The sequence below is a fragment of the Nerophis ophidion genome, unplaced genomic scaffold (genome assembly GCF_033978795.1).
Source record: "Nerophis ophidion isolate RoL-2023_Sa unplaced genomic scaffold, RoL_Noph_v1.0 HiC_scaffold_36, whole genome shotgun sequence".
NCBI classification, from domain to species: domain Eukaryota; kingdom Metazoa; phylum Chordata; class Actinopteri; order Syngnathiformes; family Syngnathidae; genus Nerophis; species Nerophis ophidion.
In genome coordinates this window covers 1,041,555-1,096,215 of record NW_026906958.1, presented here as the reverse complement: position 1 = coordinate 1,096,215, position 54,661 = coordinate 1,041,555, and the positions used below count along the sequence as shown (strand labels likewise).

The window sequence follows — 54,661 nt, the reverse complement described above, 5'->3', positions numbered from 1 at the left end:
AGTAGCTGGTCCTAGTGTTCACTTCAGTGCTCATGTTACAGGCCTCGCACTGAGTAGCCTGGTCCTAGTGTTCACTTCAGTGCTCATGTTACAGGCCTCGCACTGAGTAGCCTGGTCCTAGTGTTCACTTCAGTGCTCATGTTACAGGCCTCGCACTGAGTAGCCTGGTCCTAGTGTTCACTTCAGTGCTCATGTTACAGGCCTCGCACTGAGTAGCCTGGTCCTAGTGTTCACTTCAGTGCTCATGTTACAGGCCTCGCACTGAGTAGCCTGGTCCTAGTGTTCACTTCAGTGCTCATGTTACAGGCCTCGCACTGAGTAGCCTGGTCCTAGTGTTCACTTCAGTGCTCATGTTACAGGCCTCGCACTGAGTAGCCTGGTCCTAGTGTTCACTTCAGTGCTCATGTTACAGGCCTCGCACTGAGTAGCCTGGTCCTAGTGTTCACTTCAGTGCTCATGTTACAGGCCTCGCACTGAGTAGCCTGGTCCTAGTGTTCACTTCAGTGCTCATGTTACAGGCCTCGCACTGAGTAGCCTGGTCCTAGTGTTCACTTCAGTGCTCATGTTACAGGCCTCGCACTGAGTAGCCTGGTCCTAGTGTTCACTTCAGTGCTCATGTTACAGGCCTCGCACTGAGTAGCCTGGTCCTAGTGTTCACTTCAGTGCTCATGTTACAGGCCTCGCACTGAGTAGCCTGGTCCTAGTGTTCACTTCAGTGCTCATGTTACAGGCCTCGCACTGAGTAGCCTGGTCCTAGTGTTCACTTCAGTGCTCATGTTACAGGCCTCGCACTGAGTAGCCTGGTCCTAGTGTTCACTTCAGTGCTCATGTTACAGGCCTCGCACTGAGTAGCCTGGTCCTAGTGTTCACTTCAGTGCTCATGTTACAGGCCTCGCACTGAGTAGCCTGGTCCTAGTGTTCACTTCAGTGCTCATGTTACAGGCCTCGCACTGAGTAGCCTGGTCCTAGTGTTCACTTCAGTGCTCATGTTACAGGCCTCGCACTGAGTAGCCTGGTCCTAGTGTTCACTTCAGTGCTCATGTTACAGGCCTCGCACTGAGTAGCCTGGTCCTAGTGTTCACTTCAGTGCTCATGTTACAGGCCTCGCACTGAGTAGCCTGGTCCTAGTGTTCACTTCAGTGCTCATGTTACAGGCCTCGCACTGAGTAGCCTGGTCCTAGTGTTCACTTCAGTGCTCATGTTACAGGCCTCGCACTGAGTAGCCTGGTCCTAGTGTTCACTTCAGTGCTCATGTTACAGGCCTCGCACTGAGTAGCCTGGTCCTAGTGTTCACTTCAGTGCTCATGTTACAGGCCTCGCACTGAGTAGCCTGGTCCTAGTGTTCACTTCAGTGCTCATGTTACAGGCCTCGCACTGAGTAGCCTGGTCCTAGTGTTCACTTCAGTGCTCATGTTACAGGCCTCGCACTGAGTAGCCTGGTCCTAGTGTTCACTTCAGTGCTCATGTTACAGGCCTCGCACTGAGTAGCCTGGTCCTAGTGTTCACTTCAGTGCTCATGTTACAGGCCTCGCACTGAGTAGCCTGGTCCTAGTGTTCACTTCAGTGCTCATGTTACAGGCCTCGCACTGAGTAGCCTGGTCCTAGTGTTCACTTCAGTGCTCATGTTACAGGCCTCGCACTGAGTAGCCTGGTCCTAGTGTTCACTTCAGTGCTCATGTTACAGGCCTCGCACTGAGTAGCCTGGTCCTAGTGTTCACTTCAGTGCTCATGTTACAGGCCTCGCACTGAGTAGCCTGGTCCTAGTGTTCACTTCAGTGCTCATGTTACAGGCCTCGCACTGAGTAGCCTGGTCCTAGTGTTCACTTCAGTGCTCGTGTTACAGGCCTCGCACTGAGTAGCCTGGTCCTGGTGTTCACTTCAGTGCTCATGTTACAGGCCTCGCACTGAGTAGCCTGGTCCTAGTGTTCACTTCAGTGCTCATGTTACAGGCCTCGCACTGAGTAGCCTGGTCCTAGTGTTCACTTCAGTGCTCGTGTTACAGGCCTCGCACTGAGTAGCCTGGTCCTAGTGTTCACTTCAGTGCTCATGTTACAGGCCTCGCACTGAGTAGCCTGGTCCTAGTGTTCACTTCAGTGCTCATGTTACAGGCCTCGCACTGAGTAGCCTGGTCCTAGTGTTCACTTCAGTGCTCATGTTACAGGCCTCGCACTGAGTAGCCTGGTCCTAGTGTTCACTTCAGTGCTCATGTTACAGGCCTCGCACTGAGTAGCCTGGTCCTAGTGTTCACTTCAGTGCTCATGTTACAGGCCTCGCACTGAGTAGCCTGGTCCTAGTGTTCACTTCAGTGCTCATGTTACAGGCCTCGCACTGAGTAGCCTGGTCCTAGTGTTCACTTCAGTGCTCATGTTACAGGCCTCGCACTGAGTAGCCTGGTCCTAGTGTTCACTTCAGTGCTCATGTTACAGGCCTCGCACTGAGTAGCCTGGTCCTAGTGTTCACTTCAGTGCTCATGTTACAGGCCTCGCACTGAGTAGCCTGGTCCTGGTGTTCACTTCAGTGCTCATGTTACAGGCCTCGCACTGAGTAGCCTGGTCCTAGTGTTCACTTCAGTGCTCATGTTACAGGCCTCGCACTGAGTAGCCTGGTCCTAGTGTTCACTTCAGTGCTCGTGTTACAGGCCTCGCACTGAGTAGCCTGGTCCTAGTGTTCACTTCAGTGCTCATGTTACAGGCCTCGCACTGAGTAGCCTGGTCCTGGTGTTCACTTCAGTGCTCATGTTACAGCCTCGCACTGAGTAGCCTGGTCCTAGTGTTCACTTCAGTGCTCATGTTACAGGCCTCGCACTGAGTAGCCTGGTCCTAGTGTTCACTTCAGTGCTCATGTTACAGGCCTCGCACTGAGTAGCCTGGTCCTAGTGTTCACTTCAGTGCTCATGTTACAGGCCTCGCACTGAGTAGCCTGGTCCTAGTGTTCACTTCAGTGCTCATGTTACAGGCCTCGCACTGAGTAGCCTGGTCCTGGTGTTCACTTCAGTGCTCATGTTACAGGCCTCGCACTGAGTAGCCTGGTCCTAGTGTTCACTTCAGTGCTCATGTTACAGGCCTCGCACTGAGTAGCCTGGTCCTAGTGTTCACTTCAGTGCTCATGTTACAGGCCTCGCACTGAGTAGCCTGGTCCTAGTGTTCACTTCAGTGCTCATGTTACAGGCCTCGCACTGAGTAGCCTGGTCCTAGTGTTCACTTCAGTGCTCATGTTACAGGCCTCGCACTGAGTAGCCTGGTCCTAGTGTTCACTTCAGTGCTCATGTTACAGGCCTCGCACTGAGTAGCCTGGTCCTAGTGTTCACTTCAGTGCTCATGTTACAGGCCTCGCACTGAGTAGCCTGGTCCTAGTGTTCACTTCAGTGCTCATGTTACAGGCCTCGCACTGAGTAGCCTGGTCCTAGTGTTCACTTCAGTGCTCATGTTACAGGCCTCGCACTGAGTAGCCTGGTCCTGGTGTTCACTTCAGTGCTCATGTTACAGGCCTCGCACTGAGTAGCCTGGTCCTAGTGTTCACTTCAGTGCTCATGTTACAGGCCTCGCACTGAGTAGCCTGGTCCTAGTGTTCACTTCAGTGCTCGTGTTACAGGCCTCGCACTGAGTAGCCTGGTCCTGGTGTTCACTTCAGTGCTCATGTTACAGGCCTCGCACTGAGTAGCCTGGTCCTAGTGTTCACTTCAGTGCTCATGTTACAGGCCTCGCACTGAGTAGCCTGGTCCTAGTGTTCACTTCAGTACTCGTGTTACAGGCCTCGCACTGAGTAGCCTGGTCCTAGTGTTCACTTCAGTGCTCATGTTACAGGCCTCGCACTGAGTAGCCTGGTCCTGGTGTTCACTTCAGTGCTCATGTTACACGCCTCGCACTGAGTAGCCTGTTCCTAGTGTTCACTTCAGTGCTCATGTTACAGGCCTCGCACTGAGTAGCCTGGTCCTAGTGTTCACTTCAGTGCTCATGTTACAGGCCTCGCACTGAGTAGCCTGGTCCTAGTGTTCACTTCAGTGCTCATGTTACAGGCCTCGCACTGAGTAGCCTGGTCCTAGTGTTCACTTCAGTGCTCATGTTACAGGCCTCGCACTGAGTAGCCTGGTCCTGGTGTTCACTTCAGTGCTCATGTTACAGGCCTCGCACTGAGTAGCCTGGTCCTAGTGTTCACTTCAGTGCTCATGTTACAGGCCTCGCACTGAGTAGCCTGGTCCTAGTGTTCACTTCAGTGCTCATGTTACAGGCCTCGCACTGAGTAGCCTGGTCCTAGTGTTCACTTCAGTGCTCATGTTACAGGCCTCGCACTGAGTAGCCTGGTCCTAGTGTTCACTTCAGTGCTCATGTTACAGGCCTCGCACTGAGTAGCCTGGTCCTAGTGTTCACTTCAGTGCTCATGTTACAGGCCTCGCACTGAGTAGCCTGGTCCTAGTGTTCACTTCAGTGCTCATGTTACAGGCCTCGCACTGAGTAGCCTGGTCCTAGTGTTCACTTCAGTGCTCATGTTACAGGCCTCGCACTGAGTAGCCTGGTCCTAGTGTTCACTTCAGTGCTCATGTTACAGGCCTCGCACTGAGTAGCCTGGTCCTAGTGTTCACTTCAGTGCTCATGTTACAGGCCTCGCACTGAGTAGCCTGGTCCTGGTGTTCACTTCAGTGCTCATGTTACAGGCCTCGCACTGAGTAGCCTGGTCCTAGTGTTCACTTCAGTGCTCATGTTACAGGCCTCGCACTGAGTAGCCTGGTCCTAGTGTTCACTTCAGTGCTCGTGTTACAGGCCTCGCACTGAGTAGCCTGGTCCTGGTGTTCACTTCAGTGCTCATGTTACAGGCCTCGCACTGAGTAGCCTGGTCCTAGTGTTCACTTCAGTGCTCATGTTACAGGCCTCGCACTGAGTAGCCTGGTCCTAGTGTTCACTTCAGTGCTCGTGTTACAGGCCTCGCACTGAGTAGCCTGGTCCTAGTGTTCACTTCAGTGCTCATGTTACAGGCCTCGCACTGAGTAGCCTGGTCCTGGTGTTCACTTCAGTGCTCATGTTACACGCCTCGCACTGAGTAGCCTGTTCCTAGTGTTCACTTCAGTGCTCATGTTACAGGCCTCGCACTGAGTAGCCTGGTCCTAGTGTTCACTTCAGTGCTCATGTTACAGGCCTCGCACTGAGTAGCCTGGTCCTAGTGTTCACTTCAGTGCTCATGTTACAGGCCTCGCACTGAGTAGCCTGGTCCTAGTGTTCACTTCAGTGCTCATGTTACAGGCCTCGCACTGAGTAGCCTGGTCCTGGTGTTCACTTCAGTGCTCATGTTACAGGCCTCGCACTGAGTAGCCTGGTCCTGGTGTTCACTTCAGTGCTCATGTTACAGGCCTCGCACTGAGTAGCCTGGTCCTAGTGTTCACTTCAGTGCTCATGTTACAGGCCTCGCACTGAGTAGCCTGGTCCTAGTGTTCACTTCAGTGCTCATGTTACAGGCCTCGCACTGAGTAGCCTGGTCCTAGTGTTCACTTCAGTGCTCATGTTACAGGCCTCGCACTGAGTAGCCTGGTCCTAGTGTTCACTTCAGTGCTCATGTTACAGGCCTCGCACTGAGTAGCCTGGTCCTGGTGTTCACTTCAGTGCTCATGTTACAGGCCTCGCACTGAGTAGCCTGGTCCTAGTGTTCACTTCAGTGCTCATGTTACAGGCCTCGCACTGAGTAGCCTGGTCCTAGTGTTCACTTCAGTGCTCATGTTACAGGCCTCGCACTGAGTAGCCTGGTCCTAGTGTTCACTTCAGTGCTCATGTTACAGGCCTCGCACTGAGTAGCCTGGTCCTAGTGTTCACTTCAGTGCTCATGTTACAGGCCTCGCACTGAGTAGCCTGGTCCTAGTGTTCACTTCAGTGCTCATGTTACAGGCCTCGCACTGAGTAGCCTGGTCCTAGTGTTCCCAATCATGTGTCCTGTTCTCTTTTACAGGAATAAAAAGAAGACACAAAGTGCTTTATTGTCTTCTCATGGCAGGGTGTGGCCTGACTCTTTTATTAAACATGTCTACTGTTGCTTGAATAAACCTCTTCACTTGACATGTTTGTACTGTATCCTGACATTGCCTCCTTTTAATATTGCTGCTTTCTTTTTTCTAGATAGTCACTGTCACTATAAATCAATTACAATTACACATTTTCTTACCTGACTATACCTAGAAAAGGTCTTAACAATCAGAGTTTTAAAGGCCTACTGAAATGAGATATTCTTATTTAAACGGGGCTAGCAGGTCCATTCTGTGTCATACTTCATCATTTCACCATATTGCCATATTTTTGCTGAAAGGATTTAGTAGAGAACAAATATAACCTTAGAGGAAAATCTAATTTAAAACATGCACATACAACACTTGAAACCTTTAGCATATCAGTATGTGGAATTAAATTATGGAATGAATTAAGTAAAGAAATTAAACATTTTACCGATATGATCCATTTTAAGAAGATGTTTAAATTAATAGTGCTTACAAAGTACAAAGAAGAAGAATTATGAGAAACACTTTCAACCTTATTGAAAATAAGATATTCTTCATCTCAGTATGTTGGTAACGACTGGATTAGTTAATTGCATGTAACAGAACCGTTGTATTGCTCATTCACGGATGTCATTTTGATATTCTGCTGTAAAGAGGGTGAGTAGATGTATGTATGTATGTATTTGTGGGCGCTCTGAAGTGGGAAAGGGGTAGGATTAAATAAGATTTGCTTTTTCCTACTCCTGATGAAATGTGAGGTAATATTGTATTGTCCGTATTGTATTGTGTTGTAAATATTCATATTCGAAATAAACTAAGAAAAGAAAGAAAAAGGACATCGACGATATAGTTCGCAACTTTTGGTCGCTAATAAAAAAGCCTTGCCTGTACCGGAAGTAGCAGACGATGTGCGCGTGACGTCACGGGTTGTAGGGCTCCTCACATCTGAACATTGTTTACAATCATAGCCAGCAGCAGCTAGAGTTTATCGAACCGAGAAAACGATGATTTCCCATTAATTTGAGCGAGGATGAAAGATTTGTGGATGATGAAATTCAGAGTGAAGGACTAGAAAAAAAAAGGCGATTGCAGTGAGAGCGATTCAGATGTTATTAGACACATTTACTAGGATAATTCTGGAAAATCCCCTATCTGCCTTCTGTGTTGTTAATGTTTTAGTGAGATTATACAGTACTTGAAAGTCAGAGGGGTGTGGCCACGGGTGTGGTGACGGCCAGTGTGTTCGTGGGAGGAGTTAGTAGTCACTGCAGCAGCTGCAGGACGACGCTGGCTCCGCTCATAACTACGGTAAGAGCCAACTTATTAGCACAATTTTCTCACCGAAACCTGCCGGTTGACATGTGGTCGGGATCCATGTTCGCTTGACCACTCTGATCCATAGTAAAGCTTCACCTTCGGGAACGTAAACAAGAAAACACCGGCTGTGTTTGTGTAGCTAAAGGCTAAAAACTTCCCACCTCCATCTTTCTACTTTGACTTCTCCATTATTAATTGAACAAATTGCAAAAGATTCAGCAACACAGATGTCCAGAATACTGTGTAATTATGCGATTAAAGCAGACTACTTATAGCTGGGATGAGGCTGGAAAATAATGTCCACTACAAGCCGAGACGTCAAACGCACGCGTCATCATACGAGTCATCATACCGCGACGTTTTCAACACGACACTTGGCGGGAAATTTAAAATTGTAATGTAGTCAACTAAAGCGGCCGTATTGGCATGTGTTGCAATGTTAATATTTCATCATTGATATATAAACTATCAGACTGTGTGGTGGGTAGTAGTGGCTTTCAGTAGGCCTTTAACTGTTACTTTAGGTATGAAAATACCTCCAACTAGATTAGGATACTATATTTCCACATTCATTTTGCAAAACACTTGTGACTACTAATTGTAAGTGTCACACATGTGTCCACCATCTTCCTTCTTCTCCCTATTCTACTCCTTGGTATGCTCTATTTGGCTGTTTCCATTATGCACTTTGTAACATCTACATTCATTTGCACAATAACTTGATTTGTATCCACTTCCTTTAATATCATGTCTGTTATTTCCATAAATTGTTCCCAGTCACCATTATTTTCCACATTGTCCATATTCATGCTGCCCTCCACACCGTCCACATCTCATCTTGGCATGACACACACTACTATGTGCCCAGAGTGTTGGCACTTGAAACAACGTACTGGGGGTGGCACGTAAGTTCTAACCTAAAAGCTTGAAAAGCATAAAACATGACTTTTTCCTGGGATGACTTCCTGGACAAACTGCACAAGCACAGATTCGCTCTCCATCTTTTCTCCATTTCTAAATGCCATCATTCTCTGCATCATTGTGACAGTTCACCTTTTTAATTTTTATTTTCAAATCTTCTAAATGTTCTCCTTTTGGGATTCCTGTCACCACTCCTCTGGCCCCCTTTCATTCTCCCACTTCCATTATTTCCTTTAGTATCTTATTGCACAGCTTTTGCAATCGCAGTGCTTTTGTTCTTTTACTCTCCATTTTTACATTTAATCAAACGACTTCCGTCCTTTAGCACTTTGGCCATCTCCACTTATCCAATGTCCTTTTTTAATCCCTTAACCTATGTCATCAAACTAATATCCTTCATGTCTTGATCTGACTTCAATGTATATATAATCTTGCAATTATCAACCATAATATTTTTCCTCCTTTCTACTCTCTTAGCGCTTTACTTTCCTTCATGACCTCCTCTCCCCTTCTTTCCTCTCTCCCCTCTAGTCCTATCCATGTCCATACCTTCCTCATACATCAGCTCACTATCCTCTTCCATCTCTTTTTAAGCAGCTACCAGAAATCCATCGCTGGATAATGGAGAGGTTTTGTGAAATAATAATTTAAAAAAAAAATCACCTAAAAGCAAAAATAAAAATGAAATACATCTCCTCTGTTCTGTACATCATTGTCCAAGTGACATTATATTGTCATCTTCCTCTTTATGCCATTTCCTCAAGGTGACAGAAAAACATGATACAACCTGCCTATCATGTGATTCTACCATGTTGGCAAAATACAAACACACAATATATTGACATATATAACACATAAAACATGGAATTAGAAGTGAACAGTACCCATCCCTACCAGCAAGTGTTGTTGTACTGGAAACTAATTTACAAACACAACTTCATCACACACAATACTCCACTATGGAATTGTTCTTATATTCAAATGAGAAACAAATCCATCTTTGAACAGCAATGGTTTGAAAAAGGTATTTGGTCACTGATGCAATTATTGACTGATAAAAGTGTTTTATTATTTGAAGATTTCATTAAGTACGACCTGCAAAAAAAAAAAAAAAAATATTTTTTAAAAGGCTTTCATTCAAAATATTCAAATTACTGTATATCATCTTTTTTAATTATTTACTATTTCTTATTTACTGTATTTTCTCTGGAACAAAAAAATACTCATAACTTGTAAGTTTCCATTCTTCCTAAGGCAAAGGAGTTAATTTATAAAAAAAACAAACATAATTAACCCCTTAAAATATTTTTTAGGATGTTGTTTTGCAATTGACGACAACACTTGTTTGTTTTTGTGATAGGGAAACAAAATAAACAGTTTATTTTAAGAATGTATGCAAAGTAAATCTCTGTGGGATGATGTACAATATTGGCTTTTGTCTGACACTCCAAACTTTGACTGATATTGATGATTTTGGGATGTTAAAAAAACAAAAAAAAACATAAAAATATTTAAAACACAATACTGGATTTATTTGATGTATCCACAAATGTAAGTAAAAACAAAGCCATCCTTCCACAAACAATTCAGACATTTTCCCTCACTTTTATATTGCATAAAGGTCTGGGGACATACATATAAAACAATCACAACACAATCATAATACACAATCATAATAAGGATAATGAATAAAATAGATTATAGAGACCCAAGAGATTATTGAAAAAGTCACACATTTTACAATTGTATAAAAGACAACTGTTCAAATGATGTATAAAGTAAATAATAATATGCTTCCTGAAGTGGTCCAGAAGATGTTTCAGATGTGAACCAGTACATATGTATATCATATAAAGGTGATAATCTATGGGATTATTAACAATTACAAATACAAATATGTAATACTTCAATATTTCATATGAATAAGTCTAAAATTGTATGCTGAATATATATACATATACATACACACATATATACGTACACACATATACATATATTTATATATATACACCCATTAAATGATTATTGCATGTAAAATATGTCCCGTACTGTTTATTCCCACCTTTTTACTCAAATTGTTCTGTCCATGTTTTAATAAAAGTACACAATGTTGCATATTTATGCATGTATTTGACTGAAAAAAGCACTGTCATAAAATATCCCAGCAATAAATGTAGAAGAAATTTTAAAATATTGTTAGACAAACAACAATGTCACACATGTTATATGTGCTGATGTTGTTAGAAAGTCAAAATGAAAGTCTGGACAGTTTATTTCAAATCCTGCAGTTTCATTTGCTGCTGCTGTTCTCACCAGCACACTTGTGTTTCTTACACTGCTACTTAGAAGACAATCTTTCACCACACACACTGCAACTCAACACTTTCTCTCCTGGGTGTCTTCTCATGTGTCTTACAAGGTCTGATCGGTCACCAAAGCTTCTGTTGCAGATTGAACAGGAATGTGATTTTTCACCAGTGTGTGTTCTCATGTGTCTTTTCATATTCTGACTTGCAGTAAAACCTTTACCACAGGTTGAACAAGAAACAGGTTTTTCACCAGTGTGTGTTCTCATGTGTACTTTCACATCTTGACGTTTTGTAAAACATTTACCACAGGTTGAACAGAAAAAACGTTTTTCACCAGTGTGTGTTCTCATGTGTCTTTTCAAATCCTGACTTTGTGTAAAACCTTTACCACAGGTTGAACAGAAAAAACGTTTTTCACCGGTGTGTGTTCTCATGTGTACTTTTAAATTCTGACTTTGTGTAAAACCTTTACCACAGATTGAACAGGAAAATGTTTTTTCACCAGTGTGTGTTCTCATGTGTACTTTCAAATATTGACTTTGTGTAAAACCTTTACCGCAGATTGAACAGACATAAGGTTTTTTAGCTGTGTGTATGCTGATGTGTACTTTTAAATATGGACTTTGTGTAAAACCTTTACCACAGATTGAACAGACATAAGGTTTTTCTCCAGTGTGTGTACTCATGTCTGATTTTAAATAGTACCTTCGAATAAAAACTTTACCACAGATTGAACATAAAAAAGGTTTTTCTCCAGTGTGTGTTCTCATGTGTCTTTTCAGATGACTATGGTTTTTAAATGTTTTGTGACAGTGAGGACATGTGAAGTGAGTGTTGTCAGTGTGACATGTCTTATCATCTTTAGAGTCTTCATCATCAGTGTCAGGAGAGTGTGACGTTGTGTCCTCACTATCTGATAGTGGAGCTAAGAGCTTGTCTGCTTGTGATCCTCCACAGTGGTCTCCATCAGCTTCTGTTGTCATGTGTTGTGTTGAGCTGCTGCTTGGAGGCTCCCCCCCTCCCCTCTCCTCACTTTCACCTTTCACCTCATCATCTTCACTCTTCACAGGGACACCAGTCACTGGGAACTCCTCCAACCATTTAGGCTGACTGATGCCCTCTTCCTCCTCTTCCTCTTTAATGTGCGCCGGCTCTTGGTCCTCCTCTTCCTCTTTAAAGCAGGGGGTCTGTGGGTCCATCTCTTCCTTTTTATTGTGAGGGGTCAGCAGGTTCTCTTGCTCCTTAAAGTGAGGGGTCAGTGGGTCCTCCTCTGCATTTTTGATGTGTGAGATCAGTGGGTCCTCCGCTTGCCCTTTAATGTGAAGGGTCAGTTTAACATTATGGGTCTGTGGCGTCTCGTCTTCCTCTTTAATGTGGGGGGGTTGTGGCTCCTCTCCTCCCTCTTTGATATGTTGGGAATGTGGTACCTCTTCTTCCTCATGTATGTTGGAGGACTGTGGTTCATCCTCCTGCTCACGAGGACGATGTGCTTCATTGAGGCCTGTGGGACAGGAGAAAACAAACATTCTTTAGAAAATTCCAGCTTTGCTCAGTCACATGAGACATTGTCCTGCACCAACATATGATCTCACAATCTCATCAATTTCCCCTCACAGCAGTCAGGGTACTTCCAGCTGACACATGAAGAAGACCTTCAGGGGAATGTCTTCCCAGGCCAACGTCCAATCCACCTTATTCATATAAAACATCCTAAAATTAATTCCTGCAATCCTTAATGGTAGACGCCATACATGAAAGTGTGCTGTTCTCCCTCTGAATAAGTCATACACACACAGGAAATAATGTACCACATGCCAGCCTCCACGCAGTAGTACTAGTGATGAGCTCCCCCTGCTGGTGAACAATAATTAAAGTCATTTTCACATTCATCTTTAGAGACATGTCTGTTATAAAAGAAGCATGAGCACAATCAACATGTTGGCCAAAAACAATGACATCTGTTTTACTTTCATTTAGATAGTGTCACCACAGTTAAACTGGGAAGAAGTAATCAGATTACTGACTACATCTTCAAAAGATAACTTGTTTACCTTATTAATAATAGTAATTGAGCCGCAGTTATAACAATCCAAGATGGCGCCAGTGTGTGCTGTGGCCTGTCGTCTCTCGCTGTCAGCTCTGTTTGTTTTTGTGCTGTTCATGTTTTCTGTTGTCCCTGTCAACTCACTGTTGGTGTATGATCGCCAAACGCTGTTGGATCTGTGTCCCTCTCACACGGACATGATCAACTTCGACGTTGGTTTTTCGACGTCCAAGTCAGCGTTCTCACCTGGCCGGATTCCTCCTTTCCTTTTTCGCCCACTGGCTCCTCCCCCCCGGCGAAAGCGCCACCGGCGCCGCGGCAAACGTGGCGGCCAGCTGGTGAGAGTTAGGGCACTCCTGGCCCGCCTTTCCGTGGCTTCCCGAAGGAGGTATGGTCCGGTACCTGGTCTCTTCCTGCACCCGCGTTCGCTGGATCCCCCCGGGTCCTGGATTGTGCCTGTTGTCGGGAAGCTCGCCCGCCTCGCTCCTGCTGGCCCCGCCCCCGGAGACGCGGCGTGAATTCCCGCCACCTGCGGGCTCTGTGTCAGGCCCCACCTGGATTAGCAGCGGCCTTGGACGAGCCGGCCCCCGTTAAGTTCAGTCTTGTGAACGCAAGATCCTTGACCAACAAAACATTTATCCTGAAGGATTTATTGGTCTCCCGCGGACTGGACCTCCTCTGTTTGACAGAAACCTGGCTGAGAGTTGGTGAGTCCGCCGCTCTTAATGAACTTCTGCCTCCGGAGTGTTCCTATTTTAATTCTCCGCGGTCGTCCGGCCGAAAAGGAGGAGGATTAGCAGTGGTTTTTAAAAATGACTTTAAATGCCGTCAGATCCGCCTGCAATCCTCCTTTTCAAGCTTGGAACTATGCATGTTTGAACTGGGTCTTTCTGGTGTCGTCCTGTGTGTCGTCGTATATCCACCACCCAAGTACCACAAAGACTTTATAAATGACTTTTCTCAATTTCTGGCCGAAATCCTGCCCAAATACGATCGTGTCTTAATTGTTGGATATTTTAATATTCACACCTGCTGCCCAGACGAACCTTTATCCAGGAGCTTCCTGAATGTCATTGACTCTTTTAACTTAGTACAGTCTGTGTGTGGTTCTACACATGAACGCGGGCATACACTAGACCTCATACTGTCTTATGGTTTTATTGTTGACAATGTTGTTATTGGTGATGCGGTGTTCAGTGATCACAGTCCTGTTATGTTTAATTTAACTTTTGAACCTGATGTAAAGCCGCTTGCCGTGCGTCATGCGCGTGTTATTAGGTCTGACACTGCAGCCACCTTTTCTCCTTTGTTTACTGAGTCCATGCAGAGTATATCACACCCTGCAGACACTCAACAATTGATGTGCTCTTTTCTTTCGACATGTTCTAAGATTCTGGATAGTATAGCGCCCCTCAGAGCTATACGTCCCAAACTAAAACAGGAGCCTTGGCTCAATGAAAGCACACACACAGCTCGGCGTGAGCGGCGAAGGGCGGAGCACAAGTGGAAAGGGGATCACTTGGAAGTCTCCTATCAAATTTTAAAAGAAAACTGTCGAAATTATCAAAGTGTGGTTAAAGCTGAGAAAACAAAATATTTGTCAGACTTCATTTTAAATAGCATCAGTAAGCCACGTGTTCTTTTTAATACTATTAGTAATGTTCTTAAACCGAATCCAGCCACTTCACTGGAGATGACAAGTGAAACTTGTGAAAAATGTCTCTCCTTTTTTAATGATAAGGTTGCTTCTATTCGGGCAAATCTTTCTCGTTTTCCATTAAGTTTTAATGTGGCCACTCAGTGCTCGACTGTGTTCTGTCACTTTGAGCCTGTGTCCATGCCTGAACTTACAGGAATAGTCGGCAAGCTAAAACCCTCGTCATGTCCCACAGACCCAGTCCCCCCTCGCTTTTTTAAAGAAATCTGGGACACTATTGATTTGTCTGTTAGGAACATCATCAACAGCAGCTTGATTTCTGGCTGTGTCCCCTCCCTTTGTAAAAGAGCTGTTGTTGAGCCTTTGATTAAAAAAACAGGTCTTGATCCGACAAGTTTGTCAAATTATCGGCCCATTTCCAAATTACTTTTTGTGTCAAAGATTTTGTAGAAATGTGTTCTGCACAACTGCAGCCTTTTTTAGATGAAAATAGCACTTTAGATCCATTTCAGTCTGGATACAAAGCTTTGCACAGTACTGAATCTGCACTTTTAAAGGTTTTTAATGACTTGCTTTTAATGTCTGATTCTGGCAGCTCTGCCATTTTAGTGCTTTTAGATCTTACAGCTGCCTTTGACACAGTCGACCACACAATTCTTTTAGAGCGCCTGAGAGACTGTGTGGGTGTCAGGGGGACTGCGTCACAGTGGTTCAGATCTTACCTGTCTGAGAGGTCCTTCTCTGTCAGGCTGGGGGACGCCACCTCCTCTTCTGCCCCGCTTTACTGTGGTGTCCCCCAGGAATCTATTTTAGGCCCCATCCTGTTCGCTCTTTATTTCCTCCCTCTTGGAGATATTTTTAAGAAACATGGAGTGTTTTATCACTTTTATGCAGATGACTGCCAAATTTATATGACGATTTCAAAAGGCCACGGCCCCCTGACACCCCTTCTTAACTGTCTATGCCACGTCAAGGCTTGGTTAGCCCAGAATTTTTTAATAATGAATGAGGGAAAAACGGAAATTTTAGTTTTTGGTCCGGCCCTCACTGACTTGGGACTATCGGACCTCATCCAAATTTACACTCCTGCGCGCGCTCTGAGGTCCGAGAGCCAGTTCCAGGTCGTGGTGCCCAAGACCAGACTTAAGACCAGGGGAGACAGGGCCTTTTCTGTGGTCGGCCCTAAGCTCTGGAACACTCTGCCCCTCCATGTTCAAACTGCTTCCACAGTGGAGTGTTTTAAGTCTCGTCTTAAATCCCACTTTTATTCTTTGGCTTTTAACACTACGTGAGTTGTGTGGTCCTCTGTCCTCTGTTGTCCTCTGTGTTTTTTATACATTTTGATTTCTATTTTACTGTTTTAATTGCTTTTACCCTTTAAAATTGTTTTTAATCATATTTTGTTTTTATATTGTTTTTATATTGGTTTTATATTTATTTATTTTGTGTTTTTATTCAGTCATTGGTGGAACATAAAATTGTTTTTTTAATATTGTTTTTAACATGGCTGTGCAGCACTTTGGAAACGTTCTTGTTGTTTAAATGTGCTATATAAATAAAGTGGATTAGATTGGATTGGATTGACAAAGATTGAGAGAAAAGTTGAGAATAAAAGTAAAAATGGGGAGAAAAGGAGAGAATGAAGGTGAAAACAGATAGAAAATGAGAGAAAGAAGGTATAGAGTATGAATATTAAATACAATCAGGTGAGCAGATACCTCAGCTGGGACGAGTTATCTAATCACCTGTTTCCTTTATCAGCAGCGTTGGAAACCATGAGAGGGGCTGGCGATTGAGGAGTGAGAGCCAGACGAAGGAGATCAGGAGAAACGCATGTCATTGAGAGCTGAAAAGCTGAAAGAGACATTGAGCACAAAAAGAAATTGTAAAGAAATAAAAAGTGTGTAACCACTGAACCAGGCGTGGTGTTTCCGTGGAGGGAATGGAGGATCCAGGACGAAGATCTCCACAGGGCTATATAAATAAACATTGATTGACATTGATTGATTGATATTTGTAGTTGCTCAGGTGGATGGTGGATGGACTGTGTTGGAGGTGGTGGTAAAGCTTGGCTTGACTGCTGCTGTGTGAGGGGTTGATAGTCTTGAGCCTGGGGGTTGAGAGTGACTGCTGGTTCCTTGGTTCTTTTTAAGTAGGAGCTCATGCCATCAGATGCTGTATGTGAGGAAGCATGAAGGCTGGACGCTTTTAAAGCTGCTAATTTTGCATCAGCAGCTGCCAATTGAGCATCCAGGTCCATCATTTCCTTTTTCTTTCTGATTTTTTCCCTCTTCTCTTCCAATTTCTTTTCGATATTTTCTTCCTCCTCTTCCAATTTCCTTTTAATCTGTAGTGACTCTTCTTCCAATATCTTTTTGATCTTTTCCTCCTCCTCTTCCAAGGCAGCGAGGGCAGCCCTGTCGGCCTCTGCCTGTCTGCGAACTGAGGAGGTTCTAGAATTACTAGAACCAGACCGTGTGTGACTCCCATGTGATTTGTGACTTATATTACTAATGCTGTCATTTGGATTAATTTCGTTTTCGAAATCCTCCATATTTTCCAGGGTTGGTGTTTTTATCCAGGTGTTAACATGCTCAATGAATTCATGTAGATTGATTAATTTGGCTTTGTACCATATGTCGTGATTGATTTGGTCCTCTGTTGGTAGAATTGGTAGGCGGGATTTGTGTGCACTTGCGGTTTCCTTTATAAAATTGAGATATTTGGTGAAAGCAGATTGCACGTCCATTTTGTCCTCTCCATTTTCCATCATTTCCATGATATGTTTCTGCATGTTGCTTGCCTTGTTTAATTTAGATCTCCTCTCCTTCTCAACTGTTTCCATTCTGTGCATTAGGGCTTTTGGTGTCATTTTCACTGTGCGTTTTTTTTTTTACATCAGATGTTTGATCTGTGTCATACTTGCCAACCTTGAGACATCCGATTTCGGGAGGTGGGGGGTGGGGGTGGGGGGCATGGTCGGGGTGGGGCGTGGTTAAGAGGGAAGGAGTATATTTACCGCTAGATTCATAGATTTACCAAGTCAAGTATTTCATATATATCAATCAATCAATCAATCAATCAATCAATGTTTATTTATATATCCCTAAATCACTAGTGTCTCAAAGGGCTGCACAAACCACAACACAAAACACCATATATATATATATATATATATATATATATATATATATATATATATAAAATAAATACTTGAATTTCAGTGTTCATTTATTTACACATTTACACACACATAACACTCATTTACTCATTGTTGAGTTAAGGGTTGAATCGTCCATCCTTTTTCTAACCATATGCAAGTGCAGTAGATGGCAGTATTGTCCTGTTTAAGAGTTTCACAACAATGCTGTTTGGCAGACGAACTGCTTTACGGTAGACGAAAACGGACTGCTGTTGTTGTATGTTGTTTTACCACGCTGGGAGGACGTTAATGAAACTGCCTAACAATAAACCCACATAAGAAACCAATAACTCGCCCTCGATCATTTTACAGTTATAACATCATTGGGCAGACACGCTCTTTATACATGTCACTCAGGTCCGCATGGAGCTGGAGGGGGCGTGGCCTCCAGCTCCGCCTGAATTTCGGGAGAAAATTGTCCCAGGAGGTTTTCGGGAGAGGCGCTGAATTTCGGGAGTCTCCCGGAAAATCCAGGAGTGTTGGTAGGTATGATCTGTGTCCACCTGTTTTTCCATCTCTGCAGGTTGTGACTGATTTTCAATCATTTCTGACAGTTCAGCCTGTGAGGGTTCCATTTGACCTTTAATTGTATCACACATTGAATGCGTTACTTTTGATTCCATTAACACATGATCATGCATTTCCAAAGCATTGTATTTTCCTTTCCCAGGATCCATGATTATGCACAACCCACAATTCTAAATCAGATCAAATAAATGGAAACCTTGTTAATGTCACTCAAAACACCAAACATCAAAACCGCAATTATTCATTTGCATTTGTTCAAACCAAAACCTCACCCACGAATGGGCTTGCACAAGGAATCATAAAACACCACCTTGTATTTTAAATGTACCCACGAACTGGTTGCAATCATTCACAACATCTCCTGGAAAATACCCACTAACCACCCATGCATTGGATTTTTTGTTGCTGTCTTTGTGTGCACACACTGTTATATGGCCATATATTACATACCTTTACTTCATGCTGGCCTGTGACTTTGTTCTTGTCTTCAAAAGATTTTCTTCGAAAAGAGTTCCATATCTTTGAAAAGAGTACACAACTTCAAACAGCGCTGCTCAGCTGTCGCTCCAAAGTGATATCTGTTTGTCGAGACATTATGTATTTTGCATCTAAAGGTCGGAGGTTCTGATGATAGTGAAAGCTAAGAGATGAACAATGTCTCCCTCGTTCAGAATACGCAAATTCACACTTATTTAGTTAGTTCTCGAATAAAAATTTGAGTTTTGCCCCATTTGAGAAAAATCCCTCAGAGTATTTTACTATTTCTTTTTTTTTAGCTACTTAAGTGAAATGCTTTAAAAATAGAATGTGAGGTTACAGTGCACTTGACCTTAACATATATAATAATCATAGTTTGAGTTTGTGCCAAATTTGAGGAAAATCCATCAAATAATTCTTGAGATATGGCTTTAACAATGTGCTAAGTTAAGACAAAATAATAAAAAAAAATACCCAAGACCTGCTGTCACATTGTTTTGTTCATGTAAACATTGTTTTATACCATATTGTGTACAGATTCTAAACTGTAATGCACTTTTTGTTGTATTTCCATTTTTCGTCATTATTCGATATTTTGATTGTTGTCAGCCATTTTGGGCCAAAGTGTTCTTTATTTTATTTTATTTCTTTACTTCCTCTTACAACAAATTATCTGCTGAAAATTTTAATGTATAAAACATTATTGTTAATGTACCATGTGTATGTTCAATTGTACAGGTTGCTATTCACTTACTTTGAAGCATTTTTTTTCATTTGTTTTATATGTTTCATGGTTTAAATTTAAATTAAAGTATACCAATGCTAAAATACCTGTATCAAATGTTAGGTATATGCATTAATGTCAATTTGTTAGAGAGAGTCTGTTTCCAGAATGAATGTAAATATATTTACAAGAAAAAATAGCTGCATAAGATTTTCGTTTTTTTGTCATTCCTATTTTTATACATTTATGGCTCTTAAAAAAACTGCCAGGATATTTTGCGGAGAACGTTTAACCTAATGTCCACAATGGCATTGTGTAGGCAAAAAAAGAGTAGTGCCCGGACGTGGGAACGAAAATCACTTTCTAGCCACTTTTTCCTGGTTCACCTTATGGCCTATAACTAAGAGTTTCCCGCTTGTCTCCAACCTTTCCTCCATGCATTCCTGAGAGTGTGTGCCTCACCGACACTCTGCTGTTAACAGGCGGCCTTTCTTCTTAAATACATTATTACATTGTAAAATAACAGACACTTTACTTATGCTTGTCCTTACGTTTTGGACGCATGGCTGCAATGGTTGTGATCTCTCGGATGCAGAATTTTAGAATAGAATAGAAAGTACTTTCTTGATCCCTGGTGGAAATTCAGCACCACAGTTCGCTCACAATAGGCAATAATAATTTACACCAGTAAAACCAGCAAACCAGTAATTACAGTCTGCAAATTGTGTTGTTGTTGAATGATATTTATCAGATTTAAAGTCAAATACAGTTGATATACATGTCTGTCTATCTGTGTTGGCCCTGCGATGAGGTGGCGACCTGTCCAGGGTGTACGCCGACTTCCGCCTGAATGCAGCTGAGATAGGCTCCAGCACACCCCGCCATCCCTAAAGGGACACACAGTCGATAAAGGGATGGATGGATCATTAGTGGCCGTGATTTTTTTGTGTAGACACCATGAAAACATACATTTAGAATGAATCGTTCATGACTTGCCCATCACGATGACTCGTTGGCCCCGCCCCTAAGTGACGCATGCGTGGAGGATATGTTCTTCGCAGCAAAGTCCTCCTTTACTCCACACACGCTTCTAAGCCTCGGCACATCTACTAACTACACTTTATTCATCCTCCGTGTCAGCATCAACTCCACTCGTCTCACTCAACTTTGGACATTATTAGGCCCGCTTAGATTGCTCCTTGTTTGAGCGCGCTAGTTAGCTTAGCATGCTAGTTAGCTTAGCTTGTTAGCCGCTAACAAAGAGACGCGGATTTGATCAACACATCGCTTAGTTAAGATCAAGTGTGAGTGTAAAGTGTTGTGATTGTGTGGAAATGTGTGAAAGAACCATAGCAGAGTACGAGGAGGAACTTTGTCCAACTAAAGAGGAGAAGGAGCGACAACATCAAAAACCTCAAGTTGTGTTACACAGAACAGGTTTGTTGACTTCTTACTCTCACATCTTTACTAACTTTATATTTCATCATTAATATGACGTGTTTGATTAATAATTTATCAATAGGTGTACTCAGACACATGATTGTTATTGTGTTATTAATGTGATTATCAGACAGCAGTCATTTCCATTAGATAATGTTCAAATAGAGGTGATTTGGCACACTTATAATTAAAAAAACAAAAATAATGTTATTTTTCATCAGATATGTAGTAGTATTGTATATGTGGATGGGGGCCCTGCTTTGGTAATAATGTGTACCCCTTTCAGAGATCACATTTAGTTCCACTTCAAACATTCACATGTTCCACAATTAGATGAGATGGTATAACGTGAACAGTTCTGGAACTTTCTAACTCGGGGGAAAGAACGGGATCTCGTTGGAAGCGCGATGTATGAGCAGACGCCGTTTGGGTATAACAAAATGGTGTCTGCCAATTTAGTTTACAACTTCACTACATCAGTAGTTGTCAAACTTTTTTCACCAAGTACCAACTCAGTAAATACTTGGATTTCCAAGTACCACCATCATGAACAGCAATAAAGTACAGTAGCATAGTAGGCCTTAATTATTCATTAATAACAAGGAAGACACATTATTTAACAAGTATATTTAATATTTTAGTTACTGTAACAGTACACACAGTTTGAACAGTAACACAGTGTTTGCATGTTGGAAAATAAAACAATGTACATAAAAAATGAAATAATATTTGGCGTACCATTAGGTGATACCCGCGTACCACTAGTGGTACACGTACCACAGTTTTAGAATCCCTGCTCGATCGGTTCAAGAAGACATGATCAATGCACGCGTGTGCAGAGACAAGGTCACTTCCATTTTTTTTGTTTCACGTCAGTTATGTTCCTGCATGTTGTCACTACTATAGTTTTCTTTTTTGAAATCTTTATTTGAATAACAATTTCACATAAAAGATGACATGCTGATCATTTAAAAAATTACAGAGCCCCTAAAGGGACATGGGTACAATTTTTTTTGAGATATGTATCTTGTGCGCACCAGAAACTATGATGCAGCTTCCTCAGTTGACCTCTGACCTGGTCCACAGAGATGACTAATGTTTGCGTAGAGGTGGAGGAGAAGGAGGAGGAGGGGGTTGCAACCATGGCTGGGGAGGGGGAGAAGAAAAGGGGGTGGATGCAATGAGGATTGGGGGGTGGGAAGAACAGTACTGGTTAAACCGGTTGAAGAAGTTCTTCATCTCATTTGGCCCTCTCTATTGTCCCCCCTACTGCTCTGGTCTTTGTCTTGTGGCCTGTGATGGTTTTCACACCTTCCCAGACCTCCATCATGTTGTTCTGCTCCATCTTCTTCCTGTAGCTGTCCTTAGTCTTCCTCACGCGTCCTCTCACCTCCCGCTGTGCTGCTCTCATTGCCTCCCTGTCTCCACTCCTGAAGGCAGCTTTCTTCTTGTTGAGCACAGCTTGAACCTCCTGTGTTACCCAGGGTTTGTCATTAGGGTAGCACTGAACAGTCTTAGCAGGGCAGGCCACGTCTGGCAGAAGTTGAGGTAATCCGTAGAACAGTGAGTCAGACCATCAATGTCCTCACCATGTGGAAACTGTGTTCCATTTGTCTGTCACAGAATGACATCACACTAAGATGTTCAGTGACAGTTTTATTTAGCTATTTAGCATTTTTGTTCAGTATCAATCAATCAATGTTATTTATACAGCCCTAAATCACAAGTGTCTCAAAGGGCAAAAAAAAGGCAGTAAACATCTTCCAAACAAAGTGTTTGCGAGTGAAATTTTCTGAAATGTGTAGGTATATTCTTGCTATCGTTTACATTTTCAGAATGTATAATATTGTGTTTTAGAGAAATGCTTTGACATTTTTGTCAGGTTCAAACACCGATGACATCTATTAGACAAGACAAGAAGCAAAGAAATCAAACAGAGACAGGATTCAATTTAGCTCATGAGGAGAAACGTCTGGGCTGCAACTTCGTACAGTTTCCCACCACGCTTTGACGAGGGAGTTCCACGCTTCCTCTTTTATTTGGGCCTTTTCTGATTACATAGCTGCAGCTGTTTTTAAAGGGAGGGATGGGGGGGGGGGTCGTAAACTGCTGTCGCACTCGGTCGTAAACAGTTTAAAGAAAAGGTCTGCTCCCTCTGCTTTGTAGATCTCAGGTCAGGAAAAGGTCTTCCTGTGGCTGTCAATAGATCAAAGAAACCGACACCTCCATGTTGCATCCCATTGCAGACAGTGGAGTTTTACAAGCCTTTTGTTTGATAAGATGAAAGACAGCTTTGGTCTTCTCGCAGGGGACCTGAACTCAATGGAACAGAAAAGTTTTTTTATAACTTCCATCCATCCATTTCCTACCGCTTATTCCCTTTTGGGATTGTGGGGGGCGCTGAACTCATATACAATTATTCTGACAATTTTGTTATTATTGTTAATATCATATGGAATCAATTATTGGTCGCAGTAAAGTGGCAAATTGGGTACTTTTTAGCTCTAAAAAGGGTATTTCAACAAGTAAACAGTACAGTAGGTACTTTGATAGATGTAATGCTCATAATGCTCATAGGGACTGCGTGGCGTAGTGGGAGAGTGGCCGTGCGCAACCCGAGAGTCCCTGGTTCAATCCCCACCTACTACCATCTTCGTCACGTCCGTTGTGTCCTGAGCAAGACACTTCACCCTTGCTCCTTATGGGTGCTGGTTAGCGCCTTGCATGGCAGCTCCCTCCATCAGTGTGTGAATGTGTGTGTGAATGGGTAAATGTGGAAATAGTGTCAAAGCGCTTTGAGTACCTTGAAGGTAGAAAATCGCTATACAAGTACAACCCATTTATTTTATCATAAGGGCATTCTAGTAAACTATGCAGAGATGAGATTTGTCAGTATCAAAATATTACTTGAAATCAAATTTTGGCAGCAGCAGAGTGGTTGTTTCGGTATAATTTAGCTTTGTAAAGGGTATTTCCACAAGTATACAGTACAGTAGGTACTTGATTTATATATATATATATATATATATATATATATATATATATATATATATATATATATATATATATATATAATGCTCACAAGAGTATTCTAGTAAAATATGCAGAGATGAGATGTGTCAATATCAAACTATTACTTAAAATACATTTTTGGCAGCAACAAAGTGGCCATTTGGGTAGATATTTGCTCTAAAAATGGTATTTCAACAAGTAAACAGTACAGTAGGTACTTGATTTTGATATATGTAATGGTCATAAGGACATTCTAGTAAAATGCGTGTGTGTAAATATGCGATGTGTAAATATCAAAATATTACATCAAATCCCTTTTTGATTGAAGATTCAAGATAGTTTATTGTCATATGCACAGTTAAACACACAGTTTGCCGTACAATGAAAATCTTACTTTGCTAGTCCACAAGTCACACGGTACTTAGCTAAAAATAAAAATAAAAATGTATATACAAGGCACAGTAAGTAACATAACATTATTGCACATTCTGATTGACAGTCAACAGTATAAATATGGAGGTGACCTTGGGTCACAGCAGCAGTTAACGTGTCTTTAGTGATCAAAGGTGAAACGTGTCTACAGTGATGGTTCACAGTTGTGGTCAAGGTAGCTGTCTTTTCTTCAAAAAGACAAAAGTAAAGATGGGGGGTTGGGGGGAGCTAGCATTCAAAAGTTAGCATTCACAAGCCTGATGGCCTGTGGGTAGAAACTGTTAGTCAGTCTGGTAGTTCTGGATGTCAGGCTCCTGTATGGTCTGCCTGATGGTAGGAGGCTGAAGAGACTGTGTACTGTCCTTGATGATGTTGTGTGCTCTCCTGGTGGCCCTGGTAGACTACATGTCCTGTAGTGAGGGGAAGGCTGCTCCTGATATGTACTGAGCAGTTTTAATCACTCACTGGAGTGCCTTCCTGTCCTTAGCAGTACAGTTTCCATACCAGACCGTGATTGAGCTGGTAAGGACACTCTCAACCGTACTTTTATAGAAGTCGCTGAGAATTTTGGGTGGCATGCCAACTTTTCTCAGCCTTGTTAGGAAGTACAGTCGCTGCTGGGCTTTCTTTATTGTTTGTTGGGTGTTGTGATCCCAGGTGAGGTCCTCGCTGATGTGAGTCCCGAGGAATTTACAGGTTTTCACCCTGTCCACCTTTGTCCCCCCTATGTACAGAGGAATGTACTGTGCACTTTTTCTCCGTGGGTCAATAATCATCGCATTGGTCTTGTCTGTGTTCAAGGAGAGATTATTATCCTGACACCAGGCCACCAGTTCCGCTACCTCCCTTCTGTAGACTGCCTCAGATCCCCCGGTGATCAGTCCGACGACCGTAGTATCATCTGCTAACTTGATGATAGTGGTGTTGTTCTGGGAGGCCACACAGTCGTGTGTGAAGAGGGTGTACAATAGGGGGCTCAGCACGCAGCCTTGGGGGGTCCCAATGCTTAGAACCTTTGTTCCTGATGTCTGGTTGCCGATACTGACTGACTGGGGCCGGTTTGTGAGAAAGTTCAGGACCCAGTCACAGAGAGTTGGTGTCAGACCAACAGTGAGGAGTTTAGCAGTGAGTTTTTGTGGGATGACCGTGTTAAAAGTAGAGCTGTAGTCGATGAATAATAGCCTGGCATAGGTGTCCTTGCCCTCTACGTGGGTGAGGGTGGTGTGGATGACGGGGTTGACTGCAACCTCAGTGGACCGATTCTGCCGGTAGGCAAACTGTAGAGCAGGGGTCACCAACGCGGTGCCCACGGGCACCAGGTCGCCTGTTAGGACCAGATGCGTCGCCCGCTGGCCTGTTCTAAAAATAGCTCAAGTAGCAGCACTTACCAGTGAGCTGCCTCTATTTTTTAAATTGTATTTATTTACTAGCAAGCTGGTCTCGCTTTGCTCGACCTTTTTATTTCTAAGAGAGACAAAACTCAAATAGAATTTGAAAATCCAAGAAAATATTTTAAGACTTGGTCTTCACTTGTTTAAATACATTCATTTATTTATTTTTTTACTTTGCTTCTTATAACTTTCAGAAAGACAATTTTAGAGAAAATATACACCCTTAAAAATGATTTGAGGATTTTTAAACACATTCACCTTTTTACCTTTTCAATTCCTTCCTCTTCTTTCCTGAAAATTTAAATCAATGTTCAAGTATTTTTTTTTATTGTAAAGAATAATAAATACATTTTAATATAATTCTTCATTTTAGCTTCTGTTTTTTCGACAAAGTATATTTGTGAAATATTTCTTCAAACTTATGATTAAAATTCAAAGCAATTATTCTGGCAAATCTAGAAAATCTGTAGAATCAAATTATATCTTATATCAAAGTATTTTGAATTTCTTTTAAAATTTTTCTTATGGAAAATCTAGAAGAAATAATTATTTGTCTTTGTTAAAAATATCACAAAGTGCAGATTGGATTTTAACCTATTCAAAACATGTCATCAAAATTCTAAAATTAATATTAATCAGGAAAAATTACTAATGATGTTCCATAAATTGTTTTTTTATTTTTTTCAAAAATATTCAAATTAGCTAGTTTTTTTCTTCATTTTTTTCGGTTGAAATTTGAATTTTAAAGATAAACTATTTTTCAAAATATAAATATAATTTTTTCGTGTTTTCTCCTCTTTTAAACTGTTCAATTAAGTGTTTTTTAATCATTTATTCTCTACAAAAAAAACTTCCTTAAAAAGAAAAAAAATTACGACAAAATGACAGATAGAAATACCCATTTTTTATATCCATCCATCCGTTTTCTACCGCTTATTCCCTTTCGGGGTCGCGGGGGGCGCTGGCGCCTATCTCAGCTACAATCGGGCGGAAGGCGGGGTACACCCTGGACAAGTCGCCACCTCATCGCAGGGCCAACACAGATAGACAGACAACATTCACACTCACATTCACACACTAGGGCCAATTTAGTGTTGCCAATCAACCTATCCCCAGGTGCATGTCTTTGGAGGTGGGAGGAAGCCGGAGTACGGGGAGAACATGCAAACTCCACACAGAAAGATCCCGAGCCTGGATTTGAACCCAGGACTGCAGGAATTTTGTATCGTGAGGCAGATGCACTAACCCCTCTGCCACATATATATATAGATTTATTTATTAAAGGTAATTTGAGCAAATTGTCTATTTGTGGCAATTTATTTAAGTGTGTATCAAACTGGTAGCCCTTCGCATTAATCAGTACCCAAGAAGTAGCTCTTGGTTTCAAAAAGGTTGGTGACCCCTGCTGTAGAGGGTCCAGTGTGTCTGGGATGGTCTTCTTGATGTGTGACATGACTATCCTCTGGAAGCACTTCATCACTATTGGGGTGAGTGCAACAGACAGGTCACAGTGTTTTTCTTTGGCAGGGGCACGATGGTGGTGGTCTTGAAGCAGGTGGGCACAACAGCTTGTGTTAGTGACAAGTTGTATATGTCAGCAAGTACGTCAGCCAGCTCTGATGAACACACCCTGAGGGCCTGGCCAGAGGTGTTATCTGGGCCGACTGCCTTCCGTGGGTTTGTTTTCTTCAGAACTGTACGTACCTCTGCTGTTGTCATAGTGAGCGGTGGGTCCTGCGTGGGCTCCGTGGTCAGAACCCCTCTCTGTTAGTTGGTGTTGAGGACCTCGAAGCGGGCGTAGAACTCATTCAGCTCATCTGGCAGTGATTGTTGGCTGTTTGTGACCCCCCTGCTCCCCTGCTTGTAGTCTGTGATGTGTTGCAGGCCTTGCCACATGCGTCGGGAATCTGTGGTGGAGTAGAATCCCTCCAGCTTTTGTCTGCATTGTCCCTTGGCCTCGCTGATGGATTTACACAGGTCATATCTGGCCTTCTTGTAGTCCTCAGCGTTGCCTGAGACAAATGAAGTGGAGCGGGCATGTAGCTTGGACCGAACATTAATCCAGGGTTTTTTAGTTTGGGTATATCTTGTATTGTTTTGTGGGAACAATGTTTTCCACACACGTACTGATGTAGCCAGTTACACTGGAAGCATGTTCCTCTATGTCCACAGTACCGTCATCCCTCTGAGCAGCAGTTTTGAACATGTCCCAGTCTGTACTCCCAAAGCAGTCCTGAAGCACTAGTTCAGTGTCTTCATTCCAAACTTGAACAGTTTTACTCACTGGGGGGGCTTGCTTGAGGCGCTGTCTGTACGCTGGATGTAGAAAAGCTGAGATGTGATCAGATAGTCCAAAGTGTGGTCTGGGTACAGCCTTGTAGGCTCCCCTCACGTTGCAGTACACCTGGTCCTGGGTGTTTATCTCCCTCGTAGTAAAGTTCACATATTGATGGTATTTTGGGAGGACACTCTTTAGGTGGTTAAAATCCCCAGCTACCGTGAACGCAGCATCGGGGTGTGCGGTCTCTTGTTTACTGATGACGTCATGCAGCAGCTTTAGCGCTGTAGTGGAGTCCGCCCGTGGCGGGATGTAAACAGACAGTATAAACACTGCACTGAACTCCCTTGGCAGGTAAAAATGTCTGCATTTCACCATCAACAACTCAATGTTGTCCGAGCAGTGTCTTTCAACCACCTGTACGTCCGAGCACCAGCTGTTACTCACGTAAACACAGACCCCGCCTCCGCCTTTCTTGAAGCCTTTGTCCGGCCTTCACGGTAAACTGAGTGCGTTGTTAGCTGGATAGCAGAGTCTGGGATGCTGTCCGAAAGCCAGGTTTCCGCGTAAATAAGAGCACAGCATTCTCTCAGTTCACGTTGGGATGTAGTCCTGGTTCTCAGCTCATCCAGCTTGTTGTCGAGTGAGCGCACGTTAGCTAGCAGCAGGCTAGGTAGTGGTGGTTGTGTAGCTCTAGCCTTTAGCCTAGCATGTAGCCCCGCTGTCTTGTTGTTGTTGTTTTGTGGTTAGCTGGCTCTCGTCGTAGCAGAAAGTTGAAGTCCGTCAGACTAGAAGTGAGCTCGTGGTGAGCTTTTCCGATGTCCAGAAGTGCATCTCTGTTATATCTCACTGTTGCATGCAAAAACTTTGCATTTAGGATGCAAATTACAAACCTGTTTCCATATGAGGTGGGAAATTGTGTTAGATGTAAATATAAACAGAATACAATGATTTGCAAATCATTTTCAAGCCATATTCAGTTGAATATGCTACAAAGACAACATATTTGATGTTCACACTGATGAACTTTTTTTTTTTTGCAAATAATCATTACCTTTAGAATTTGATGCCAGCAACACATGACAAAGAAGTTGGGAAAGGTGGCAATGAATACGGATTAAGTAGAGGAATGCTCATCAAACACTTATTTGGAACATCCCACAGGTGTGCAGGCTAATTGGGAACAGGTGGGTGCCATGATTGGGTATAAAAGCAGTTTCCGTGAAATGTTAAGTAATTCACAAACAAGGATTGGTAGAGTGTCATCATTTTGTAAGCTAATTGTCGAACAGTTTTAGAACAACATTTCTCAACAAGCTATTGCAGGGGTGGCCATTACGTCGATCGCGAGCTACCAGTCAACCGCGGGGGGTGTGTCAGTCGATCTCCAGCCAGGCTTTTAAAAAAGATAAACCTAAAAATGAGTGATCATCAATCTTCACCAAGACGTCACTTAAATGACATTCACGGTACCGGAGGGTCTTGTGAGATGACGCTGGCTGCTGCAAGATCATTATTATGAAAATATGACCGAGAGGAAGGCCAGAAACACTTTTTATTTTATGCGCTAACTAAATACAGAGTCTCGGAAAACTGGCGTGCACAAGCGATCCCTTAGAAAGCTGGCGTGCACATCACTTGTGCACGCCAGCTTTCCGAGACTTTTATTTTGTTAGCGCAGGCAGCATGAAGCAGGGCTTTTATTGTGAAGATAGGAAATGTGCAGTCGGCCTTTAGAGTTTTGACGGAAGGGACGGCGCGAAAGTCTGTTGAAATAAAAAGTGTTTCTCGCCTTCCTCTCTGTCATTTTTTCATAATAATGAACTGGCAGCAGCCAGCGTCATCTCACAAGACCCTCGGGTGCCGTGAATGTCAATCAAGCAAGCTACGGAATTTGCCGCCAATGTTTTTCTTGTAAACTGTATAGAAGCTGGATGAATTAGATGCCAAAAACCAATCACTTTCATGTGGTATTGTACAGAAAGGACAACTTTTTTTCTCCTCCATTTGAAAATGTGGGCGTTATCATCATTACTGTCTGATTCCAATCAATGCAAGTCATCAGAATCAGGTAATACACCAACTTATATTCTTGTCTTCGTGAAAGAAAGACATCTATATGTGTTACACATGCTTGTATTATCATTAAACACATTTAACTTGTTTACAAAAATGTCTCTTTCATAAATAAATAAATATAAATGATATATATAAATGAGGTAGATCCCCTCGAGTTGGTCAATTGAAAAGTAGCTCGCCTGCAGAAAAAGTGTGGGCACACCTGAGCTATGGCAAGGAATTTAGGGTTTTACCATCTACGGTCCGTAAAATCATCAAAAGGTTCAGAGAATCTGGGGAAATCACTGCACATAAGCGATGATATTACGGACCTTTGATCCCTTAGGCCAGGGGTCGGGAACCTTTTTAGCTGAGAGAGCCATACAAGCCAAATATTTTAAAAAGTATTTCCGTGAGAGCCATATAATATTTTTTTTAAGACTGAATACAACTATTATTCTATCTTATTTCAATTATTGTGCAGAAATATTGGGAAATACATATCATATCAACATAATGCTTTTATTTCACAGAAACGAGCAATTTGTATAATTTTTAAAGTACGATATAGAGACCACACAAAACCACTTCATTAGGTCACAATTACTAAAACTAAAAGACATTGTAGAATTGAATAGTCTATTAATGATGTTCAAAGCGAGAAATACAATTCTTCCAAAGGACGTACAAAAGTTATGTGTTCACATCTGGAGATGAGAACCACAGAAGGCCGTATGACTTTAAACATCCAAGAGTGCCAACAAATTTGAAACAAATGTGCTTGTCTGTTGTTGCTGTGAAAGCATGATATTCTCTAAACAAAGACTTAAAAAGCTGTGAGAATACCTTTGTTTTTAAAAAGTTATAAAAAGAGAAAACTGGAATTATATCAAACTGAATTTTGATTTAGATTGGACGTGTCATTGTGAAAATACTTAAAGGACAATTGAAAAGTATGTTGGAGTTCGGGTGTTGTTGGAGTGAACAGTTATAAAGTCATCGAAAATAATTGGTGTTAAAAAGGGGGCAGATAAATATAAGAATATTATTCTTCCATCTGCTCCTTTTTGATCATGGAAATGTATAAGAAACAAAAAAAACAATGAAAGTGTCAATTGTACGTGGCTTGTATATATGCATTTTAATGAAAGGAATAACAATAAATGATGATGATGCATTCATTTTTAAGTAAGTCCAACATTTTTTGAGTATAATAAGTCTCTTATTCTTTTTAATAACATTGTTATTCTGAAGCTAACCAACAATAAATAAAATACTTCTTACCATTAATGTGACTTCTTGAACAGGTGCGGTAGAAACCGGATGGATGGATTAAAATGCATGAAAATCTTTTATATTTTGAACGTTATTTTTGACACTATGATTACCGGCAGAATTATTCATTACTTACCATGTTTAGCAATGTCAGCTAAGATTTATCTGAGAGCCAGGTGCAGTCATCAAAAGAGCCACATCTGGCTCTACAGCCATAGGTTCCCTACCCCTGTCTTAGGCGGTACTGCATCAAAAACTGACATCAGTGCGTAAAGGATATCACCACAGGGGCTCAGGAACACTTCATAAAACCATTGTAAGTAACTACAGTTGGTCGCTACATCTGTAAGTGCAAGTTAAAACTCTACTATGCAAAGCCAAACCCATTTACCAACAACACCCTGAAACACCACCGGCTTGGCTGGGCCCGAGCTCATCTAAGATGGACTGATGCAAAGTGGAAAAGTGTTCTGTGGTCTGACGAGTCCTCATTTCAAATTATATTTGGAAACTGTGGATGTGGTGTACTCCGGAATAAAAAGGAAAATAACCGTCCGGATTGTTATAGGCGCAAAGTTGAAAAACCAGCATGTGTGATGGTATGGGGGTGTATTAGTGCCCAAGGCATGGGTAACTTACACATGTGTGATGGTATGGGGGTGTATTAGTGCCCAAGGCATGGGTAACTTACACATGTGTGATGGTATGGGGGTGTATTAGTGCCCAAGGCATGGGTAACTTACACATGTGTGATGGTATGGGGGTGTATTAGTGAACAAGACATGGGTAACTTACACATGTGTGATGGTATGGGGGTGTATTAGTGAACAAGACATGGGTAACTTACACATGTGTGATGGTATGGGGGTGTATTAGTGTCCAAGGCATGGGTAACTTACACATGTGTGATGGTATGGGGGTGTATTAGTGTCCAAGGCATGGGTAACTTACACATGTGTGATGGTATGGGGGTGTATTAGTGCCCAAGGCATGGGTAACTTACACATGTGTGATGGTATGGGGGTGTATTAGTGTCCAAGGCATGGGTAACTTACACATGTATGATGGTATGGGGGTGTATTAGTGAACAAGACATGACTAACTTACACATGTGTGATGGTATGGGGGTGTATTAGTGCCCAAGGCATGGGTAACTTACACATGTGTGATGGTATGGGGGTGTATTAGTGGCCAAGACATGGGTAACTTACACATGTGTGATGGTATGGGGGTGTATTAGTGCCCAAGGCATGGGTAACTTACACATGTGTGATGGTATGGGGGTGTATTAGTGCCCAAGGCATGGGTAACTTACACATCTGTGATGGTATGGGGGTGTATTAGTGCCCAAGGCATGGGTAACTTACACATGTGTGATGGTATGGGGGTGTATTAGTGCCCAAGGCATGGGTAACTTACACATGTGTGATGGTATGGGGGTGTATTAGTGCCCAAGGCATGGGTAACTTACACATGTGTGATGGTATGGGGGTGTATTAGTGCCCAAGGCATGGGTAACTTACACATCTGTGAAGGCACCATTAATGCTGAATGGTCCATGCAGGTTTTGGAGCAACATATGTTGTCATCCAAGCAACGTTATCATGGACGCCCCTGCTTATTTCAGCAAAACAATGCCAAGCCACGTGTTACAACAGCGTGGCTTCGTAGTAAAAGAGTGCAGGTACTAAACTGGCCTGCCTGCAGTCCAGACATGTCTCCCATGGAAAATGTGTGGCACATTATGAAGTGTAAAATACGACAGCAGAGACCCTGGACTGTTGAACGACTGAAGCTCTACATAAAACTAGAATGGGAAAGAATTCCACTTTCAAAGCTTCAACAATTAGTTTCCTCAGTTCCCAAACGTTTATTGAGTGTTGTTAAAAGAAAAGGTGATGAAACACAGTGGTGAACATGCCCTTTCCCAACTACTTTGGCACGTGTTGCAGCCATGAAATTCTAAGTTAATTATTATTTGCAACAAAAAAAAAAGTTTATGAGTTTGAACATCAAATGTTTTGTCTTTGTAGCATATTCAACTGAATATGGCTTGAAAAGGATTTGCAAATCATTGTATTCCGTTTATATTTACATCTAACACAATTTCCCAACTCATATGGAAACGGGGTTTGCATAATAAATAAAAAACGTAAATGTTGTCAGGAGGACGACGTAAAGACGTCAGTCACGGGGGGCGCCATCTTGAAAAAAAGTCATTGTTGATATAATATGCCTTATTTTTTTGTGAAGTTCAGTGATTATTGACTAGATTATTACTTTGGGAAGGTGAGAGAAGAAGAGTTGTGGTCTTGTGAGAATTGTCTGCATTCACACACAATTCCTTGAACAATTGCCTCATCTACTTATTATTATTATTATTAAATGTAGCTTACCATATTGCTGAAAGTTTTAACTTCCCCTTGGGGATTAAATAAAGTACCGTATTTCCTTGAATTGCCGCCGGGGCGCTAATTAATTTAAAACCTCTTCTCACTCCGGCACTTACCAAAGGCATGCGGTAAAGGCAAGCATGCGCTAATTATTTGAAAACCTCTTCTCACTCTGGCACTTACCAAAGTTTTGCGGTAAATTTAGGCCTGCGCTTAAAAATTTGAGTGTGATGTAAGGTTACATCACGAAAAGCACATTTAATAAAAAAAAGTTATTATGGTCTTACCTTTACTTATAAATGATGTCTATGCGCAGCTCCTTCTGATCAAAAGCATCGATAACTTGTTTATAGAAGTCTTCCTTATCTTTCTTCAGTTTTAAAAGTCTCTCTGTCTCGATGGAGATCTTCCATTATTACCTCCTTCTTCGATTGAAAGTCCAGTTTAGAAAACTGTTTTATTTTAGATATGTAATCCTCCATGTTAAAAGTGCAAGCGAGAGGAAAAAATAAACACATGCTGCTCACTCTTGCTGCTTGTTGTCACTTCTTCTGCAGCCGAGTAGTCACAAGAAGGATCACTAGCGCCCTCTATCACCAGGAGGCGGGAGTCATTTAATGACTCATATTTGACACACGCAGCTACGGTATATTAATAAAACATAGCTGCTTACTGTTCTTTTTAGCATATTCAATAGCTTGGACCTTAAATCCTACTGAATAGCTCTTAATCTTCTTCCCTTTATGCGATTTCAAATTTTTGAAATCAGCCTCCTCCATTTTGAAAATGATGACAGGTGAAGTGTCACTCGTGACGTGACGAGTTTGACCCGGCGGGAATTGTAGGCATATGCTAATTATTTGGCGAAACGAGTTTGACCCGGCTTTAATCCTGGGCCGGCGGTAATGCTAAGCATGCGCTAATTAGTTTGCGAAACGTGTTTGACCCGGCAGTAATTCTAGGCAGGTGCATACTATATACCCGGCGGCAATTCGAGGAAATACGGTCTGTCTGATACTGATTTTGATTGAATGTGTGGACTGCATGAATGATGCCTTCTCAGTTCTCACTCTAACGCAATTTGAGTTTCTAGAAACGCACTAAATTAATATAATCCCTTATTACTAATATTAATAAGGTAAACAAGTTATCTTTTGAAGGTGTAGTCAGTAATCTGATTACTTCTTCCCAGTTTAACTGTGGTGACACTATCTAAATGAAAGCAAAACAGATGTCATCTTTCTTGGCCAACATGTTGACTGTGCTCATGCTTCTTTTATAACAGACATGTCTCTAAAGATGAATGTGAAAATGACAGTAATTATTGTCCACCAGCAGGGGGAGCTCATCACTAGTACTACTGTGTGGAGGCTGGCATGTGGTACATTATTTCCTGTGTGTGTATGACTTATTCAGAGGGAGAACAGCACACTTTCACGTATGGCGTCTACCATTAAGGATTGCAGGAATGACTTTTAGGATGTTTTTATATGAATAAGGTGGATTGGATGTTAGCCTGGGAAGGCTTTCCCCTGAAGGTCTTCTTCATGTGTCAGCTGGAAGTACCCTGACTGCTGTGAGGGGAAACTGATGAGATTGTGAGATCATATGTTGGTGCAGGACAATGTCTCATGTGACTGAGCAAAGCTGGAATTTTCTCAAGAATGTTTGTTTTCTCCTGTTTCACAGACCTCAATAAAGAACATCTACCTCATGAGCAGGAAGAAGAGCCACAGCCCCACCACATTAAAGAGGAAAAAGAGGTACCGCATTCCCAACACATTAACATCTCTGCGCTGCTGATCCGCCTTCGCTTGGGATGGTTTCCTGCTGGCTCCGCTGTGAACGGGACTCTCGCTGCTGTGTTGGATCTGCTTTGGACTGGACTCTCGCGACTGTGTTGTATCCATTGTGGATTGAACTTTCACAGTATCATGTTAGACCCGCTCGACATCCATTGCTTTCCTCCTCTCTAAGGTTCTCATAGTCATCATTGTCACCGACGTCCCACTGGGTGTGAGTTTTCCTTGCCCTTATGTGGGCCTACCGAGGATGTCGTGGTGGTTTGTGCAGCCCTTTGAGATACTAGTGATTTAGTGCTATATAAGTAAACATTGATTGATTGATTGATTAAAGAGGGAGGAGAGGACCCACAGCCCCCCCCACAATAAAGAGAAACATGACACGCCACAGGCCCATAATGTTAAACTGACCCTTCACAATAAAAAGCAAGCGGAGGACCCACTGACCTTACACATCAAAAAGGAAGAGGAGGACCCACTGAACCCTCACATTAAAGAGGAAGAGGAGGACCAAGAGCCGCCGCACATTAGAGAGGAGGAGGAGGAAGAGGGCATCAGTCAGCCTAAATGGTTGGAGGAGTTCCCAGTGACTGGTGTCCCTGTGAAGAGTGAAGATGATGAGGTGAAAGGTGAAAGTGAGGAGAGGGGAGGGGGGGAGCCTCCAAGCAGCAGCTCAACACAACACATGACAACAGAAGCTGATGGAGACCACTGTGGAGGATCACAAGCAGACAAGCTCTTAGCTCCACTATCAGATAGTGAGGACACAACGTCACACTCTCCTGACACTGATGATGAAGACTCTAAAGATGATAAGACATGTCACACTGACAACACTCACTTCACATCTTCTCACTCTCACAAAACTTTTAAATACCATAGTCATCTGAAATTACACATGAGAACACACACTGGAGAAAAACCTTTTTCTTGTTCACTCTGTAGTAAAGGTTTTGCACAAAGTATCCATTTGAAAAGACACATGAGAACACACACTGGGGAAAAACCTTTTTCTTGTTCACTCTGTAGTAAAGGTTTTACACAAAGTATCCATTTGAAAAGACACATGAGAACACACACTGGGGAAAAACCTTTTTCTTGTTCAACCTGTGGTAAAGGTTTTACACGAAGTCAGAGTTTAAAAGAACACATGAGAAGACACACTGGTGAAACACCTTTTTCCTGTTCAACCTGTGGTAAAGTTTTTACAGAAAGTCTGAGTTTGAAAAGACACATGAGAATACACGCTGGTGAAAAACCTTTTTCCTGTTCAACCTGTGGTAAAGGTTTTACAGTAGGTCAGAGTTTGAAAGAACACTTGAGAACACACACTGGTGAAAACCTTTTTCCTGTTCAATCTGTGGTAAAGGTTTTAGACAGAGTCAGAGTTTGAAAGTACACATGAGAAGACACACTGGTGAAAAACCTTTTGTTTGTTCAATCTGTGGTAAAGGTTTTACAGAAAGTCAGAGTTTGAAAAGACACATGAGAATACACACTGGTGAAAAAGCTTTTTCTTGTTCAACCTGTGGTAAAGGTTTTACACAAAGTCAACATTTGAAAGTACACATGAGAACACACACTGGCGAAAAAGCTTTTTCTTGTTCAACCTGTGGTAAAGGTTTTACACAAAGTCAACATTTGAAAGTACACATGAGAACACACACTGGTGAAAAACCTTTTTCCTGTTCAATCTGCAACAGAAGCTTTTGTGACCGATCAGACCTTGTAGCACACATGAGAAGACACCCAGGAGAGAAAGTGTTGAGTTGCAGTGTGTGTGGTGAAAGATTGTCTTCTAAGTACCAGTGTAAGAAACACAAGTGTGCTGGTGAGAACAGCAGCAGCAAATGAAACTGCAGGATTTGAAATAAACTGTCCAGACTTTCATTTTGACTTTCTAACAACATCAGCACATATAACATGTGTGACATCATTGTTGTTTGTGTAACACAATCTTGTTAATATGATTCTAACATTTATAGATTAGACACTTCAGATTAGTGTGTTTATCACAGTCAAGTACATGAGTTAATATACACATTTGTGTACTTTGAAATGAACACAACAATTTGACTGAAAAGGTGAGAATAAACAGTACATAAAATATGTTACATACAATAAACATTGTATGTGTAAATATCCACAATTTACCTCTATACTTATTCATAATAGTGTTTTATATGTTTTTTGAAAAATGACGTGTTACATATTTTATTTTCTAATTGTAGATAATTCCATAGATGAACTCCTTTATATGATGTACATATTTGTTTTACATGTGTTCATACCTTTGCTTTTGAGTACACATAAATCCCTCTTAGTTCATATTTACTGGTTCACATCTGAAACATCTTCTGGACCACTTCTGGAAGCATATTATTATTTACTTTATACATCATTTGAACAGTTGTCTTTTATATAAGATCATTTACTTTTAAAATGTGTGATTTTTTGAATAATTTGTTGGGTCTCTAGAATCCATTCTATTAGTTGTCTTTATTACTCTCTTGTGTAATATGATGATTGTTGTGTGATTGTTTTATATGTATGTCCCCAGACTTTTATGCAATAAACAATGTATGTTTCAACTGAAGTTGGGTACAATAATTCTAGTTAATATTTGTATGTATTTTATTCTCTTTAGTATTGCACTCCATTGTTTTATTGTTTTCTTTATATGACTTACATGTAGTGTCCAGCTTACTTCATCATCTATATTAACTCAGAAAAATGCGATTACCTTAATTCCTTTCATTTCAATATTATCCATCATAATTTGTGTTTTACATTTTTACAATCTTCAAATATGATGTATTTAGTTTTATTGAAGTTTAGTGACAGTTTATTGATGTGCAGCCATCTTTTTATGGTTAAGTTCTCTATGGATAAAATAAAATGAGAGTTAAATCAAGCGGTAATGAAGATTATTATATACATAATTACACTCAGTAGTGACAATTAAAGACACGTTCATCCTGTTCATTTGAGCAAAGAAAAAGAGTAAAGTGTAATATTCTAAACAATAGAAGAATGTTAATATCAGCAGTCAATATTCCAACATTGTGAAGCTCAGCTATCGTAAAAAACATATTCAGCATTGAAGGCTTTATGAGAGTGATGTAATGATCAGAATCAGAAATACTTTATTAATCCCCACAGGGAATTTAAATTGTCAGCACTGTTATGACCATGTGTATATTAAATGTAATATTATATGAATACCATAATAAATTGTTACGTTTGGGGGATGTGTAATATTTTTTGTATGAACATCCTGAATGTTTTTGTGCTAGAATAGTTTTAATTAGTACAGAGTGAAACAAATGAGGCAGTAATGATAATAATGGTTTGTTTTAAGCCTGTTTATGAATAATTAAAGATAATTAAGATACCAAAATGTAGCTTACATCCTCAGTGAGCTGAACTCCAGCAGTAAAGATGAGAGAAATAATGTGGAAAGGTCAGAAGTCAAAATGTTTCTTCAGGTGATACATGGAGCCTCTGCTGCCACCCAGCGGCCGTTGGAAAGAATGCATACATTTTGTTTTGACCTCCTTAAAGCTGCTTTTTCCTTTCTGTCCTGTTTGTGTCCAAGTCTGTAGTGTGGGCCATAGGACAGAAGGAAGACATTTTGTTAATAGACTGTGGAGGGCAGCAATACACCTAAGATGTTCTACTAGTCTGCTGGAAGTAGAAAGGAGGAGAAAGCAAGATGGCGTTTGATGGAGAAAGTCTAAACGTGGGCATTATTGTTCTGTATTTTTAATCAGTGCATACATGTGCACATATATGTCCTTTAATAGAGTAAACATCAAAAATAATTGTTTGTATCTGAATGCACTTTGTATTTAACACCACCATTCTTAAATATGTTGTTTGTAAGAATGTGGGTGTTGTTGAGAAGATGATGCAGGTGTTCTGTCCAATTTAGCTAACTGTAAAAATGTGTTACTTAATCTAGTTTATTTGTAACAATTAATTGTTTTCCTGAATTATATTCTCCTCACTTTTTCCAGACAGTCATTAGGACAAAAGACCCTGGGAGGAATTTGCCCTTTAAAAAGGGAAACCTATTCACTGTGGCAGGACAATATCTAGATGAATTGATCACATTTGTATAATCGGCTACGAGGCATTTTATTCTCATTGTACAGCACTTATCTTTGGGCTGATACTGATACTGATACTGATACTGATACTGTGTTGACCAGTTTGATGATTGAATGTCCAGTACTGTAGAAATGTGTTTGGATATGACAACCCCTTTATTCCAAGCTATCAAAATGAAATGAAAAGTAGGTTCTAGAACATTATGTATGCTGACCTTGGCTTGAATGGCACATTTTCACAGCAGTGAGACCTGACCACACACCACACCACACGCTCCAAAACGGTTTGTCCTCCATGCAATCACCCCCCAGTGTTCCCAGCTGAACACAATTAAAGGAGGCTACCATGGCAACCGCACCATAGCAACAGTCCCATCCCTGTCGACACTTCCTGGTTCTCAACAGGAAGTGGGCGGAGCAATCTGCAGAAAGGGAAATTCAGCATGAACTGAAGCCAGCTATCAATCAGAGAAAACAAAATAAAAACAATATAAGCAAATAAGGAAATTTGGCTCCAACAGTCAGTTTTCGTCTTTTGGTGCAGTTGACCTTGTTCTTACAATTCTCCTTCCTCCTAGAGTTCCTGTGTTGCCTTTGTGGGCGGAGTTGTGGGACGTGCACAGCTGCTTCCAATTGACCCTGGTGCTACTTAAGCAGCACCTTGACAGCTGGATGGCACTCGGCGATTCCATTACACGCCAGTTGATTACATGCTTTGAGTATTTTGCTACCTTGGCCATTCCCAGTGCCATCCATCTTGGTGTTGTTTTGTAGTGTGCACGTCTTGTAACTCCAAACCAAGTTGAGTTTATTTGTGTATAGAAGTAGCTTTTGTTATTTTTTCCAAAATGCACATTTAGTCTTGTCTTTTTCGCACCATCGTTTTTTGTTTCCTACTGTTTGGATTGTTTTTGTGAGTAGATTTCCGCAGTAAAAGAAGTGTGACCAGCACTCTGACAGAAGGAGTTCCTCCAAAACGCAACACCCTTTGGCGGACAAGTATGTGATTAAATGCTATACATATAAAATGAAAGAGACAAGTGGTAGAACAAATGGATGGATGTACAGTAAAGCTCTGTGGGATGATGTACATAATTAACTTTTCCCAAACATTCCAAACATTCCCATGTTTTCTGAAATTGATAATGTTTGAGGAATTCTAAAAAAGGGGGATAAATCATGAACAACTTTAAAAAACACTTGTCATGTGTAGTACTTGACTGAAAAAAGGTAATAATCTAAAATATCTCATCTATAAATCTTAGAAACTATGTGCTGATGTTTTTAGAAGGTCAAAGTTAAAGTCTTGACAGTTTATTTCAAATCCTGCAGTTTCATTTGCTGCTGCTGTTCTCACCAGCACACTTGTGTTTCTTACACTGGTACTTAGAAGACAATCTTTCACCACACACACTGCAACTCAACACTTTCTCTCCTGGGTGTCTTCTCATGTGTCTTTTCAAATGCTGACTTTGTAAAAAACTTTTACAACATACTGAACATGTAAAAGGTTTTTCTCCAGTGTGTGTTCTCACGTGTTCTTTCAAATAGTGCCGTTGCGCAAAGGTTTTTCTCCAGTGTGTATTCTCATGTGTTTTTTGAAATTTTCCCTTCGAGTAAAATCTTTACCGCAGATTGAACATGAAAAAGGTTTTTCTCCAGTGTGTGTTCTCATGTGTACTTTCAAATGTGGCCTCTGAGTAAAATCTTTACCACAGATAGAACATGAAAAAGGTTTTTTTCCAGTGTGTGTTGTCATGTGTACTTTCAAATGTGGCCTCTGAGTAAAATCTTTACCACAGATAGAACATGAAAAAGGTTTTTCTCCAGTGTGTGTTCTCATGTGTACTTTTAAATCTGGCCTCTGAGTAAAATGTTTACCGCAGTTTGAACATGAAAAAGGTTTTTCTCCAGTGTGTGTTCTCATGTGTCTTTTCAATTTACTAGGATATTTAAAAGTTTTGTGACAGTGAGAACATGTGAAGCGAGTGTTGTCAGTGTGACATGTCTTATCATCTTTAGAGTCTTCATCATCAGTGTCAGGAGAGTGTGACGTTGTGTCCTCACTATCTGATAGTGGAGCTAAGAGCTTGTCTGCTTGTGATCCTCCACAGTGGTCTCCATCAGCTTCTGTTGTCATGTGTTGTGTTGAGCTGCTGCTTGGAGGCTCCCCCCCTCCCCTCTCCTCACTTTCACCTTTCACCTCATCATCTTCACTCTTCACAGGGACACCAGTCACTGGGAACTCCTCCAACCATTTAGGCTGACTGATGCCCTCTTCCTCCTCTTCCTCTTTAATGTGAGGGATCAGTGGCTCTTCCTCTTTAATGTGAGGGCTCAGTGGATCCACCGCTTCCTTTTTAAAATGGGGTGTCAGTGGGTCCCCCTCTTCCTCTTTAAAATGGGTTATTAGTGGCTTCTCCTCTTCCTTTTTAAAATTGGGGGTCAATGAGTCCTCCTCTTCCTCTTTGATGTGAGTGGTCAGTGGGTCATCCTCTTCCGCTTTAAAATGGGGGATCAGTGGGTGTTTCTTTTCCTTTTTAATGTGGGAGGGCTGTGGCTCCATCCTGAAGCTCCACTTCTGTTGCTCAGGGAGAAGATGTTCTTCACAGACGTCTGCAGGCCACAAGAAGACAAACACGTTTTAGAAACATCCATCTGTGCTCAGTCACACAATGCATTCAGTACTTTTACATGCACTTAGGAAAAACAAGTTATCGTATGAACTGTCTTGAAATGTCAGTGACGCACAAACAAGCTGCTCTTTACAACATTATTCACAGGAAAGGAAAAACAAACCAGCACAACAGGACTTTCTACAATGGATAGACGGTTGATGGTTTAAAATTGATTCTGTCATATATTATTTCTTATAGAATTATTAATAGAACCGTTTTAAAACAGGCTACACAGGCTCCTAATTTAGTTGATGAAATATGCAGTAAAATATTTCATCATTTCCAGTATTATTTTCTCAAATAAAGCAACCAGATATTAACAGTAAATAAACAAGTACATTAATAATAATTGTTTCGCCAAATTAATACAATTAGAAATGACACAATATGTTACTGCATATGTCAGCTGCCAAATTAGGAGCTTTTGTAACCCATTTTGAAATTCTTCTATTAGCAATCATATACCAAATGATATATCGTGACATATATTGTTATTAAGATATAGATTTTAAGTCATATGGCCCATACCAAACATTGTTTCGCCGAGTCATTTTGTTTGGCCCACCAAATATATTTATTTTTATATTCTTTAGATGTGTGTGTATGTTTAAAATGTGGTACTACTGTTCTACATCACGTGGAAGTGTACATTTAAACCAATGTGGGTGGCACTGGGAGCAGGTGGGTGAAGTGTCTTGCCCAAGGACACAATGGCTCAGATGGCAGAAGCTGGGATTGAACCTGGAACCCTCAAGTTGCTGGCATGGCCGCTCTACCAACCGAGCTATACTGCCAGGCCACCTTAACAACATCAACACATTACCCACCGCCTAAACTAAAGTCTTAAAAAAACCAAAACATTTTTGGTTTTTTTTTGTCCTGTCCGGCTTCTCAGGCAAATCATATAGTCGATGTAGATGCCCGTATCGCATGTTCACAATTACTTTACAAAAGAGAAGTGTAGGATACTTCTCTGGTTGCCTTATTTGTATTTGACTTCATTAGACGTATTGATATTATCATTTTGTGCTAAACTAAAGTCTTAACAAGCTGGTACGCTTCGTACTGCCTCTGTCTCTGTCACTATGTCTCTGCAGCCCCCAGCATTGTCCCACCCACACAACCATCTGATTGGTTACAGGCAAAGCGGTAAGAGCCAATCAGCAGTGCGTATTCAGAGTGCATGGAATCAGGGCTCACGGCAGAGGCAGGCAGAGAGGAGAGACGGTGCATGTTAGCAGAAAGGTGTTCAGCAGGTGAGCATAATGCAGCGGACGATCCCCATATCATAATAAACACCTCCCAGTCAACTACTTGTAACATCACTATGAGCCCGTTGACGATCTGGAGGTATAGGCAGTAGCTCAGCTTGCTCACAGTCCTTGAGGTGAAGGCTGATTAGCTTTTAGCGTAACGTTAGCTCATTTTGCGATGTGTGCGTGCGTGCGTGTGCGTGCGTGTGTGTGTGTTACGGACAGTAAAGCCCCGTCTGTCTGAGAGAAAGACAAGCATTATTGACCGATAGTTAACATCTAAGTTATTTCACTTAACCTTTTTCTGTGTTGACGCAGCAAAAAGTCAGTGAGTCCTACTCTTCCTCTTTATTGTGAGCGGAGCTGTGACTCCTCTTTCTCTGTAAGGTAAGGGAGGGCTGTGATTCATTTTTCTCCTTAATGTGAGAGCTATCTGGCTCCTCCTTCCCTTTAATGTGGGGTTGCTTTGAATCCTCTTCCTCTTTAATCTTGGGGTACTGCAGAACCTCCATTTCCTTTTTAATATAAGGGGTTGTGACTGATTCTGCTCCATCCTTGAGGTCCGCTCTTGCTGCTCAGGGAAATGTTCTTCAATACACAAGTTAGACGAACAAATGCTTTAGAAAAGTCCAGATTTACCCAGTCACATGACACTTTGTCCTGCATATATTCTGATAATGTCTCTGAGGATTTTATCAGTCCCCACGTTGACTTTCAAGATGTCAAAACCATACGGTACATCAGGGAAGCAATACAAAAACTCATGAAAAAAATAAACACAGCAGTAAAACACTTACATACAAACAAGACAGCTGCTTGTACACCCGAAAGAGAACAAAGAACAGTGTCTAAGAGGAGCATCAACATTTGCATTTAAACTGTAAAATCCTGTTTATGATTTATTTACTCTACTTATTTAAATATGAACATTTTCCTTTAGGAAACTTTTACGATTTCTGTGTTGTTGTAGCTGGTATGCTGCAATTCCCCCCCCCCCCCAAGATGGCGACCCTGTAGTGGCTGCTGTTGGCAGGAGCTCTGTGCTCTTGTGTCATCCTTTTGTGTTTCCATCTTCTTTTCATGTGTTTATATACATATGCATATGCATATATATATATATATACATATACATATATATATATATACATATACATAAACATATATATATATATATATACATATACATATACATATATATATATATATATATATACATATATATATATATATATATATATATATATATATATATATATATATATATATATATATATATATATATATATTCATGCCTTTTGGTCCGGACCCTTTGGGACTGTGTGACAAGGGGTGGCACTTTCGTGACTTCTGCGGTGCTTTTTTTGGACTTCTGGATCTGCCTCCCGAGAGCCTTGTGGCCATGGAGACCGGCTGCTGGGTCTCTGCCACACCAGAATCCGTTTGGAGAGACTGGAGGAGATGCAGATGAAGAGACAGGACTGCGGAGCTAGCACTGAGCGCCGGGACGGAAAAGCTTCACAGTGTCTTGGCTGAATGAGCAGGTATCGGACACCTCAGTCTCCTTGGACGTATCCTCACTCATCCATGCGGACTGGACACTGGCCGAGACTTGGTCGGCGGCCGAGGGTGGAGTCGGCTCTCTTGGTTGCTTTGTTGGGTCTGCTCCCGTCTCTGGCCAAGCTCCCTTCACCCCAACAGACAATGGTGTGGAACACCGCAAAAGCCACCACAGTGTATTTGTTTCTTTTACTTTTTATTCATGTATGTATGTAGAAGTGTCTGGTTGCATCAGCTCTGCTCTTTTAATGTCCTTTGTCTTCTTTGATGTTTCCCTCTTACACATGAAAGAGGGATGTATGCTAGGGCTATAAGTTGTTTTTTTCCCTTGGCCTCAGTCTGGACCCCCTCTCCAAGGGCCCAGGCTGAGACCGATTTTAAATTTTTTCTCACATTCCCCCCACTTGTTTACCTGTATGTATCTCACCTTTTTTGCAAGGGGCGCCGCAAGTTGGCAGACCCGTCAGCGATCCTGTTCTGTCTCCCTGGAATGTTTGTCTGACCTTGAATGGGATTCTGCTGAAAATGTTTATTTCCCCTCAGGGATTAATAAAGTATGTTTGATTCTGATGTTTGATATCAACAAAACATAGCTAATTAGTAGAAATGAACTAGATTAAATCATCTCTCAAAGGTGTTGAGACATTGATGGACAGCGGAGAAGTAACTAAATCCAAATAAAAAAATGATTTTATTTTTTATAAGATATTTAGACTTAGACTTCCTTTTTATTGTCATTCAAAGTTGAACTTTACAGTACAAATAAGAACGCAATTTCGTTGCATTATCTCTTGGTAGTGCAGGATAAAAAAAAAACAATAAGGTGCAGATATACAGTTGTGACCCAAATTATTAAACCGCCACACAATTTTGGTGTTTTAGCTAGTTGGACATTTATTCCGTATTTTGTTTATACTCATATCAAATAAAGATGTTTCAAATAGACAAATGCAACTCAAATCGTAACACTGTATTTTACAAAATACCAAAAAAGGACATTTTTCTTAATATCTCATTGACAAAATTATTCAACCTCTTGCAGATCATAACTCTTAAGAACAGAATTTGAATAAGGTCTTTTCAATCAGGTGTTGAACACACCTGTAGATGTGATTAGAACCATAACGAGCAACAATTAAAGTGATTGAAAAAGACTGACGCTCAGCTTCTTGTAGATGGTCAATGGTGTATTTGCAACATGGTGAAGTCCAGGGAGTGGTCAAAGAAGTCAAGAGAGGAGGTAATTTCTCTTCATAAGAAAGGATATGGATATAAGAAAATAGCAAAGACAACACATTCCAAGAGACACAGTTGGGAGCATAATTCGCAAGTTTAAAGCTAAAGGCACAGTGGAAACACTACCTGGGCGTGGTAGAAAGAGGATGCTGTGTGCGTACAGTGGTGAAAAACCCCCGGGTAACAACTGAGGAACTACAACAGGACATTGCAGAGGGGGGAACGCAGGTTTCGTCCCAGACAATAAGGTGCGCACTACGAGATGAAGGCCTCCGTGTCAAAACTCCCAGGCGCACCCCACTTCTGACTACCAGGCACAAGGAAAATAGACTCCAGTATGCCAAAAAATCATCTGGACAAACCCCAAATGTTTTGGGAAACTGTTCTATGGAGTGATGAGACAAAACTGGAACTCTTTGGGCCTATGAATCAACGTTATGTCTGGAGGAGAAAAAAATGAAGCTTACAAAGAGAAGAACACCATCCCTACTGTTAAGCATGGTGGGGGGTCAATCATGCTCTGGGGCTGTTGCTCTGCCTCAGGTACCTGATAATCTTTTCCGTCGTCCTCACCACTCTCTGGAGAGACTTCCAGTCTGAGCCATTGCAGGCTCCAGTCCAGACAGAGATGCTGTTGGTCAGCAGGCTCTCTATAGTTCCTCTGTAGAATGTGCTGAGAATGGGGGGAGGGAGCTGTGGTCTTTACATCCGACGCAAAAAGTGCATGCGCTGCTGAGCTCTTTTTACAAGATCTCCGGTGTGTAGGGACAAGGTTATATTGTCAGTAATCTGCACCCCCAGGAACTTGGTGCTGCTTACCATCTCCACCGCTGTGCCGTTGATGAAGAGTGAAGTGTGGCTGGACTGGTGCTTCCTGAAGTCAACGATGACCTCCTTGGTCTTGTCGACGTTCAGGACCAGGTTGTTGGTTCTGCACCAGTCAACCAGATGTTTCACCACCTCCCTGCGAGATGTTGAAGATGTCTGTGAGAACCCCCGCCAACTGGTCTGCACATCCCTGAAGCACCTGGCCCGGAATGTCATCAGGTCCGGGGGTTCACTTTCCTCAGGGTTTTCAGGACATCCGCTGTGTCCAAGTTGAGCGGCTGCTCATCAGAGCGAGGGGTGTTTTTTCTCGCCGGAGTGATGGATTTTCTCGCCGGAGGGGTGTTAAGTGCCTCAAACCTTTCAAAGTAGTTGTTTAGGTCATTTAGGAAGCTGATACTGTTGTCACAGGGACGGGGGGCAGCTTTATAGTCCGTGATGACCTGTATGCCCTGCCACATTTGTCGAGTGTTCGTGGGGTTCTGGAAGAAGTCCTGCACTTTCTGACTGTGAGCACCTTTGCAACCTTAATGGCACGGTTCAGGTTAGCTCTGGCTGTTTTTACTGCTACCATGTCGCTAGACTTAAACGCCTTGTTCCGAGCCTTCAGCATTGCACGCAGTACCTCACTGTTCATCCATCCAGAGTTTCTCGTTGGCCCATGTGGAGATGTTCTTGATAATAATAATAATAATAATAATAATGGATTCGATTGATGTCGCGCTTTTCTATTGTTAGATACTCAAAGCGCTCACAGAGAAGTGGGAAGCCATCATTCATTCACACCTGGTGGTGGTAAGCTACATCTGTAGCTGCCCTGGGGTAGACCAACGGAGGCGTGGCTGCCAATTTGCGCCTACGGCCCCTCCTACCACCACCAATCATTCATTCATCATTCATTCACCAGTGTGAGCGGCACCACGGGCAAGGGTGAAGTGTCCTGCCCAAGGACACAACGGCAGCGATTTGGATGTTAATAGGTGGGAAGCGAACCTGCAACCCCCCGGTTTCTGGCACGGCCGCTCTACCCACTACGCCATGCCGCCCCTAATCTGATCACACTGACATCCTCCATGCACTTCTGAATGTATGCGGACACAGACTTTGCATACTCCTCCACACATGTGTTATGATTATCGGTGACGGCTGCCTTGAACATGTCCCAGTCTGTGGTTCCGAAGCAGTCTTGTAATGCTTCCATTGCTCCCTCTGGCCAGGTCCTCACCTGCTTCACTGTAGCTTGCTTTCTGATCAGCAGGGGCTTGTATGCAGGAATTAGCATCACATATAGATGGTCTGAGGAGCCCAGGTGGGGGCGTGGTGCAGCTTTATACGCCTGTTTAATATTACTATAAACCAAGTCCAGCTTGCTTCCATCCCTGGTTGCAAAATTCACATATTGATGGAAATGAGGGAAAACTGTTTTCATGTAAACTTGATTAAAATCCCCTGCAACGATGAAAACTTCCTCTGGATGTGTAGTTTGCAGTTCATTGATGGAGCAGCACAAAGCATTCAAAGCTTCTTTGGTGTGAGCACTGGGGGGAATGTACACTGTTGTGAAGATCATAGCACTGAATTCCCGAGGTAAATAAAATGGCCTGCATTTTATAGTTAATATTTCTACATCGGGAGAGCAGTGACATGAGACGTTCTTCCCGTTGTTGCACCAGTTGTTATTGATGTATATACAAACACCACCGCCTCGGGATTTACCAGTGAGAGTGCTGCTCCTATCCGACCCAAACATAGTTAGCTCCTCGATGCTAACTGCCTCGCCCGGGACGAATGGTTTCAGCCACGTTTCTGTGAGAAATATGGCGCAGCAGTCTCTCATCTAGATAGATAGATAGATAGTACTTTATTGATTCCTTCAGGAGAGTTCCTTCAGGAAAATTACAATTCCAGCAGCAGTGTATTGCATATGAATCCAGCGTCAGGTAGTCCAGTTTGTTCTCCAGTGAGCGGACATTTGAGAGCAGGATGGAAGGAAGCGGCGTTCTGTGAGGATTAGCCTTTAGCTTTGTTGTTAGCCCCGCTCGGCATCTCCGTTTCTGTTTCTGATCCCACCGCTTATGTCTCCTCTGTCTGCGGTCCCCTCTGGTACTAGGCTCCGCTGCCTCACAGGCCGCTGGATGTAGCCGGCGTAGTATTCCCAGGATAGCGAGGAGGTCCAACGTATACGCATCTTTCGGTCTAATACTGCCCGATCCATCCACATCCAAAATTGTCCGGCGGTCGTACGTTACTACGGAGTGTCCACGCTGGAAGCCAGCCATGAAATTCACAGAAATTACTGGTAGATTTGCCAAAATGTTCTATTACTACCAAGAGCCTCTGCAGCCGCAGCCGAGCAGGGCGCCGCCATCTTGAGACCAATATCTGGCTTGTATCTTCAGTAGGGATGTAAATTTATAGATTTATGGATATGATACCCTAATCAATATTCCTTATCCATACCAGTATTTATCGGTACTCTTGTCGGTACTACATGTCATTTGTGGAAATAAAAAAGTGGAAAAGAGGCATTTTAAATAGCATTCCTATTTGCAGAAGAGGTTGAAGTCTTAAAGAAGTCAACTATGTGTGCAGTGCAAGGTGAAATGCAGTTATGTCATCTTCTTCTCAATAACACACACATCAAACTTTGGTTGCTTCCTTATTTGTCATCATTCAAAGCTGATTGTAATGTGTAGCAGCGGCAGCTGAACTCAATGTGACAACGTGTCATAGTTACCTCAGTCAGCTGGAATTAAAAATACAAATAGTTGTGTCGTTAGTCCAGAATCTTCACGGTCTTCATGGACCACATAATTAAAGGCCTACTGAAATGAGATGTTCTTATTTAAACGGGGATAGCAGGTCCATTCTATGTGTCATACTTGATCATTTCGCGATATTGCCATATTTTTGCTGAAAGGATTTAGTAGAGAACATCCACGATAAAGTTTGCAACTTTCGGTGCTAAGAGAAAAGCCCTGCCTCTACCGGAAGTCGCAGACGATGACGTCACAAGTGTGGGGGCTCCTCACATATTCACATTGATTTTAATGGGAGCCTCCAACAAAAAGTGCTATTCGGACAGGAGAAAACGACAATTTCCCCTTTAATTTGAGTGAGGATGAAAGATTTGTGGTTGAAGATATTGATAGCGACGGACTAGAAAAAAAAAAAAACGCGATTGCATTGGGACGGATTCAGATGTTTTTAGACACATTTACTAGGATAATTCTGGGAAATCCCTTATCTTTCTATTGTGTTGCTATTGTTTTAGTGAGTTAAATAGTACCTGATAGTCGGAGGTGTGTCTCCACGGGTGTCTTGACGCCAGTGTCTCAGGGGAGTTGACGGCAGCTTTATGGATGGCACAAGCTCAGCTTTTCTCCGGTAAGAAGCGACGTTTTAACCACAATTATCTCACCGAAACCTGCTGGTTGACATTCTGTCGTGATTCATGTTCTCTTGACCGCGCTCTGATCCATAGGAAAGTTTCACCTCCGGGAATTTTAAACAAGGAATCACCATGTGTTTGTGTGGCTAAAGGGTAAAGCTTCCCAACTCCATCTTTCTACTGTGACTTCTCCAATATTAATTGAACAAATTGCAAAAGATTCAGCAACACAGATCTCCAAAATACTGTGTAATTATGCCGTTAAAGCAGACGACTTTTAGCTGTGTGTGTGTGCAGCGCTCATACTTCCTATAAACCCGTGACGTCTTGCGTAGACGTCATCGTAACACAACGTTTTTAAGACGAAACTCCCGGGAAATTTAAAATTGCAATTTAGTAAACTAAAGCGGGCGTATTGGCATGTGTTGCAATGTTAATATTTCATCATTGATATATAAACTATCAGACTGCGTGGTCGCTAGTAGTGGCTTTCAGTAGGCCTTTAGGAACCAGTACTAAAAAAAAAAAAAAATGGTACTTGGTATACAGCTCTTATCTTCATCACTAAACCTTTGAAATATGCTGACATATTTGCTGCTAAGGTAAATAAACAGAAGCCATATTGAACGTTTGCCTTCATTTGACCAGGTGAGGTAAGGAGGACGGCCTCTAGGTCACATGGTTACACCCCAGCAATTACACTGTTGATGATTGATGAGCATTCATTTTTAAATGGTGGTGTTAAAAAGCAAATATATCTCCATCTTTAGTGATAAATGTGTCCCCCGGATGAACATGTGTCACAAACATTGTATTAGATGATATGTGGATGTTGTGCTTACTTGGACTGTGATGAAGCTGTGAGGACTCAGGTGGTTTGTCTTCATGCTCTTCAGTCTTCACAGAGACAACAGTCAGTGGAAACTTGCTGACATCAGCCTCCTCCTGCCCTACAGGACACTCTCCCCCCTGACTCATCCACACTTCCTCCTCTTCCTCTTTAATGTGGGGGGGCTGTGGATCCTCCTGCTGCTGAAGGGGACGTTCTTCTTGACGAGCGTTCATCTGTTGGACGTCCGCAAGACAACACAAACAAACTTCAGCTCAGATGTGTCAAATGTTTTTTAGACCATCAAATATATTTTCCAAGTGGACTGACACCACTCTGTGGTGATGTTCTTCTACACATGGAATAATCATCAGTTATTGATTATTATGAATTGTGTCATTGATCAAAAAGTAACAACTTATAGAAAACCTCCTGCTGGGATTTTAATACCGTCATGACTGCATGAAGTCAGTCTGCACGTATAAAAGTGTCATTGTGCTGCAGCATCAAGTGACGCCAACTGGCTCCTCCCACTACCAACCTACCAGCCAACCTTGACGTGCACCTCCAAAATAGTCCCACCTCACGTCAACGGTGACCAGGACTACAGAGCTGTGGTCGGTTGGCTTTACTTTTACGCACAACATCCTCTCCTTGTTTTTCCTACTGCAAAAGCAACATTTTTAGCCCAACAGACAAGAAACAGAAGTGCAGCGAAGCACGTGTAACAAGTGCCAGCGAGTGTGGCCGTGTGATAGTATGTTGCTTGAACCTCACTCACACCTTAAGGAATGTGCTGGCGTGAGAATATATATGTATATATATATATATATTAGGGGTGGGCAAATTAATGTGTTAATTACGAGTTAATTCATCACTCTATTAACACCTACAATTATTTTATCGCACATTTGCGTATGTTGTTTACATGCTTTTATTTTGTTAACGCCTTTTCTTAACAAGATGGCGACGCCCGGACGGGCTTCGGCGTGGAGGAGCTCTTGCTAAAGATGGAACATTTGGCAAAAATACCGGACAATTCTGCAAATTTCCTGGCTGGCTTACAGCGTGGTCACTCCGGGATCACTTACGACCGCCAGACAATTCTGGATGTGGATAGATCGGGCCGTTTTGGACCGAATGACGCGTGCTTGCTAGACCGGGTAGCTAGCATGGGAATACTTTGCCGGCTACATCCAGCGGCCTGTGAAGCAGCGGAGTATATGTGTTGTCTGTCTATTTATGAATAATGCAGACCAGGAGTGTTGGCTGAGTTCTTAACGTTTGCTTTCAGAGTGTGCATATCACAACATACAAGATGCTGTCATGGCGACACACAACCTATACCGGGCTACCGCGCATGCTCGTCACTCCTGTTGCATGCTGGGTAGGGTAGTTCTTTTTTTCCCTGGCTCATAACATCACAATATAGTACCATGTATATGATGCGTTCAGTTTATTAAAGCACCAAGCAAACAATCGGAAAATTCCCATCATATCAATTCCTAGATAAATGATAAATAAATAAATAAATGGGTTGTACTTGTATAGCGCTTTTCTACCTTCAAGGTACTCAAAGCGCTTTGACACTACTTCCACATTTACCCATTCACACACACATTCACACACTGATGGAGGGAGCTGCCATGCAAGGCGCTAACCAGCAACCATCAGGAGCAAGGGTGAAGTGTCTTGCTCAGGACACAACGGACGTGACGAGGTTGGTTCTAGGTGGGATTTGAACCAGTGACCCTCGGGTTGCGCACGGCCACTCTGCCACTGCGCCACGCCGTCCTATGGTCATAATTATTTTAAGTGCACTAAGCAGAATAAACACAACATTATTAATATTGCTAGAACAGATAATTTGATCAAAAAATCCCTAAAACAGCCCACTACCTGTAATATAGTTTTTTTAAACATAAGATCCCTGATTAAAAAAATGTTTGAGCTGTTACCTCAGAAATTGCCTGTTCAGATGTTATGATTGTGGCTCTGAGATTTGTATGTAGATTATATTTATTTTCCATAACAAACAGGATAACTTTAATACCCTGGCAGTGGCAATTAGCTTAAATGTTTGTATTTACATTTTTTGAGTTGATTTTCATAAAATATGCAATTTAACTGCTACTGTTTAACAAGGACTGATTTAAATTGTGTTTGCACAACAAATGTTTTGGCGCTTTTGTTCATGTGAGAGAATATTCCAATGAAGGTGCACTACACACTACTTTTGAATTCATTATTGGGCTTTGTGTATACAATGCAGTTAATCGCGATTAATCGGAGAAATAGTGCGATTAACTTCGATTACAATTTTTAATTGTTACCCAGCCCTAATATATATATATATATATATACATATATATATATACATATATTAGAATATTTGGGTACCTCATGATTTGATTACAAACAAAATATTGATGCATATTCAATTTGTGTCCAGTATATTAAAGCCATTTTTCATATTTAACATTTATTTAATTAAATATTTATTTTAGTCTGACTGAATAAGCATTAATCGCTTACAATTGTGCAAATAGTGTTTTCGTAATAACACCAGTTGATTTAATTTCCATGATATGTCCACCGAATGCAGCTGAGATAGGCTCCAACACCCCCTGTCCCCCCTCGCAACCCCAAATAGGGACAAGCGGTAGAAAATGGATGGATGTTATCAAAGGAATAGAAGTGCATGCAAACATAATTTATATTTATTGTTAATAAAGTTGACACCAACACAAAATAGACCACTGCAATAATATTCTACTGTCATTATAATAATAATATTTGTAATTATTTTTTCATCCTGTAAAGCATCTTTGAGTACACTGAAAAGCGCTATACCAAATAAAATGTATTATTATTATACCATGTGACTTATTCCAGACTTAAATTACGAGACGTTCGTTTCTTTCTAGTAACAAATATTTAATGATGTTAAGCGTGACTGTAATATACAACAAAAAACAGTTAAAGTATTAAATAAGTCAATATAATTCTCATAGAGAACATATAAAATACACCCCTCAAAAAAACGCTCGCATTTGCTACAAAGGCCTGCTAGCGGGCTAACGCTAGCACGTTAGCTTCGAACAACATATGAGGTAAATAAGATAAATAATATGAAAATATATCATGTATATTACCTCATAAGCCGCGTGTACAAGAGAGGAGTGGAATATATTCTTCCTATTGTTACACCAGCAACTCTTTTTTGTCTTCTGTGGCCGGGCGAAGGAAGTGTGCACCACTCACTATTGTCCCAGTGAAACACGTGTTTGAAGGAAGTGTGCACCACTCACTATTGTCCCAGTGAAACACGTGTTTGAAGGAAGTGTGCACCACTCACTATTGTCCCAGTGAAACACGTGTTTGAAGGAAATGTGCACCACTAATTATTGTCCCAGTGAAACACGTGTTTGAAGGAAGTGTGCACCACTCACTATTGTCCCAGTGAAACACGTGTTTGGCCAACATTTTTTTCCGCGGTTGAGAACACTTCGATGACGTCACACAGGAGGAAGAACAAAGCAAGAT

At 41.8% G+C, this 54,661-nt stretch overlaps 1 protein-coding gene and 1 pseudogene across 1 annotated transcript; one reads left to right on the top strand and one right to left on the bottom strand.

The window, feature by feature from the left end:
• Nucleotides 1–20,164: 20,164 nt before the first annotated feature.
• Nucleotides 20,165–37,830, top strand: LOC133546688 (zinc finger protein 239-like; annotated as a pseudogene).
• A 1,750-nt stretch (nt 37,831–39,580) lies between these two features.
• LOC133546687 (zinc finger protein 25-like) lies at nt 39,581–54,390 on the bottom strand. Its single transcript, XM_061892486.1, has 3 exons — nt 54,271–54,390; nt 51,129–51,351; nt 39,581–41,962 (listed from the first exon to the last, which is right to left on the bottom strand). The coding sequence occupies exons 2-3, from the start codon at nt 51,349–51,351 to the stop codon at nt 40,890–40,892; spliced, it is 1,296 nt and encodes a 431-aa protein (XP_061748470.1). The 5' UTR covers nt 54,271–54,390; the 3' UTR covers nt 39,581–40,889.
• Between the last annotated feature and the right edge of the window lie 271 nt (nt 54,391–54,661).

Coding starts and splice junctions, on each gene's coding strand:
- LOC133546687 (XM_061892486.1), bottom strand. CDS start 51,351: ATGAACGCTCGTCAAGAAGAACGTCCCCTTCAGCAGCAGGAGGATCCA. Junction 41,963..51,128: donor ACAGCTTCATCACAGTCCAA/GTAAGCACAACA, acceptor TGTGGCCTGCAG/ACGTCTGTGAAGAACATCTT.